General features: G+C 45.4%; 1 protein-coding gene and 2 long non-coding RNA genes across 3 annotated transcripts; 1 reads left to right on the top strand and 2 right to left on the bottom strand.

Annotated features, from left to right (window-relative positions):
* Positions 1-8328: 8328 nt before the first annotated feature.
* Positions 8329-9722, bottom strand: LOC144586689 (uncharacterized). The gene is made up of 2 exons (XR_013541646.1): positions 9603-9722; positions 8329-8570 (listed from the first exon to the last, which is right to left on the bottom strand). It is a non-coding gene; the product is annotated as an uncharacterized LOC144586689 (long non-coding RNA).
* A 5879-nt stretch (positions 9723-15601) lies between these two features.
* Positions 15602-18014, bottom strand: LOC140704360 (uncharacterized). The gene is made up of 3 exons (XR_012083517.2): positions 17882-18014; positions 17509-17569; positions 15602-15825 (listed from the first exon to the last, which is right to left on the bottom strand). It is a non-coding gene; the product is annotated as an uncharacterized LOC140704360 (long non-coding RNA).
* On the top strand, positions 16536-34893 carry GATA2 (GATA binding protein 2). The gene is given in 7 exon segments (XM_078385259.1): positions 16536-16772; positions 17528-17989; positions 19237-19872; positions 23119-23228; positions 23230-23265; positions 29895-30020; positions 30852-34893. Coding segments are annotated over 6 exon segments (1437 nt in total). The 5' UTR covers positions 16536-16772; positions 17528-17760; the 3' UTR covers positions 31152-34893.
* The last annotated feature ends 27560 nt before the right edge of the window (positions 34894-62453 follow it).

The raw sequence follows: 62453 nt of genomic DNA, 5'->3' as shown, positions 1-62453 counted from the left end.
CAGGCAGGAGGCGAAAACCGGGTGGTCGCCCTCCGTGAAGCCAGATGTGCCACCAGCTGCGGTGGCACACGCTCGCGACGACCGCCCGAGCCCCGCGAACATCCCAGGAAGACGGCGGCTGAGGCACCGGCCGCAGAGGCAGCAACTCCAGCCCCCTCCGCTGGCCGCACTTGCAGACACGTGTGGTTGTCGGGTGGGCAGTCGGAGAAGCAGAAAAAGGGGACCTTAAAGGAAGAGGAGAAGAAACAAGGGAATCCGCGGCGACGGAAGGGGAGGACAGAAGTCGTTTCCAAGGAAAAGGTAAGGGTATGACCCTAGAATAACAGGACGTCTAAAGGGAGCAACGGGATTTTTGAATGAGAGAGAGAGAGAGAGAGATTGTTGGCACCTCCCATCTCCGACGGGGTGCTCCGCTTGAAGTTTTGCTTCGGGCCAGACGGACAAACGGGGTGAGCCTGGAGGTGGGCCCCCAAGAAGGGTGCAGATTTGTCCCCCTTTAGCGTAGACACGGGAAAAGCCAAGACATTTCGGGGGGTGTGAGGGCTTCCCACCACTCTCCCCCCCCCTCTCGGGACTTGTCCTTCCCAAAGAGCGGCTCAGGCCCAGCGACGCGGCAGGAGCTCCGGGTGTCCAAAAGACAGAGATCGGGTCGGGCACCTGAAACCACGCAGCCTCGCCTGGCCGGGACGCCTCCCCGGGTCCAGGAGGCAGAGGGGCGCTCACTCCCACCCCTTCTTGGGAAGAGAACCCGAACAGTTCTTGGGTTGTGGTTTTAAAAGCATCAGTTCTTCAAGGTTCAGGACAAGGGAAGCGGCAAGGTTGGAATAGGAGACCGAAGGGCCAATGAAAGGCAGGGCATCTCTCTCTTTCTCTCTGTCTCTCTCTCTCTCTCTCTCTCTCCGCCGCCCCCCTTATTAGAGAAAATGACACATTATCTCATCCCTAAATGTGACTGTCTCTTGCGCGCGTATCTGAAACCAGGGGCAGGTAGCGGATGCCTTTTGTGTGGTGGAAAGTAGGTAAGAGTTCACTAGATAACAGAAGAGGGACTAGACGTGGTTTTGTTGTCTTTGAAGACTTTCTTTAAAAAAAAAATTATTTAGAAATCCTGTCTAAAAATAGCTATTCCCGACATGACAACGAGTTAAGGAAGCTGGACGTAAGCGGAGGGATGGCCACTGTGCAGTTTATGTTGTAAGCGGGTGTGATTAAAGATGAAAGTGGTGTTGGCTTTATAGAGCGGCGTGAAATGAGCTTCTAATTAACAGCATCTTAAAATCAGAGGGACCGGCCACTTCTCTGTCGAAATTGGACCACATTTTTAATACGCTGCAGAAGTGCACCTTAAAGAAGGGGCGCGCGCACAGCCGCCCTTCACAGCAAGCTTTTCTCGGAGATTCTGGGAAATCCCCGCAAAGCCAAGCCTAACAACTCTCACGTTGACCATCGGGGAGAGGCTGGGAGTGCCGAGAATTTTTTGTATTTTATTTGTGACAGGAAAGAACACAAAACGCTCTCTATCTCCAGAAACTGTTTTTATACGGTTTCTAGATAAGCCATCCAATCTTCCCTGGCTTGGCCGGAGAGCGCGTGGCAAAAAGAGAAATGGAAGGAGATGGAATAAGAAAGGTGTGTGTGTGTGGGGGGGGGGAAGACGCTTCTTTGCTGTTTTCCCTTCTCTCCCCTCCCACCTCGCAAACACACCCAGCACTTCCCCATTGTTCTGAGCTTTGTGGATTAAAATAAAAACAAAACAAAACAAAAAAAGATGCGGCGGTTTTTTGCGGGATTTCCTCCTGCCCTGGAAACCCCTGGAGCTCCGAAGAGCCCCCGTTTCTGCAGCTTCTGCACCTGCCTGCCCGGGGAGCCGTCCCGGTCCCGTGCAGAAGGATTTGCACAGCTTTGCATGTTTTAAAAACTCTCCGACTCCCGGCGAGGACCTGCTGCTTTCGTCTCCCTCTCTCCCTCCCCCTTTTCCCCCTTATTTTTTTTTTCCAGGGCCAGCTTTTTTTTAAAAAAAACTTTCTTTTTCTCTCTTTCACTGTCCAACCTCTACTGTTGTTGGTGTTGGGGGGGGGCAGAGATGGGTTGAAAAACTCCCCACCAGTCGCGACAAGAGCTGAGCAATCTGCCGGCGATTTCAATGAGACTAGAGAGGAAAGGCAGAGGTTTAATTCCAAAGAAACTTACAACTGCAGTAATGTCTCTGTCAAACTTAAAGTCGAAGGGTCTTAGACGGGAGAAGGACGAGCGGAGAAGACCTTGTTAGGTCTGGAGTCACTGAAGGCGACCAAACAGCCATGGCGCCCTGTGCCTGTTGTTGTTGTTTGAGATTAAAAATAACTTTTCTCCTAAGTACAATAAATGTATATACTGTATACAGGTTCGTTGTAATCAGATAAATGCAACGTCTAGTTTGAAAAGACAGGAACGGGAGTGTGAGGCAGGGACTCGCCATCGACGTGAGCCAGAAGACTCGAGTGTCTACTCGAAAATGAAATAAAAGTGCCCCAGACGGAGCACAATTGGTCTTGCCTTTCTGTTTCTTTTGTCTCCCTTCTATGAAATTTCTCCGTCTCATTAGTTTGCGTGCATCCCGTAATTAACCTTATTCATCCAGAAAGGGCAATCCTGTGGACTTCCATTGCGTAACCATTCGCGTTTGTGCGCACGTATGAGCCGCCTAACTCCTTCTTCACTTAGGACGGAAACCTTGACCCGACTTTGCTAGAAAGCAAGCCCGGTGGAGCGCAGCCGGGACTCAGGTTCGTGAGTCGAAGCAGCAGATACACACACACAAACACACACACGCACGCACGCGCGCACGCACACACACACACACACGCACACACGCACACACGCACACCCCACAAGGACTTGGGCCCCTCTCTGGCTGACTTTTTATGCAACCTAAGAAGGCTGCCGCTGCTTTCCACGATATATGAGAGGCAATAATAATAACGTGAAATATCTCACCTCTTTCTCTCCCGGCGATCCACGGGACTTATATATTATAGTTATTTGGACTGGTGTGAAATGGTGCGATTCCCCACACACCCCTTTCCTCTCCCCCCCCCCGGTTCCCGCTTGTAGGCTAGAGGAAAAGAGGTGCAAGGATCTTGCAGGGGAAAGGGCGAACTGATCCACAGCCTAATTAAAATATTAATCCAGAACAGCCCCTCTCCCTGACTGCGGGAGTTCCTCTTTGGTGGTCATTTCATGGTTTAAGAAAGCCAGAGGCAGGTGGGTGCTTTTAAGTTGGCTTGGAGGGCAAGAAACGGGGAGAAAACAAGGCTGGCAGAAGGACGGCTAGCCCTTGATTCAGAAAATGGGGCACCCGCATCAGAGGGACTCCGGAACTGCAGCTTCTCCAAACGCGGGTGGAGGAGTCGGTCAGGTGCATCTGGCTGGTTGGGATTTAGGCAAGGAGGAGAGACAGGGAGGGCCAGGTGGGCCTGTCTTCAGCAAAAGGAGACGAGGAGACGCAAGCCGGGGGGAGAGATGAAGCGCAAATGAACAGGGTGGCTCTGATCGCGGGAGCGCCCAGAGGCGCCTTTTGCGGGACTCCTTCCCTCCCCTTTCGCCCCGAGCTGCGGTGGGTGACTTCCATTTGGCCCAGCCGTCTTTCGCCCCTCCGGCGCGCTTGCTTGCTTGCTTGCTTGCTTGCTTGCTTTCATGCCGCTTAAAAGCCGAGCTCATAGTTCAGTGTCAACAGCAGTGTCACTTTATAACCCTATTAGCATCCATTCAAAGGCCTGGGTAATACTGGGCATATGTTAAGAGCAGAGGAAGGGAGGGGCCCCCCTCCCCCTCCTCATCGGTCAGCGCTCACTAAAAAAAGAAAGAGTGGCGGGGCGCGAACTTCTCGGTGTCCGGGCGAAAAGCAGGAAGGCGGCTTTTGCCAAAGGACAGCCTTGGGATGGTGAGGCCAGGGAGGGATTCTGGAAAGGTACACGGAAACCACGTCTAGAAAAGCCAGCGCCCATGGTCCAAAGGGGAGTCAAGAATTCGTGTCCAAAAGATTGCGCCTCATCCCACCCGGCTTACATTTGGGGAAAAGCTCAGGGCTGAGGAGGGACACTCGATCGCCCCGGGTTTGGGAGGGGGCAGGTAGAGTTTGCTTCCAGGACTTCTCGTAATCTTCCCTTCCCCCCCCCGCCCCCACTCCCCGCCGCGCATTCCCGGTTTGCATTGGGTCTCATTTACCCCAACGGGACTCTGCCCTAACTGAGCCGCGCTAAAGGAAAACCCTTTGCGCTGTTTAGGCAACTCGGACAGGCAGCTCAAGGTACAAAACACGGGTTTAAAATGGGCATCTTGCGCGTGCTCCACTAGGGAAGCAAGCCCCACTGACTGCAGGGCGCCTGGCTTTCCTGTCATCATGCACAGGATAGGGCCTCCGGAGGATCCCGTGGAACTCCGCAGGATTTACTTCCGAGGAAAGAAACTGGGGCTCGAGCGGCGTGGAGCTGAAGAGGGGAAAGCCCCTTACCTGGGGGCCGCCCTCTTCTCTCCCCCCCCCCTTCCCCTTGTCATCCGCATCGAAAGAGTCAAGCTTTGGACGGGCGCCACTCCGGGGAGTCTCCCTCCCTCTCTCTCTTCTCTCTCTCTCTGTACTTGCCACAGAAGCAGCTACAGCGAGCGGGTTCTGGGCAGCCTAACCCGGAAGACAAGAGGCGGGGAGAGGGAGGGAGGGAGGGAAGAGAGCGAGTGTGTGTGTGTGTTTCTGACGCCAGCTGTACGTGCTCCTATTTCTGTACCTGCCTTCGCTACCTCGTTGGAACACGGAGCGGGGGTTGCAGGACCCGCCACCAGCGCCTCCCGGCCCGTCGCCCAGCTTGCTGTCCTTCTCCCCCCCCCGCCGCCCCCTCCCCTCCCCTCCTCCAGCCCAGTCCCTTGCTCTCTCGCCTGCCACTCCTCTCGGCTCCCCCCTCCCAGGATCTCTCCCTTCCTCCTATGCTGGCACTTGGAGGAGCTGTCTGGTGCTACTGCCGCCGCCGCCGCCGCCACAGCCACCGGGCTTCCTGGGAGACCACCCTCGGCTAGCGGTGAGTAGTATCTGCCTCCTTCGCTTCGGGGATCCGAGTCCGAGCCAGCCCCTTCTCCGATGCTCCCGTTGACCCGTTGGTGCAAATCCCGACTCTTGATTAGCTGAGCTTCTCATGCAGAGAGAGGGAGAGAACCGCCCTTCTCTCGCTCTATCCATCTTTCCTCTGATTTGGGGTTGCTGCGTGTCAGCGACTCACAGGAACGTGGGAAAGAGCCAGGGCCAAAGAGCGAGGCAGTGCGGGGGAGGAAAAGGAGCGTTGCGTGAAAGCCAGGGAGAACTTATGGCGGGCTTTGAAGTTCGCCACCCCCCCCTCCGGAAGCTAGAAACAAAGCCCGGCGCGGCAGGAGGCCGGCTGCTGCTCCCAGGGGCGCCTCCGGATCGCCCGCGGGATCCTAAAGCTGCAGGCGCCGAAGCCTCCCGGGCGCCCTCCTGCGCGTTGCAGGCCGGGGAGCCGCGTGGCCTTTCCCTTGGCTGCGGGAGAAGTCCGGCGGCGGCGGCGGCGGCTGGGCGATCGGGGGATGGCGGCGGCAGCGGGACCCTTTGTTTTTCTTCGCCAGCGAGATGAATCTCTTCTCGGGGAGGAGATAAGGAGGGCCGTAACGGGCGGTTGGGATGGAATAAATTCCCGAAGCGTGGCTGGCCGGAGGTCTCGCACTCACTCACTCGCGCACTCTTCCTGGCGACAAGGTGTGCGGGCGGTGGGAGTCAAGGGGGAACCCGGTCGAGCCGGGTCGCAAATGTTCGGGGAGTGTGTCGCTTAGGAGCCCCGGGTGGCCAGGTGCGGGGAGAGAGAGACGGTGAGCACCCGAGGAGACCCATCACTCGCGGGGTCACGGGCCCAGGCCGGCGGAAGGCTACTCTTTTCGTATTCACTCATTATTTTCCAGTCTTTTAAACTGAGGTAAATTAGGAGGACAGAGAAAGGGAGAGAAAGAGAGAGACTCGAGATGAAACACTGAGTGACTGCAACGCGTCTTTGTTAAGTCTCTGAAAGATGGATTCTCTTTCCGCCTTTATCGCAGGCGCAGGTACTTGCGGTATTTCAGAAAGCAGAATTAGACAATTGCTAATGTGTGTCCATGTTTTGTCTGTGCAAATATTGGAACGGGGGCGGGGGGGCGTTTCCGTCTCAACAGTGTAGCATCCTATGTCCGTCAAAATAAAAGAATCCAGTCTAAGAGTTCCAATTCAAGGTAGTTGGCTCTTCAGAAGCAAAATCTGGGGCGTGGGATCAAGGAATAAAATGTCCTTTTTATTTTATTTTATTATTTTTTATTTTCCATTTGTTTTTGCCTGATATGCTTGTACAGACTAACACGGCTATCTCTTCTAAAACTTAAAATTTATAAAGCATATGATACACTTAGTGTATTAATGCTGTGGAAGCTGCATTTAGAGCACATTGAAATTTAACGAGTTCTTTTTTCAAAATCTTAGCCTAGAATTTATGAAAAACATTTTTTTGCAATTAAGAAAAGGAAATAAAATTAAAGCCGGTTGTGTTGACAGTGTTCTTCCTCCTCAAACTGAACATATGCAAGAATATCTAAAAATTTACCTGTTCAGGCGTATATGCGAGGAAGCTGACAAACGGTTGTTGGCAGAATATGGAAATGAAAAACAAACAGTCTGCAGAGTGTCTTGCCGGGTTCCCTCCCCGCCCTCTTCCCTTGCATTCTTTGCAGCAAAGACCCACCGAAACGCTTGTTGTGGCAGAAAACCAGGGCCACCAGTATAGCTGGGAGAGGTGGGCTCAGGCTAATTCGTTTGGCCCACCCGATGACTTCAAGGCTTGGAGCCGGCTGGCTGGCTGGCTGGCTGGCTGCTCCTGCAATGCCGCAGCCCACTGCCCGTTCAAGCAGATTCTCTCCAGAGAGGACTTTAATAAAATTGACAGAATAGTTGTTTAACGAGCCGTGTGAAGCGGACTGATGAGGCCCAGGAAAATTAGTTAAGCTCCTGCACCCACGGTCCTTGTGCGGTTTAGTTCACGTTCTGATGAGTGAATTAATTAAATAAGAGGACCCCCAACGCGCTTTCTCGGTCTCTAACACGGAGAAACACACACAGAGACACGCGTGCAAACCTCCAGTCGCGAGTACAGACGAGAAGCTCTGCGCCTTTGGTTACCTGACCAAAAGCCGGCTGCCCGGCAATTCTTTTAAAAGGAAAGCGTCCGCCGCAGAATGTCCAGAACTAACCCGAGGGGGAAGAGGTTGGAAAGGAGCCGGCAGGTCAGTCCAGGATGGCTGGAGGTTGGCGGAAGGAAGGCGTGAAGGGGCAGATCCCACCGCTCGCGTCCTTGCAGGGAAAGGAAGAATCCCATCTATAGCAAATATTACCGGCGGAGCCTACGCGGTGCTGCAACGACGGCGGGCGCCTCTGCCATTTCACTCGGAAGGGATTCGAGGGGATCCTGCACCCCCTTGCTTCCCTTCCCCTCAATTAAATCGCGCGGGGGCTTATGTGAAATGAGGGTGAGACGTCAGGGGAGATTTTATTAGGATCGTCCGTATGCCGGCTTGAAATGAAGGGTTTTAGACATAGGGTCCCGAGGAGGGAAGAAACAAGGTCCAGGAGAAACCAAAGGCGCCCTAATGCCAAACTTCGGACATAACTGCTCTTCACCGTGACGTGTGTGTGTGTGTGTGGGGGGGAACCTTTGGCCACAAAGTACAGTACAGCGAGTGGCTTTGCAGGGGAGGGCAAGGTTTGGCCGCCAGTCGATCGCGCGTGAAAAACAACAGCAGCAGCAACAAAGGATCCTAGGCTGAAAATAATAAGGCGTGTGTGTGTGGGGGGGGGGGAATTAAAGCTACAACGGGGGACTAGTAGACGGAAGAAGGAGGCCTCCGAAAAGGAGGCACCCGGCGAGCGGGGGCTCGTGGCTTTTTGCAGAGGGACGAGTTCAAGGTCCCGCGGAGCGCCTTCGCTTCCGCTTTACGAGGGAGACCGAAAGCTCCGGGAGGCGGGAGGCTCTTTTCTCGCTGGCGGGAAGAGGCAGGAGCTCGGCCGCCCAGTAACCTGACACGCGGGCTTCAGGAGGGTTTCCTGGGCAGCCTTAGGGTCTCTCTCCCTCTCTCTCCATAAATCAAGCAGCTTGATTAATCTTTACAATTTGTCTTTTAAAACAAACAAGGGCGAATTATCAGCTCGTTAACTGCGATTTTATCACCTGTCCAAAACAAACAGCCTGCCCCCACCCCACCCCCATCCCCCCAAATTCAACCTTGCTGACTGCGGAGAAAGCCAATAATTAATACAATGTCAGGCAGGAATAGTAAATAACTACGAATACATTTATTCAGGTATTAACGGAAAGATGATGGCTGTATTCAGCAGATGCAGATATAAATTAGTTGGTTTTCTCTTCATATCTTTATTTGGGTAGTTTCTAGCGAAAAACAACTTGTCATTTATTTATTAAGAAACAAGGCAGTTTAACTTTTTTAAAAAAACAAACCAAAATTAACAGTCCTGTCTTAATCTGCGAAGGCTCGAAAGGGCGAGAGAAAAAGGCCTGCAAAATAAAAATGTTCTGCATTTTATTCAGCAGTAACAAAATTCTTTCCGTGTTTTGCAATTAATGGTGCGGAGCAACACGCTTTCACATGCGCAAAGTAGTTTCAATATTGTGTTGCAAATGCCATTAAGCAAAACAAATCAACATATACAGTATATATATATTGCACTGTAGAGACGCCGACAGATATAAAATTGCATTGACGGAAAATAAACACCTCTTTTCCTCTCCCTTTCCTATAGAAGTGAATGTGGTTTGAAACCCTCACAAAGCGATCCTGGGGACGGGGCGGGGGCGGCGTAGGTTATATTTTCTCTACCTGTCTTGACACTGAACCGCCTTTTGTTTGATTTCGGTCTGCGAGCCCTCTCTCCCCCCCCCTCCTTTCCTCCCCCCCTCCCCCAGCGCTTCCTCCTCCGAGGCGACAGTGCCGGGCTTTCATTGTGGGCAGAGAAGGATCTCCCGCTTCGCTGCTCTTCCCAGCCCTGGAACTGGGGACTTGGCTGGGGAAGAAGGAGCAAAGGCTGAGGTTTGAGAGACCCCATCTTGGCTGGCTGCTCTCACAGCACACCGCGTGCCTTTAAAACAAAGTGGGCGCCGTGTGTGAGCGGACGGGCGAGCGTGGTCTTTAGGTTTGGATGAGAAGCGGCAGCTTTCTGAGCAACAAGGAAGGCCGATCGGAAAAGGCCCCGCAGCCTCGGGGGCCGGCCTGCTTCCCACGTCTCCAGGGCCGATCGGGGCGGGCTGGTTCCCCGGCGGGCCCCCTCTGTCCCCAGGCCTCTCCTGACCCCGAAGCCATGGCCAGAGGCGCCTGCGAGCCCCGAGACCTCCCATGTGCTGGTGAGCCGGCGGAGGGTCCGACCCTCTCCTGGGCTCCCCCAGGGTGAGGTGAGGTGGCGGGGAGAGGGCCGCCCTGGCAGATCCGCTCGGCCCCACCGCCGTCCCGCGTCAGCCCACCCGGCCCGGCCGGCAGCACGGCAAGCGCCCCGGCGTCCCTGGCCCCGCTTGCCGCCCCGGCGGCCCCCTTACCCGCGTTATCCCGACTCCCCACCGTTTCCTTCCAAACCGGCGCGCGCGGGGGGGGGGGATCTCTCCTCGGAGGAGCGCGTTCAGAGGAAACGGAGGACTCTGGAAGGCAGGCGACTGCCCGGCCGGAGAGACGGGAGTGCCGGGTGCGAGGCTTTCCAAGCCCCTGCCCTCGGGGGATCCCCCGCCGGGCCCCGCGAGGCAGCCCCGGGGGCGCCGGGCTGCACCACCAGGGCGCCCTCCTGGCCGCCCTCCCGCTTGGTTTCCGAATCGGGGATTGTTTTGTCTGGCTGGGAAGGTGACAGGCAGGCAAGGGGCGGCGGCGGCGGCGGCAGGGGGGCCCAGGGCGGCGGGGCCCCAGGAAGCCGGCAGCTTCCAGCTCCCCCGGGAACCCCGTGCAGTCCGAGGAGGGGAGAACGCGGCTGAGCAGCGTGGGCACACGGGAGGCGAGGGGGCATTATTAAAAAGTTCATTTCCTGGCGAATTTGGCAGCGGCGGGTGACGTCAGAGCCCCGGCGTCTCGGTGACTGGGGCGCCCGGCTGGGGAGAAGCAGCCTCCCCTTGCCCAATTACGGACTGTCAATCCTGCCCTTCCCCCACCCGGCCGAAAAAGAGGGCGAGTCTCCTCCTGTACGGGGTGGACAAAGCAGACCAGAGGTATAACCCCCCCCCAATCCTGCCGCTCCCCCTGCAAATTCCCACTGGAGATGCTAAAGCGGATCGTCGTACTATTATTTTGCCTCTGACCCCACAGTCGCTCCTTTTCCCTGAACTTGCGGAGAACTGCTGGTCCCTCTGTTGCAGATGTCACGAGTTACACCCGTCCCTTGCCCACAAATCGTGATGATGCAAGTTGGTCGCACACATTCAAAGCTCTTGCTATACACTGCAAGATAGCCTATTTCCAGCACTCGAGGAATAGCAGATCCTACTCTTTAATCTCTCTCTCTCTCTCTCTCTCTCTCTCTCTCTCTCTCTCTCTCTCTCTCTCTCTCTCTCTCTCTCTCTCTCTCTCTCTCTCTCTCTCTCTCACACACACACACACACACACACACACACACACACACACACACACACACAGAGAGAGAGAGAGAGAGTATGCAGTACATAAAATATATTGCATTGCTTGGGCATGCGGTAGTCCCGCCCTATAAATCAGGACGACCACAAAAGTCCTCTCCAAAAATCCCTGTTCAGCGCATTTCCAGGGATGCATCTAAAGACAAGACGGGGCCGCAAACGTTGGACACGGAACTTCTGTTTCACCATGCCTTTAAATCAGTACAACTTCCCAGTTACACAAAACGCTTGCTCTGGAAGAAAGGAGGAATTTTGTGCAGGTGGGAAGCTTGCACTTTCCACTCTTATCTGAAATATTTGGGAACTTGAAGCCCTCCTCCGCCCCTGCTCTAGAGTGCAGAGTCAAACGCAGCGGCCACTTTCTATTCTGTTCTACAGCCCGGGATCCTCAGAAATGTCAAGTAGAAGCCAAAAGAGTGGAGGTCTGAGATACAATAGTGTGAGGGGTCAGCCAGAGGATCTCTAGTGCCTTTCCTTCCTTCTCTCTCTCCCGCCCCCGCGGCCCCATCCTTATTGCTGTCCTGCTAGTCCTCACCCTGAATTTCACTGTTGGAACTAGAGGGAAGGTATTTCTTTTCCCCTCTTAGTATTTAGATGGTTAGGTCTAGTCTCTCATAATAGGGGGAAAATATTTTTTTGAAAGATAATGTGTTTAAGGCAGTGACATGAGCGAATTATTATTTGCTACAGGAGAAATTAGCGTTTGCCTTTACCTTAGCTAATGCAACTAACGTGTACCACACATTTGAATAGGTCTTTTGTTTAGTTCTCGTTCTCTCTTAAGGCATAGACACCTAAAGACCAGACTTTCCTAATGTAATAAGCTAACTCAAGAAACGAAAAACCTGTTGATCCAAAGTGAGCTCACATTTGAACTCACCTGAACAAGAAGGTTTGAAAGCTTTGGCGACTGGAGAGGGTTGTTTAGCTAAACAGATGCTTTCATCAGAAGGCAAAAGGGGGCAATATTAGCACCTTGAGAGGTTACAGCAGCCTGGGGATCTTAGCGAAGAGGTGTCATGGGTTACTTCTTCTCTGGCCTCCCTCCCCGTAGCAGTTTTTACATTCTTGGTAGGAAAACAAAAGCACGTTTTGGAATGAGGCGGAGAAGTTTCTCAAAACTCTGCTTCTGGAGAGTGGTCAGTTCAAAGGGTGGCTAATGCCCAGTGACAACTGAGTAACTCATGGTGTCCAAAAGAAAAGCTCTCTTGGATGTCTGAAAAAAAACAGGCTTATTTTGTTAACTTGCAACTTTGGAGATCAAAAAGGTTCTGTTTACATCCCTTCTGAATTATCAATTAATATATGATTTCTGAAGCATGAAAACAGATTTAACTGGATTTGTGAAAGGCTTCTTAAACTGTCGTTGCAAGACTGGTTTCTGCTGTCTCCTTCTGACACTAAGGCAGCAATCCTGTGCCGGCTCTTACCGGGGAACAAGAACCATTTAAAACATTGGGTTTTGCTGCCCACGTAAACATGCATAAATCTGCCTGACACCACTTCTCATGGATGGCCACGACAAAACATGGTCTCTCCTAAGTGTATCGGATCAAAGGTCGTGTGTCGCTTGAGCAAAGCAATCCATAGTCAACAGACTTAAAGAGAATTGGGGAAGGGGGCGTGCTATGTGGAATAAGCCCCGTTTGAGATTATTTTAAAGACACAAAAAAAAATCGTTCAGGGAACCTGGAAATAAAAGAGGTTGGGCCGTCATTTGTCGTTTATAGCTTACAGTTCCGTGCGTGAATGCGTGTGCATACCTGCGTGTGTGCATGTTATTAAAGGCACAAAAGATGAAAGGACCTTGACTTTGTAAAGCACCGCAAGACGAGTTTCTCATTAACGGTATCTTAAAACTATATGGAAAATGACGCTTCTGTTCCTAAACTGATGCACACTTCACTTTACAGCTGGTGCTGTACCTTCCGTTCAAACAGGAAGGGAAAACACACACACACACCCCTCTCTTTCGATTATAGCTAAATTATGACAACATTTTTGTTTAACAGACTCCGAATAAAGGGAGGGAAGAGTAGGGTGAGAACCAGTAAGGCCTATTAGCGTGCATGTCCTGGGAATGCTTTTAAGAGAAAATGGGAGGAGAGACAAACAATATACAATAGATTAAATGGGGGGGGGGGAAGCGACACACACCAAAGCAAAGGCACATGAAAGGCAATCCTCTGGGTGTCACGGAAGGCCGGCTGCCAGGAGGGTTTGCCCCGGGAACGGTGGCTACCGAAGGGCTTGGGAATAGCTTGCCCCTCTGTCTACACGACACAGTCACAGGCGATACTTGCCCGCGTTTGTTCGCGTGGCTTTGCCCGCTCTGTGGCCGGATTCGCTCTCTCCTTGGGGCAGGCTTACCTACCACCACAACTGAGCAGCCGGGTCGCTCCATCCTCTCCTCTCTAGGAAGCGTCGGAAAGAACTGGGGTGGTGGTAGTAGCGGTGGCGGCGGCGGCAGCAAAAGCGGGTGAGAGAAACCGGTTTTGGTCTCAGATTTTCAGATCTTCTTGTCCTCCCTTTGACTAAAGCCAGCTACTTCCCCACAGGCTCCTTAGCATAACCATGAGATAATATAACCAGACTCTTTCTATAAAATAATACAGTAACAGAAAATCTTAGTACGGAAACCATCGGCCCTTTAAAAAGAGTAGGATTAAGGCGACAAGCCCTAGTGAATAAAATGCCAATTAACCAGAGCGGCGTTTACTTCCGAGAAAACACATCTGCAGTACAAGGATGCCTGAAAAGGAGTTGCATGCATGTATGAAGAAGGGAACAAAAATATAGGGGAATAGAATATGCATCTTGTTGCGCCACCGCGGAAACGCCCTTGCCTTCACCCACCTACCGGCCACGGGCCACTGCCTGCACCCGAGAAGTCTTCCTCGAGGGAGCAGGAATGTGTGGGGGGGTGCGGGCGCGAGGGCGCGATTGTGGGTCTAGCGCCAGCTCAGAGGACTTCTCTTTCTCTGCCTTGGTGGGCCACTAAGAAGACCAACAACAGCCGAACCGGTTATCCCCCTTGGCCTGCTTCTCTTTCTCATTTTAGTTCCCTCCCTTCCTAGCTCCTTGTGCTAGTTTCTTGCTCACCCATTTACAACTGAATCGAGCCTAAAGGGTGGGTCGCCTTACCAACAAGGCATTACCACCTCCGATGGGCCATCAAATCAAAGCAGATTGAAGAGCCAGTTCAAAATCAAGGCGAACCCTTTCAAAAGCATTGCTAAAAATGGGAAGGGGTGGGGTATTATAAGGTAACCATTATAATGTAAGTATTGTAATGCAAACGTTTATCTATTCTGTAGTCTGAGGAGAGATAAATGGGTAACGTCAATTCTGAAAGACAGAGAACTTGATGAGATCAAAACTTTTACAACACAAAAGACGTCTGGATAACCCGTTCTCTGTGTTAAATCCCCAAGAATGCCTTTCCGTCTTGCTGATCAAGGGCATCAACATTTTAGAAACTAAAGGTCAATTGAGGAGGCTTGGGCGCGGGGTCCGTGAGTGGGTGGGAGGCGTTAAGAGGAAGATTTTACAGCTCCCCTCTTTACAAGGAATCACTAAAGCGGAATCTGATCGCGGGTAAATAATACCAGTCGCTTGCGCGGTGCAGCGATGGCAGGCGCCTCTCTGTTCGTTTCACTTTTGGAGTGGATTTCCCCCCCTCCCCCCCCCCACAGAGAGAGAGAGAGAGAGAGAGAGAGAGAGAGAGAGAGAGAGATGCAGAACAAGCAAGATTTAAAATTGTGGTTGGAGGGCAAAAAGTCAGAAAATATTTTATTAGGGTCATCAATATATACCCCATTTGTTAGGAAGGATTTTGAGATCTGATCCCAAGCGGGGAAGGAAAGGGGGGAAAAAGAGCACAAGAGGTGCAAATACTAAAATCTCAATATTAGCCGTACTGCTGTAGGCAGCTTTTTTCAGAGCATAGAAGCTAAGTCTACGTAGTGAGCGATGGTGGAGGGTCATCGATCTTAAGCGAAAAATAAAGGACACAGTGGCGAGGCGGGGGTTAGAACGGTGGATCGAAGGATATAGCTCCCTAAATAGCTTGTATGCTAAGTCATGGGGGTTGGACATAGGGTTTAAAACACGGAGGGATGTTTTCAGTCTCATAAATATTCCGTGGGGTGAACAGAGTTTCTTCCTTTCCTGAGAACTGTTAAATGTTTTAAGGGAGAGAGAACTGCTGAGCCAGCGGCAAATTCTCTTCTGGCGAGTGGCAGAAGATCGTTCAAAGTGGGGGGAAGGCTTGAAAGCTTATGTAATTTGAAAGCAACAGAACTGGTTTTCTAAAAAGGGTGGTTTTTTTAAAAAAACCACCTAAACAGCAAGTTAGTTATGGTTTATATAGTGGGTTGGAAAATAAAATCAGGATTTAGAATATGACTGAGGACTGCTCCCTGTAAGTTCCTTTAACACCAAATAAGGAATGAAAAATAGATGCACTGATATTTGCTAGGAGTGGTGGTGGTGTTCTTTTCTATTTATTTATTTATTTATTTATTTATTTGTTTGTTTATATATTTCCTCGGGCTTGTAAATGTTCTGATGCCTCATCCCATGATCATAGAGGGTACAAGGCAAATTAATCAGTACCTTGGAAATGAGTGATATTTTAACCAGGGCACATTTTAAGGAAGATTCAGTGCAATGAAGACTCTTCAATAACGTTTGTTCTAATTAACCTTGAGAAAATTACGAGTTCTAGGACGATATGCCCTCCTGACAAATCTATATTTCTACTCATAATTGATTCCTAGTGGTCTTACTCCCATTAACTTCCCCCAGAATTATCTTTATAAACTCCTTTTATTGAAGCCTTTTTCTATTTTAAACGAAATGGTCATTTCAGATATCAAACTTTGAATTCGCAGACTTGATTCTTGTTTAAAAATTATGTTGTCCATTATTTTTGTACTTTATTAGTGGCGCCTCTTGGTTCTCATAAAACATACCATATAGGTCACACTTCTGAGCAGTAAAATCGGTTGTGGCTAGTTTACTTGTTTAGTCGTTTAGTCGTGTCCGACTCTTCGTGACCCCATGGACCAGAGCATGCCAGGCCCTCCTGTCTTCCACTGGAGTTGGGTCAGATTCATGTTGGTAGCTTCGATGTGGCTAGTTACTGCGAAGTAAAAGGAGGGAAATGAAGTAATGTTAATATTGATAGAAACAGGAGTAAGTGAAGTACTAAAACGAGCAGGAAAGAAACTGGGCGTTTATAATTTGAAATAAAGCCATTCTTAATTTTCAGTAGGTTTTTGGTTGAAATTCACACACAGATTAGCGCCTACTTCAGTTCTGTATTGAAGGTCTTTCTCTGGATCCCTAAGATCTGACTCACTTTCACACTCCTAGTTATTATTTAGGATTCGGTTGGAACCAGCTAAACAAATGCAAACCATTATTTTGTTTTATTTTAAAAAGCTGCGTCAGCAAGCTTTCTTGTCCTTATCAAGCGGCATGCCTGGCTTCCAAAATCTATTCCTACGTTTGGCTTCCTCTTGCCTTCCTTCCGTCTCTTCCCGGCACCCCGCCAAGTACCCCTCGGTGCCTCCCCCGGTCCTAGGTATGAAAGGGGACACCTTTTGCAGGGAGAGAAGGATACACTTCCCGACAAAAAGCAGGCAGCGTCTCTGATAGATAACGCGATAAATAATGAGAAGACTTGATAGCGGGGAGAGGCGCGCGCGCGCGGAGGGGGGGGGAGAGGGAAAAATTGTGCTCAGAAGTTATGTGTGGGGAATGGAGTGTATAAAATACAAAAGGCGGCGCGGAGGGGAGCGTGTGAGCGCGCGGGAGGGGAGGGGGGGAACGACGACCAGCTCCCTCTTTGGCGGGTTCAGCGCTTTTTAGCTGTTTGGAGTAAATGAAGGGAATGTGGATTTTTCTGGGGCCAATCGCAACGCTGGGCTGGACGCCGAGCTGCTGATTGGCTGGGCGGAGGTTCTTAGCCTGTGCGTAGCCCCTAGATCATGTCTACTGAACTGAGTCCAGCTGGCGCCAGAGCTGACATAGGATGCTTTGGGGATGTTACAAGAAAGGCCAGAATAAGTGGAGTTTGCCATCTGAGTAAGAGCCTCCATCCAATTCTCCTCTCTCGCTTGCTTGCTTGCTTGCTCTCCTTCGCCTCACTCACTTTCTCTCTCTTTTCTGCATTTCCCTCTTCCAAACAATCATCCGTCACCCCACCCCCCACCCCACCCCCTTTACAACCTCATAAAGAAACTTTTCAAACATTTGGAGTTGGATTCAGTCTGCTTGGAAGAGCTCTCTGTAAGTATGTTTGTTAGAGGGACGGCAAGACGGGGAGCGGCGGAGGGGGGGGGAGAGAGAGAAGGAAAGGAAAAGGATGGCTGAGTTTAAGCTGCAGGAGAACAGGCGTTCCGAGTGCTCGGGTGGCGGTGGAGTGTTTTGGCTTTTTTTTAAAAAAAACACGGCTTTCGAGCCTTTAAAATGCATTTTAATTTCGATTTGAACTAATTGAAAACAAAAAATTGATCGAAGTACTGCCTTCAGTTCTCTTTTACCACGAACGGGGGGGGGGAGCCTGTTATTCACAACTAGAGAAAACAGCACTAAACATATTTTTTCGAAAAACACGGGGGGGACTAGTGAAACAGTGTAGAAAAGGGGGATCCTGATGCGAACGACAAAATGGGAGTCCTCCTGGTTCTCTTCCCCCTCCTCCCCCTTTTTTGATCTTTCTAAGGAGTCTTTTCCCCTCCTCCCGCCCCCAACATTGTCTGCCAGCTTTCTAGCGTGTGTTCTTCGGCGTTCCTCTTCAAAGAGTAGAGAATGTACTAACCGTTCCTTCCTCCTTACAGGTGGCGACCCAGGTGTGTGGCAGGAGCCTCTCCACAACTTCCCTGTTTAAAAGAGGGGACACGGCTTACATCTGCTTTTCCTCCGAGGCCAACGCAACTTGCTCCTTGACATTCTCCAACATATAAAGGCAAACTTAACAGTAACCAAACGAGACCTTGGGGGGGGGAAGGGAAAAGGTTTGGAGAAGGAAGGGGTTTGTTTTAGGGGTGGCGTGGGGGAGAAACCCACAGAAATGGAGGTAGGCACGGACCAACCTCGCTGGATGGCCCATCACGCCGTTCTGAACGGGCAGCACCCGGAGACTCACCACCCGGGACTGGCTCATAACTACATGGAACCGGCGCAGCTCCTACCTCCGGACGAAGTGGACGTCTTCTTCAACCATCTGGACTCCCAGGGCAACCCGTACTATGCCAACTCAGCCCATGCCAGAGCCCGAGTTTCCTACAGCCAGGCGCACGGTAAAGATCCCCCCCCCGCCGCGACCCTGCGACGCCCTCCTTCCATGCTTTCCGTTTCTCTGCTTCGGGCTTCCTCGGGAATCTTTAGTGGAGCGGGAACCAGAAGGGGTTTCTCTGGCGACTGAAGCGGCGGGGAGGAGGGCGACCGGGATGGCTTGGATCCCAGAAGAAGTTGTCCTCCACTGCCGTACAGGCTGCGGGCATGAATCCTTGGGAGGGGGGTCGGTTGTAGAAGGAAGGGGATTAGGAAAGGGAAACGGCGTCTTCGTGTGGGGAGGTGGAGGAGGAGGTTATGGCTAGCCTTTGCAAGCCGCGAGGCCAGGGCACTTCCCGGATATGAAATCTAAGCCGACTTGAAACACTTAAAAAAATATTCTGGGTCATTGTGCAGATGACACACTTTTGGGGACTAAAGTTCTTGTTCAAAACAAAACAAATTAAAAAACAACACCCCACACGCCTCCGTTTGCCTAGTAGGGCCTCTTTACTTAGAGATGTGCCAGCTTAGATGCGTGTTACTATTTAGCCTCTTTGGGAAGCCACAGTGGGGAGGGGGAATCCCTCCCAACTCGCGTTTTCCTCTTGATCGTGCGTTGCTTCCTCCATGTTCGGTGCGGTTTTGTTGCCGAGTGTAGGAAGGTGGGTCTGCCGGGAACTGCCTGCCAGGCCGTGCTAAATATGCCTTAGTCAAGGGGGAGATTTTGGGAGTCACTCCCCAAAAGGAGGCTCGACTCTGCTCCAAAATGCGGCGGTTGGAGCGTGCACTTTCCTGCACTTTTCGACTCAATTCCTAATGATTTCGTGAATAAGTATCAGCTTTTTTTTGTTACTGCGGCCCATTGCTGAACTTCCATCTTTGTAACAATCTTTCTTCGTTTGGGTGGGTTTGATGGTGGGGAAACTCAACCTTTGCTCAAAGTCGCTTTCCGAGGCCTGGCTTGTCCCTACCCTCCATTGGGATGTAGGGAAGTGCCTTTTTTTTCCCGGGCCTTGGCACGTGCGTTAATGGCTGTTCGAGGTCCGAATTCTACTTTGAATTAGGCGAGCGGAGGCTGCAAGGCCCACTAACTCCAATGCAGCCCCTGGTGGGGACGGGCAGGTCCACGGGTGGGTCGTCTGGCCCGGCATGCCCGGGACACCGCCAGCGCGAAAAGTGAAGGTCCGGGGTGGAAGCGGGCTGAGCGGCTTTGCCTCCAGGCTTTGGCCTGCAGTTTTTCTGACTGGTGCCCTATCCTTGTCCTCCGCAGCCCGCCTGACCGGGAGCCAAATGTGCCGGCCTCACTTGCTCCACAGCCCCGGCCTGCCCTGGCTGGACAGCGGCAAAGCGGCCCTCTCGGCGGCCCACCATCACAACCCGTGGACGGTGAACCCTTTCACCAAGGGGCCCTTGCACCCTTCGGCGGCCGGCGCGCCGCCCGGCGCCATCTCGGTGTACCCTGGCGGCGGCAGCGCGGCGTCGAGCGCGGCCTCCGCCTCTTCGCTCACCCCGGCCTCCCATTCGGGGTCGCATCTCTTCGGCTTCCCGCCCACGCCGCCCAAGGAGGTCTCGCCGGACCCCAACGCCAGCAGCAGCGCCGCCTCGCCCGCCTCGGCCTCAGCCGGGGGTGGCGGCGGCGGCGGCCGGCAGGACGACAAGGAGCCCCTCAAGTACCAGGTGTCCCTGGCCGACAGCATGAAGATGGAGAGCGCCAGCCCGCTCCGCAGCAGCCTCGCCGCCTCCATGGGTGCGCAGGCTTCCACGCACCACCCCATCCCTACCTACCCTTCGTATGTGCCGGCCGCCCACGACTACGGCGGCAGCCTCTTCCACCCGGGCAGCTTCCTAGGCGGGCCTGCCTCCAGCTTCACGCCCAAGCAGAGGAGCAAAGCCAGGTCTTGCTCAGGTAAGGCCACCATCCTCCACCCTCCCCTTCCCAGAGGCCCTGCTGAATTCGCCCAGACTTTAGAAAAGAGAGTAGAAGTGTGTGTGTGTGTGTGTGTGTCTCTCTCTCTGTGTGTGTATGCATGCATGGGAGGGAGGCTTAGGGGGGCAGCAGCACCAGCAACCACCCCCAGTTGTTCTTTTTGGTGCTGGTCTGTATCCTGTCTCTTATGTACAGCAGGATTTATTCAGGTATTCAAGGTCAACTGGAAAGTACTTTGCACTTGGAAAAATTACTAGTTACCTTATGGAAAAGCTGCATATAAACATAGTAAAGAAATAAAGAAACTAATGTACTAGCAGTAATAATCTTGTTGCTAGTGGACTAGGGAATATCTTTTGGAATATGCTTAATTAATATTCCAAAATGTATGGTTCAAGGTTTATGTTCTTTACTTAACTCACAAACTTAGTGTCAGTGTATTGATAAAACTTACACCATTGCTTAATACATACAGCAGTTCTGTTGGGGATAGAATGGGGATAACTTGACAGGATGCACTCCATTCCAAAGTTCCCACTTCTCCTAGGACTAATTAGGGTATAAATAGGTATTTAGACATTAAATTAATGATGACGTTCCGTTCTCTATTCACAGTCCAATTTATTAAATCAGACTAAATTCACCACCTCTTTGATTTTGTAATTGTAATAATCAAACCAGATTAGAATTGCTCTTGCATGTATAAGCACACACTGAAACCTGGAATTATTTTTTAAAAAGCACTTAAATATCCTGAACTTATGTATCAAATATGGTTTCACATATTAAGGGATAGGTAAATATTAATCTGGGTTAAATGATTTTGAATGTCAGAGGGATGTTTTACAAATGCCCTCCTCAGACCTTGAATACATTCATGCTGCTGAGTTTCAGTGAGAAAGGGTAACCAAACTGAACTTATTCGTGCATTTTATGAGACTGAGGGAACAGCTCGGAACAGCAGGGGCATCTCTAGCTTTCAAAAGTTTAGTTTGTTATTACTAATTGGTTATAGACAAGCTGTCTCTCCCTTCAAGTTCCAGCCACTGGTCTCTGCAGCAGCATTCGGTCACTGCTGGGCCTGAGGGATGCAGTAATCCGTTAAAAAAACCCTGGCAGATCTGAATTATGCAAATAAGGGTTTATATAGGAAAATCTCTTAACAACGCAACCACATAAAGGCCCAGGCCAGCTGTATTCCCTGGAAATGCCTGACAAGATCCTATATTCCTTTGCCTTCTTTGGGGGAGATTTCAGCTGAGTTACTTTTGTTGAATTGCACTGTTAATCTTCATTAAGCAGTGCAATTTGCAAAGCACTCACTCTTCAGAGCTGAAATTTACAAGTGCATTTTCTTAAAACTTCCAGAGGGCCTTTACTTCCTTCACATTGTACAAAGAGCAAAAGTTCAGATATAGTTTACATACCAGAGCTGGCTACTAAGGTACCTTGTAAATACTAATTTAAACGAATCCAATAAAACTGGGGGAGAGAAATAAGTACCACTTATCTTAACTCCTGCTCATCCCTGCTTGTTAAACAAGAAACTTTAAAATTTCCCTGTTTCTTCTTGCGTATAAAATCTACAAGCTACAGGGACTCTTTTAGCCTCAGGATCTTTTAAATATACTCATTTTAATGAACAGTATTCTCGTGAATGCAACATTCTAGATGTTGCTACAACAGTGTGTTTCTGCCACATTAGTATTTCATACTTCTAAGGCACTTCTTTTCCAGAAGGTGATAAATATATGTGGTGGAATTTAATGTGACAGTAAAGAAAAATAAGATATTTATGAGTGCACAGATCTTTTTTTCAACATGGCTAGTAATTCAGAAACATGACTTCTTTTATAGGCTTTGCAAAAACAACAATAATAAAATCACATATTTTACTGTATCAAACTCCCTCAGTTCATATTGTTCTCTTTTCAAAGAGAGATTGAGAGAGAGAGAGAGAGAAAAATCACGCGGCCCAGTACTTGAAGTGCTGCTGTTGTGTCCAGTTCAGAGAAGCAGTATACATTTTTTACAAAAGCAAAACAAAACACAACCCTTATACCGTGGTCACTTTTGTAAACTGTTCCAAGGCGGGTACATTGTCGTTTTGGAAAGCAGGGTCTCCCTCTCCCCAGTTTGACCCCTTGCCCTCCTTTCCCCACAATATTAACGCTTTTTATTAGATGTGAGTTTTGCTATGTTTTGTAGTGGAGGCCCAGTCCTGTAGAATGAAACTGGGCAGAGTTCGTGACCATTTTATGTTTTTGTAGGAAAAGCAAAACTCACGACAAGGCGACTCCTGCAGCTTCCTGCCCAAGGAGAGACAAAAGCTAGGAACTCGGGCTTCACGGAGTTCCCTCATTTTTCACTACAGCCTGTACTGTTTAAAAACCACCCACTCCATAGATTAAAGGAGACGTAGAGGCAGCTGAACTCAGCAGGGCCTGCTCGAGTTACTGGCCAAAGTATATTTCCTCTGCATTAAATACTGTACGATTTGCATAAACTGTGCTAACAGAATTTACTACATTAACTAGACTTGACCTCAAACTAAAGATACTAAAGATCTTCCGGTAAACATCCTTCGCCCCTTCACCTACCTTGTTTAAAAATAAGGATAATCTATAACAGTAAATAATGGCCAGTAAACATGCATAATGTGAACAAGCTAGCAAAAGAGAGAACAGAGTTATTAATTTGAACTTTCTAGAGAATCTGTAAAGTAGAGAAATAAAAGTTAATTGTTCCAAGTGACTTCTAGTACAAAGCTTTGCTTTAGCATATGTAACACATGAAATTCGGGGCATGGGGGGGGTGAGATCGGCAATTTGCCTAGGTAACAATTCCAGTTGGCAATGCAGTCTATTGAATTGTTGTTCATTCCTGGATGCAAGAGCAGGAGAGATCACCTGAAAATACAAAATAGCTATGAAACTTTATTAGATTCTAGGGAAGTCATACTGTGAGGGAATTGCTGAAAGTTCAGTTAGACAGACATTATCTGATCACCTTATGAGAAATTGCTTCTTGAAATGTGTGTTACATTTTTGCTATTTCAGATAATGTAGACCCTTGTTTTGTATTGTTCCTCCCCCCCCCTTTCTTCTTTAAAATTGAATAATATACTGTTTTGATTTTTGGACTCTGCCTAAAAGGACAATGCAAAAAGCTTTTGTGAATTTGTTTTTAAAGAAAGAAATCCGGTTTCTTCGTGTTTCCATTTAGAAGGCAGAGAGTGTGTCAACTGTGGAGCTACTGCCACCCCTCTCTGGAGAAGAGACGGTACCGGGCATTATCTGTGTAACGCCTGTGGGCTCTACCACAAAATGAACGGTCCAAAACCGACCTCTCATTAAACCTAAACGGAGGCTGGTAGGTGTTTCTTCCTCTACTAGGTTTGGGGCTAAATGATTTAATGGGACCACACACATGCATCGGATGGAGAGAGGGCAGCCTGACCTATCTCTGTGCTTTGGAGCCTGCATGGAATCAAGATGTTGTGCTGCACATATGATCCATGTCATTTGGAGGTCACCATGTCGCCTAGGGACAGATTTCATGGGCTCTACCCAGAACAGTTTATGTGCCAAGATATAGAACAATAGCGATTTAATAGGTGGATATGTATGTACAAGCACACAGAGTGTATGAATAGAATTTTGTCAAATCTATTATTTTATTGTAATTTGTACAACAATCCTGTATGGTAGGTCAATGTTATTACTCCCATTGTGTAGATGATGAAAGGGTGGGTGGGTGGGTGGGTGGGAAGCATGGCATAGTGGACTGAGACACTGCCTTGCCTAAGGCTACTTATTGAGTTCATAGTGAAGGTAAGACTCAAACCGGAGAGTCTTCTCATTTGCTCTTAACAATCACTTAGCCAAGTAGGGTGCTCATTCTCTCTCTCTCTCTCTCTCTCTCTCTCTCTCTCTCTCTCTCTTTTTGTGTATTTAATGTCTTCCAGTCTCTGGCTGTTTGGAGGTATGTGCCTAGTTGTGATTGCCTGTTGGTTCCTTTGGCTCTCTTCAGTCCCTTTTATCCAGAAAGGACAGCTTTAATTCATTTGACCTCTTGGGCAATTTAGGAGGGCACTGGAACTGAGATCATTAGTTGTGTAGATCTTCGCCGTTGAAGAAGTATTTTAGATGAGAACGTTTTATAAATGTCAGCTGAGTCAAAGCCATTGCCATAGTTATTTTGATAAAGTAATTTTGCAGTCATATATTCCATGGCAAACCAACATCACTTCTCTGTTCAAGCAATCCTCTAATTGCCCTTCTAAAGAGCTGATTATTTTTCCATGGAGTCACCTACACTTTGTATTTTCATTTGAGTGATTTTTTTTCTTTTAAAATTCTAAGCTCTTGGTAGTAGTTTCCTATCCGGATATCTGTGCTCTGAAGATAAGGAAACTTTGTGTATCTGTTTCCTGACCTAAAAGCTTTAAAGAATTTCTATAGGCAAGCCATGCCAGTCAGGCTGACTGTTTTGAAATTTCAAAGATGCTTCATGCTCTTGTTAAAAAAGAAATGCTAATCACCATCATCATCATCATCTAGCAGTTTAGTGGGGGTGCAGAATGAAATATCTCATTTCTCTGTGTGCATGTGTGCGTGCCATTTTTGCCACAGCTAGAATTGGGAAGCCAAAAGGAGCAGCTTTCATGCTTGTATCCTGTCCCAGAATTAGATTGTTTCGGCTGCAGATCAGAATTTCAGCAGGGCGAGCTTCTTAATTACTTGCTTTTCTTCTGAACTGACTGACATGTCTAGAAAAATGTTAAGACAACAGTGTAACATTATCATCTCTCCCAGGCTGAAATTCATGCCAGACTAAATGGGGACAGGCCATAGAGTTAAGCAGCAAGAGTATAGCATCAATAAACCATCTCAAATATGCAAACATAGGTTTCTGCTTTCAAATGTTTGGAGAGAGACTCCCAGGTTCTTAATTCATGGTGAGAGCTTTTGGGGGGAGTAGGTTTCTAAAGTATCCATGAGTGTGTTTTTAAATTGTTCAGGGAATGTGGGGCAGGACCAGTTTTAGAATCAACCACCAATATAATCCATAAATGTTGAAAAAGCATAACTGTTTTCCAGTAATAATGAGAGAGTTTTTAATATAAAAATATATTTTGTAAACATTTCTTAACCACTTGCATTCTAAAACACCCAAATTTGGAAGTTGTATAAAATTGATCTTTTATTGATTATAGGTAAACTGTTCCAGGCATCCAGAACACAGCCAAATTAGGAAATATGAATACAGTCAGTGTTTTATAGAGAAACTGCTCAAAATGACTTATTGGCTGAGGAGTGTTCTACTTTTTTTTTAAAAAAAAATTTAAAATTTTATGCAGCAGCCTAAATAAAAATGAAATCATAAAAAGAGGGATACAACCACATCAGAAAACCATAAGCTAGTAAGAGATAAGCAGTTGTCCTGATCCAGCGATAAGGATCTGCTTGGGGCTCTCCAGTAATGAAGGCACGGTGGGCAGCTAGCTGCCTAAAGTGTGCGTGTAGCCTAGACTTGCACTTTTCAGCCCAGATGTGCGTCCAGTACAAAGTTGGTCCTCCAGAGAGAGAAGTGCTCTTAGTAATCCCTTGCCTGTAGCAAGTTAGTGCTGTGATAAGTTTGCAGTGAATCTCCTTGGGGGGCATGGATCAGCTGATTCGCACAGGAAGAGAGGGAGCACTCACTCCTGTTTGGAGCAAGTTTGGAAAAGTTCCCCTTTTAGGGCTACGTGCTGACAGGGATTTTGCAAGGTGTAGTCTCAGAAACCTAGCTTTTCCAAGCTCTAGTTTTGGAATCTTCTTTTATTCCCCCAGAAAGTCAGTCAGAAGTTCCTTGGAGGAGGAGTAATCCCCTGAGGGGGCCCAACAAGGACAGGGAGTGCTTTTACGGTGTCCTAAGAAGCCTGGGCGTCTTGCTCTGTGAGAGACTTAATAGTCTTCCATGCCATATGAGAACCAGGGCCGGTAGCTTCAGCTTCCATCACACTCCCTGTTTTTACTGTGACTGGAAGTTGGGAAGGGGCTGCACCTTGGGGGGGGGGTAGAGCACATCCGTTGCTGGTCATAGGTTCAATCCCCAGCACCTCCAGTTAAGACAGAGATTAGGTGGTTCTTGGCATGGAAGACCTTGGCTTGAGACTGTTTCCCCTTCGAAGGAAACTAGGCTGTTTGGGCAAATAGTTTGAGCTGTGAGGATGCAGTTTTTCATTGGAAGCTTCTGAAAATAGGTTTAGTTAATAGAATAGCATTTTAATTGGAAGCTCTTCAATGCAGTGATGATGATGATGATAACCACCACCTTTGAACTGCAGAGCTGGAAGGGACCCCATAGATCATTGAGTGCAGCCTTTCTCAAGGAGGCAAAGTGGGGAATCGAACTCTCAACCTCTGGCTCCCCAGCCAAAGACCTGAGCTATGCCAGATGGCAAACATTTTAAATGACACCTCTCCCTTTCCTCTTGTTAGGCTCTGGTATACAGTTCTTCTTAATTTCATTTGGCCTTGTTCAATAGAGTGCACAGGAGGGTTATCTCATTTGTCATGAATTCTTAAAGTGTGCTTTTCCATCTTTTTTCAAAGTGGTTATCAGGTAGGGACTTATTTCCTTTTTAATCTTATGAATGAAATATATTAGGTGGGGTCCAAGTTAAGTTAGTCCATTAGGATTTATGTATTTATTTATTCAATATACTGCCTTTCTCCCAGAAGTGGGATCCAAGGGGGTGTTTACAATACAGTTGAAAAACAATATGAAATTAAAATGCAGTAAAGTTACAGATATTACAGTCGAATAAAATTCATTATTAGTGTTGTAAGTCACACAAAAGTGGGAAATTAGTAAGTCAGCTCCTCTGTAACTTCCATTGATTTTTGTGACTTAATACGCTAAGCAATAGGATTTCAGCCACAATGTTATGGAAATACATTTAAAACTCTCTAAAATCTATTGATAATAATACTAATACTTACCTAAATGTGAAGGGGAAAAAGAGAAGAAGGGCGGCACATCAGTTATAGTCTGGTGGCTTGAAGTTATTAACTGCCTGGCTCTGTAAAAAGGATCCATTGCCCATTGTCTTGGAGCTGAGATCTTATTGTAAATGATACGGAACTTTGGTATGGCCTGCCATAGTGGTATATAGAGCATAGGAAGCTGCTTTAGAGTCTGTCAGAGTTTTGGTTCAGTCTAGGTGACTTTCTATGCTTCCAGGAAGGATTCTTCCCTTGCCGCAGCTGGAGATCCTCTACTAATCCCTTGTTGGTCTCCCATCCATATACTAGCTAGCTACTTCTCACCCCGATTAGGTGCCCAAATCAGACATCATCAGCTGTATCTAGGGTAGCCTAGAAACCCGTTAGGTCATTGTGTACTGATCTGTTTTTGTCTTGGAAATTGGCTGGGGATTGTACCTGTATAGATTAGATAATTGTCCCAGATTGAGCTATAAGGAGATGTAGCAGGACATATTGCATTTGTATTGTTGGTACGTATCCTAACATTAACGGGACTTTCTGAGGATCAGATTAGCAAAGTTTTATACCAGCCTTCTCCAGTGTGGTGCCTTCTAGATGTGTGGGACTACAGCTCCCCATCATCCCCTTGTTGCAGGGAGGCTGTTTTATGTGTGTTTGGGAGAGGGTGCCCACTATATATCCCTACCATACCCACCAGACTGCACCAAACAGTGTACAGAAAATATTTCCTGAAGTTGGATTTCTTTTGTACCCTTTGTATGAAGGAGGGAGTTCATTCTCCCTCCCCAGCTCTCAAAAATGTCTGAAATGACCCTATTGTTTACAGGGTTATGGGTCATTGAGCCAAGTGCCAATCTTGGGAAGAAATGCCATTTTGTCTGAATACAAACCTTGCTTGCTTTCATGTTGAGAAGTTGAGATGTGGCCCTGCGGCACCCTTAAGGACAAGCAAGGTTAAACACAGTCCTTGTTGGAATCCACAGGAGTTTTGCCAGCCTGGGCTTTAGTCACAGATACTTAAGCTGTACCGAGTTTCAGGCCTTAACCCCATAGATTTGTAGAAGTAGCTGGGCAAATAATTCATTTTTGTTTCTTGGAAATTTCATTTTTCTGCTTTCAAAGTAACAACGGGAGAACTACTTACCAGTTATGTATTAAAAACTGAAGAATGCTGTAGCTGTCTATCACACATCAAAAGTTACCTTTACTGGTATTTAATGGAGGTATATACTGTGTGCTACTCCAGTTCAACATTTTACATTGAGCTGCAGCTGTGCTAGAGGCAGATTCACTGGCCTACTTGTTTAAGAATAGAGTGTCAAGTAAAGTGGAGTGCTTGAATAGACTAGTTTCCTAAACGCACCAGGTCCATTAGTTCTAAATTATAATCGCCTACGTTGTTTCCGTCCAGGGTGTAACTAAATGCTCTCTTGTATTTAACATCTGAGCAAGAAAACAGCACAGACTTATTTATTCAAGTGACTGGATAATAAGAAACAGGGATAATTGGCATTTACACAGGACTGCATTAATACTGTGCTTCCAAGAGAAATGGATGAATACAGAGCACGTTCATTAAAAGAACATTGGAGTTTAAATTGATGGTGCTCTAGAAATAGAAGTAAACAGAAAGGTGAGTCTGAGGCAGTGAGAACTTGAGACCTTTGTTTAGTGCACTACAGACTTCATTATCTGAACATGGAACTGGAGAGCCAAAACAGGCATCACGGGGTTGGATACCCTCATGGTCTACTATAATTGCATGGAAAGGAAATGTTTGTGTGCTGAAAAGGAGCATGAGGCTAAGGAGCAGACCCCTTCCCCCCCCCCCCCCCACTCATTGTGCTTTGCTGTTTGAAGCCTTTGTCTCTCATTCTGGTTCTTATGATGGAAACAGAAATGAGAACAGTCACTTCTTTGGATTATGGTTTCCAGAATCTCACCACCGTTGTGGTCCTCAGCTCTCATGCAAGTTGTGGGATTCTGGAAGTTTTAAGTCGTGCTGGCTGAGAGATTCTAGAAGCTGTAGGTACCTTTTCCCATTTGTAGCCAGAGGTATAGGCGAAAGTTACCTAAAAGGAAGAGCAGTGAGGGACAGAGGACATCAGTTCATGACCTGTTCCTTTTCAGATCTCTCATTTTGTGTGTCAATTTGTCAGTATCCTTTGAGAAGTCCTGGTGTCACACTTTGGTCTTTATTTTTAATTCACTAGTTACATTTATGACCTGTATTGCTTCCAGTGAGCTCAGAGCAACGCATGTGGCTCTTTTCTACCATATTTTCTCCTCACAACAATTCCACGAGGTGGACAGTGCTGAGAAAGAGTGGCTGGCCCCAACGCCACCCAGGGAGTTTTGTGGCCCAGTGGAAACTTGAGCGTGGACCTCCCAGGTCCCAGCGCAGCACACACACAGTAGTAGACCAGGCTAGTCCTCCTGTGCAGCCAGTTCCCAGTAGCAGTTGAGGCCCCCGTGGATTTCTTTGCGGAAAGAGTAGAACTTCATATTCCTATCTTGGCTCCATAGCACAGAAGCCGAGAGGCTGTTCCCTGGGGTGGGCTCGGGGTGACAAATACATGCTATATCTTCCACATCAAGGGGACTTGGATGACTGCGGGCACCTATTCTGTTTTGCTTCTGAGATGAGAGCAAACACTCTCCAAAATCTACACATGGCATACTAACGACCAAAGACGTTCTGAAAGGCAGAGAGGAACAAACTGAAGCCACTGATTAGTTTTTGGGACTGGTTCATAGAGGCGTCCCACCCTTTAGCATTATGCGCCAGATTAATACTTTCTAAAGAGAATGTGTACATCACGGCAGAAAGGGAGGGAATAGGACCATGAGTGGTGATGGTGGGAAATGCAAAGGAATTTGGGGAGGGATCTTGTGAATGTAATGGGAAAAAAATTGCTTTTAAACCTTAATGTCACACTGTAAGCTGACTTCTGAAAGAGCTGCTTCTTCAGCAAATGCATGTGTCTTTTCTTTCTTTCAAACTAGTCAGCTGCTAGGCGAGCAGGAACTTGCTGTGCCAATTGCCAGACCACCACAACCACCTTATGGCGACGTAACGCAAATGGGGACCCCGTCTGCAATGCTTGTGGACTTTACTATAAATTGCACAATGTGAGTATTTGCTTGCCTTGTGCCTTCTTTTGGCTTGCTGAGCTGGGGGATTGATGCTTTAACTGCATGGCGTCTGCTCGCCCCTGTATTCATTACAGAGAGTCTTTTTCTTTTTTAAAAGCTCTTTAAGGCTCCCCTGGGAAGTCCTAGCCATTCTTTGTTGGCATAGTGATGCTGGGTTCAGTGACATTACAATGTATTAGCTTGGCTTCTACAGCGTGGGTAATTTAGGCAAAATAGAGTTACAGTCCTTGGTAATAATGGGAACACATTTGATTTCCTGCCTCTTCCAAAAGTCGGGAGACATTTCAAATGAAATCATACAAAAGTTAATCCAAGTGGGGTGCTTCTCTAAAAATCTGGAGCTTTTAAATTTAAATTTTCTCTCTCTTTTTTAAAAAAACAGCAGCAACTTGTAAACAGTTCCAAATAGGAAGCATTTGATATATTTAAGCATAAATAATGCACAGTGAAAGGATTTTTTCCCCTGTTTAAAATGCAAAAGCTCCAGTTTCTGAAGTGAATTTAGGGTACCATGCATTACATGTTTTTTTTAAAATTAGGAAACGGGTGAAGACCAAGGGAAGGAGAGAGTGGAAGCAGCCAGAATCTGTTCCATTTGCCTTTTACATCTGAGGTTTCCCAGAATGGATCTATTAAACAAATCAAACTTATAAACGAATTCTGCAAAGACAGGGAGATGCAGCCCAGTTCGGCTTGAAAATTATGCCTGCCAAGGAAATATTCAGGGTTAAGACTGTTCGAATAGTTTTCATTCAGCACAAGAAAGTCATTTTTCTTGCAGGAGCCTGATTTTCTTATTTCTTGCAGGTGAACAGGCCTCTGACCATGAAGAAGGAAGGAATTCAGACCAGGAATAGGAAAATGTCGAACAAGTCCAAGAAGAGCAAGAAAGGATCTGAGTGTTTCGAGGAACTATCCAAGTGCATGCAGGAGAAGTCCTCTCCTTTCAGCGCAGCTGCCCTGGCCAGTCATATGACCCCAATGGGCCACTTGCCACCTTTCAGCCACTCGGGACACATCCTGCCGACACCAACCCCCATTCACCCCTCTTCCAGCATCTCGTTCGGACATCCACATCCATCCAGCATGGTCACAGCCATGGGATAGAATCAGGAGATCCTTGAAAGACTTAAGGTGCTGGGTTTTGCCAAACGGTGACAGCAAGATTCTGCCCAGAAGCAAGAAAACAAAGGGAAAGAAGGATAGGACGAAGGAAGGAAAAAGGGGATCTCATTCCAGTGCGGTTCAACTCCTAGTGCTAGACTAAAATTTGTATAAATGATGGGTCTTCTGCGGAAATGCTTAAAGGTGCCTGATATGCACTTTCCCCCCCTCAGGTAAAAGGAAAAAGAAGGAACTCACCAGTTTGATTAAGATACATGCTAGTCCCGGCAGAAAGCGAAGGTGGCTGAAGCAGCAGCAGAATCTAGAGCCAACTTTCCTTTCTTGTTGTTCATTACTGTGAATATTGTAAAGAGATCAGTTGCCTCCTGATGCAGAGGAAGCTCAGTGATAGCCGCCCAAGCTGGATTTCTGTCACACAAGATGTTCTGCGGGAAAGAAAAGAAGTAAAAAAAAAAAAAAAAAAAGGACAACTTTTTAGAAATCTACTTTTTGAGAAAAATCAGATACAGAATAAAAGGAGAGAAAAAGAAGTCACTATTTATTTTGCTCTTGTGTCCCAGAAAGAGGTTCAAAACTCTTGCATGTATTTGTGGATCTTTTGTTTTATTTTGGTTTTTTAAATTTTGTTTAAAGAAACATCCACCCTAGTAGAAGACAGATTTTTAAGAATTATTATTATTATTATTGCTTAATGGCCACACTTTTGATTTTCTTCATTGCTTTTAGAGTTAAGCAGATCTACTAGGAAGGGGGACGTATGTGTGTGAGAGGGAAACATTTAGTTCTAATGTAGGTTATAATAGTGTCAAAGTGGAGATTGTTTTCACATAGTTTCTGCATTCTTTTCTGCAAGGTGAAGATTTTGTTGAAAAGTATGGCATCCACCAAGAAGACAGATACACTGGACAAAGGGTTGAAAGGTTTTCCATACACAACAAACAATCTTGCATTAGCTGGAGGCTAATATCCAGGCAGCCAACATGTCTCTCTTATCAAAATGCTCTGGGCATGTAAATGGTTGTAGTGGATGGTAACATATCCTCTTGTGGCATATTTCCTTTGGTTGCTTTCTCTTCTGGCTACAGTTTTTGCAGTGACTGGTTGAGCAGCCTCCCATAATGCATTGCTTTGGACTAGCTTTCCTTGGTTCGATGCCCCACTGATGCATTAGACTACAAGTCCATTGCTCCAGCTAATGTCTCCTTGTGATGGACTTGGTAGTGCAATGTATCTGCAGGCCACCCGTCTGGAGGAAGGCTACAGTTCCCTGGCACTGCAGGTGCTCCATCCTCAGACCGGATTTACACGGCCTCTCCCACTCTGTACCTAGTGGCCCCTCCCTCTCTGTCATTGCTCCCAGTCTGTTTTCTTTCTCCCTTTGTCAGTCTTGACAAGACACCTGAAAACCAAGCCTTTGTGTAGTTAGGGCACAGCGGTGTTAAACCTCTCTAGTAGCATCAGTGGCCTGCCCAGGGACCACTGTCTCCCCCACATGATCCATCTAGGTTAGTCCTTAAGCTGCTGTTCAGTTCACAGTCCTATTCTGTGCCGAGGTCTGGTTGACAGAACTAAGATGGTTTGTGGATAAGTAGGTCATGTTCCTAGATAACCATGCATAGGATAACAGTCCTGAAAATGTGGTAAGCTGTTTTAACACAGATTCAGATCATTGTTTTATTAGATAGCATCTGTCTTAGTAAAACTACAATTGCAGAGGTGGAAACCCCTCTCAAAGAGTCACAGGGGGAATGGAACTCCCAGCCTCTGGCTCCACAGCCAGACACCTAAGCCAATGAGCAGCTCTTCCATTCCAAGTTACATAGTGGCAGCAGTTTGCTTTCCCAGTTTTGGTTGGTTTATTTGGTTCCCCCCCCCCCCCCGAGATGGTTTAAGAAGAGGTGCCAACTCTACTGAAGGTTTTGTAACTTTTTAGAGCTTGGAAAAACAACAGGCCGTGTTGGCTGGGATTGGGGTGGGAGTCTGGGGTGGGGGTCATAGTCCGAAATAGCAGCTCTTCCAAGCTCTGTCTTCAGCTTGCAAAACAGGCATTTTACTTCTTCCTCCAGCAGTCTTGTGTGTTTGAGTTGGGGCAGCTTTCATGCTAAACAACACTGAGAGGCTCTTATCATGGGGCAGTTTTGTTTTCCCAGTTTCATTAGCGGGTGTTGCGCAGTAGAACCTACTATCCTGTGTCTTAAGCGTAGCTTGGCTCTGCAGCAGCATTAATAGCAAATTTTCTGCTTGGGGAGGAGTGGTGGGCAGGAGGTGTGTAAAATTCTACTAGAAGGAAAAGGAGGGAGATGGGGATCAGATCCTTCCAGGAGTTGGACGTTGCAGTAGCTGTTGAACAAGGGAAAGCCGTCTGCTCATGGGGAGAAGAACAGGAGATATGTCGGCTGTTTCGTATAGCATATGTTTTATATTTTTTAAAGGAAATTACAAGTGTTGAGAAAAAAAGTGGTCTCCCATACTGAAACCATATTGTACATTTTTAAAAAACTGAAAAAAAATAAAGCTCTTGCCAGTGTGAAGTGTATTCTCTTAATTGTTATGATCTGATGACTTTCATGATCACAAGGTCCAGTATAACATGTGATGTACATATTTAGCTATATTTCTGATGGGAAAAAAGCCCCTGTGAGCAGAGGGACTTAATAATGTAAACTGCATAAGCTTAACTCTGTGACAGCTTTTTATTGTTTTTCCTTATTTTTTTTTAATCAAGCCAATTGTATCTTAACTGCAAAAGTCTGCTTAAAACAAAAGACAAAGGTGTATGCCAGTTTTGTTTTTCCTAAATATGTAATTCAGTTACCTGAGAAATAACAAAAGACCAAACATCCAAAACAAAATGGCTTCCCTCCTTATCTGGCCTGTGCAGGCAAGCTTTCCCAAGAGGCCAGGTGGCCACCGATTGGGTTGAATCACAATTCCCAGAATCCTGTCCGTGCTGGTTGGGATTATGGGAACCAGAAGTCCCAGTTTATCTGGATAGTACCAGGTTGGGGAAGGCTGTGTTGGGCATATATAGCTGCACTTTGTGAAAGAGTAGAAACAATCCCATACTACTAAGCAAGCAACCAAACACCACCGAAAACCAACCAATGAAAGATAATATTTTTTTTCCTGGAGAAATATTTTCAATTGGCCAAGACAGAAATTATTGATCTTTTATTTAGGGTATGTGTATGTATGTGGAGGGAAGGAGAACCTTCTAAAAATATGGTACAGTTATACATTGTTTGTAACCAATCCAGATTCCTGTGGGAGTATGAGCATCTGGGAGAGAAAATGGAATTTATGATATTAGGGAGCACACACACACACACACACACACACACCCAGCATGGCTACTGATGAACAGACTCTTATCTTAGCAAGGGAAGCCCAACAAAGCCACCCTACTATGAATAGAGACTACACATCATGAGGTTGCTGGAAAGGGTCCACAAATGACAAAGTGCAATATATTGTCAGTCACTGCAGCGTAGAAGAACAGCAGTCAGGATTTAAATTATTTTGTACTTGTATCAGCATAAAGATTTGGCAGTATTTTCTGTTTTTTTTTTAAATTGCTTAATTTTTGGATTAGTGAACTAAGTTATTGTTAATTATGTACAACATGTTTATATATTGTCTGTAAAAAAGTGTATGCTTCCCTCATATTCCTTCAAGGTGAATACTGCTAAGAATAATAAAAAAAAATACCCCTTTTTTGTGAAAACAGTTTTTGCTCCATTCTGTGTAGTCCAGGTGTCATTGCTTCCTGTGGGCAGTGTGTTCCATTCATGCTTCCTAACATACAGGCTCCTTCTGGAATAGGGTGGCCCCAGAGTCTTGTAGTTCAGAGGAAGTGATTCATAAAGTCTTATGGTCCTAGTGACATTCTTTCTCCTTCCCACACTGTAGTGGTGGAGATGCTTTAGACAACAAAATAGCAAGTGGGCGTTCATCCCTGCATGTATGCATGGGGCAGGACACTGACTTATGGACTGCAAATCCTACTGCGATTTCAAAGTGATGTTTATGTCCCAACTGCATATCTATAACATAGCAAACAGCCATATTGTATTGGGTCTCTCTTGATTAAGACAATTAGCCTCTGAAACACTTTTGCAAGGAGAATGGAAGAACCAGAGGCTGGACTCGCACAGGTTGCTAGAATTATTTCCTTGTCCCCTGTTCGTTTCTTGTCTGAATTGAACATGCTGATGTTTACATTGAAAACCCAAACTAAACCTGAATATTGAAATCCTCAAATACCAAAAGCAGACCCTCCTACTGCCCCAGCCTATCTGTACATTTGGATCATCAGCCAAAGCTGTATTCCAGCTTTCTGCTATATCCTTTGAAGGACAAGCTTATATCTAAAAGAGAGAGACATTTTATAGAGATGTGGGACTTGTGCCACTATTAGGAAATGCTCCACCCAGGAGAGACATGCCTGCCAACAATTTATGCCTGTAGGAGTGTGTCTTAGGTACCAGACAAAAATCTCTCTATGCATCCAGGCCTTTGCATTTAAATATATATATCGTGGCGCAGTGGTTAAAACGCTGTACTGCAGCTAAAACTGTGCTCATGACCTGGGGTTCAAATCCCAGGTAGCCGGCTCAAGGATGACTCAGCCTCCCATCCTTCCGAGGTCGGTAAAATGAGTACCCAGCTCGCTGGGGGGGGGGGCAATGTGTAGCCTGTATAATTAAAATTGTAAACCGCCCGGAGAATGCTTGTAGCACTATGGGGCGGTATAGAAGTCCAATAAATAAATAAATAAATAAACATTTCAAATTCAATGGGTTGGATCCAGCGTTAAAACTAGCCCCTTTGATTCTAATGTACCCCCATGAGCATAACTGAGGGAGTGACTACATAGGTATTTGTCCCAGTGTTTGTGCCGAATGTGTCATTGTTCCTTCCAAAGTTTATTCCATTGACTACATGACATTAGCAATAATCATGAGTTGATCTGATATCTTGCCATGAGTGTATTTTGTTGACAGAGCTTGTGTTTGTAACTCCCTGTTTAGAAATTAATTGTTGGAGAGTATCCATTTATACATCACAAAAGAGAGGACACAGCTCTGCATCAAAGTTTTCATACAGCAATTTATAGCTATAGACCAACATCTAGAAATCCAACACTGTCCTTGTTCCTGCAGAAATAGCTTCTGAAAATGCAGGCAAGAGGGGAACAATCCCCAGTCCCTCCTACAGCACCCCATCCCATCTAAACCCACTTTAAACGGCTAGGATAATCTCTGGAGCTCATGTCTGGTGCTGGACAAGGTCACAGAGAAGCGGGTGGAAAATCTGAATGCTATTCACTGCCATCCCACTGGATGTAGTCCAAACATTTAACTATGTGTACAAGGCATCTCACTTGAGTTGGGGACAACTGTGACCCATGTGCCTTCTCAGTTTGCTATCAAATGGGCTTCTGACTGTGGATGGACAATTTCAAGAGTTGCTGAATAGCTCAGTGGTTAGAGGTTGGGTGTTTGATTCCCCGCTCTGCCTCCTTGACTGGCTTGTCTCAATGATCCATAGGGTCTCTTCCAGCTCTGCAGTTCTAAGATGATGATGGTAATGATTAACAATTGCTTCCCCTTTCTGCATTTATCTTCAGACTCTTCAAATAGGGGATGCTTTCAAATTCTGTCCCCTGACAGCCTTTCAAATAGTTAATTGTATGTATTATGTACCATGTGTAGGCTACCTGTCTCCTAATGAAAGGACCCAAGGCAGTTAGTTCCCAGAGAGGCAACTGGGTTTTTGTATGTAGCAGAGTGGTTCCCCCGCAGCAGGCACCCGTTTTAAAAAACATATCCTAGTAAAAGAGAGGCTTGGACCTCTGTAAAGTCAGACTCGGGGTCACCTTAACCTCGAGGGTATGTAATGTCCCACAATTTTACTAAAAGTCGGGTGCTAACATTACCACTACACAATGTGAAACAATCCTGATTCCACTTGCCTTATCATTTGTGGTAATACCCAGCTATCTTTCTGTAATGTGAATGTGGTGTTTTTCTAAATATAGTTTGAACAACATCTGGAAAATCCACAGCTGAAGGCAAAGAGCAACAGAGGGTTTTTTTGTTTTTGTTTCCAACATTCACCATAAAATAAAGCTCAGAAGCAATATCAAATTGTATGGTTTATTTTATTTTTTTCTAAAGCTTTGGTTATTCATTTGTATACATTTATGTGCTGCTTTTCTATAAACAAAAAGGGCATCCTTTTTGAAAAAAAACATATCTCAACATAATAAAACTGATAAAAAAACCATACACTTCATACAACAGCTGATGGAACTGATAGGAGCCGTACAAAGATAAAGGTGACAAGCACAGAGGTCATAAAAAGCCTGGAGAAAGGGAGAGAGAAGTTTTTTCTTTCATCTCAAACTTGTGGTAGAGCAGTGCTAGTGACTGTTCTTTAGGCAGTAGCCTCCACAATATGTATGCAATGCTAAAAGGGCTGGCCCTACTATTTGGTAGAGTGAAGCAATCACCTCTGGGAGAAGAGTGTAAAAAGCAAGAGGAAACTGCTCGGACTCTTGAGAGAGCAAGCTACTCTGTGTCCCCTAAGCTAGGCTGCTGCCTTTGGGTAATGGCACTATCCTGTCCCATCAGCTGTGCTGAAGAAAGATTCCACTGGCTGCCCAATCTGCTTTTGTATATGGAACAGGACAGGGGACCTCTTCGTCTTCGCCTCAGGCAGCAAAATGACATTGGCCTGCCCTGAACACTAGACCTTCCCTTCCCTTCCCTTCGTAGAGTATGACTTGATTACCAGCAGCGACCGACCCTTAAAGCAAAAGACTCCAATTCCTCTTAACATATGGGAGTAGGAGAAGAAAAGGGAGAAGACCCTCTGTAACAACCCAGCCAGGATCCCAGGCTGTTTAGAGTGTTGCAGGTTTAAATTCTTTTTATCTCCTTTCCTCCCTGATTCCTGTGGTTGGGATTAAGGTTTTGAGCCATGCTTAATTGCCGTTCTCTAAGGCCACATCAAACACCTAGAAGGTTAGGTTACAGCCAGCATTTGATGTCAAAATATAAGAGTAAAATAGATTGAGAGTAAAGAAAAAATGGTCTACCTTTTGGGGGGTTGTTTTAGAGGTGAGGGTAGCTGAAGCTCTTGATTAAAGCTTTAAAAATAATGCATTTTAAAGGGATAACATTCCCCAGAGCTTATGTCTTTGGCTTCCCTTCAAGTGCCACACTTATTTACCTCAGCCTGACAGTTAATAGTATCTACTTTTTGGTGGCAACCATCATGGTCAGTAACCCATTGTGAGTCCCAACAAAAGTAGACCCATGGACTCAGTGGAATTTACATAAGTGTTGACTTATCATCCAGTGTGGTTTCAGTGGGACTACTCTAGCTAGGAGCTGCATCAGGATCTTGGCCAACAGAATACATTCACACTTCTTAAATTATTTGGGTGACCATTTTTAAATTTTTCTTTTTTGCCACTAATGTGCCAGTTACAGCTACAAAACTGGATAAGAGACTGAAAGGAATGGAAACAACAACAAATGCCTCACACAGTGCAGAATAAATAAATCGCACTGTGATTTGTTTATTCTGCACTGTTTATGTGCTGCTTTTCTGACTCTATTTCTTCCTCTTCTTCTCTCTTTTCTTTAATTAAATGAATTTTGCATTGGTGGAAGGTGTCAGATTACTTTTTTTGTTTTTAAAGTGATGTAGGCTGCCTAATATCAGAGCAACTTCCTGTGAACAGTGACCCTGACCTGGGGAGGGAGACAGGAATGTGGATGCTCCATTCTTGGCCTTTCTTCTCCGTAGCATGAAGTGGAGCCATTAGTGCTGATGTCCCAGAGTGGCTTCTTTGAGGAGCTAAGCAAGCCAGCTAAGACCTCTGGAAAAGGAGTGCCTACACAGAAAAGCTAGAATAATGAAGTCATGATGACTGTGGAGGACATGATTGTCTTCACAGACAGGAGAGAGCCAGCTGTCTCCTGTCTATCTGACTTATCTCCTGTCCTTTCAAGGAACTTCTTGAAACAGTATTTCTTTGGATAGTGTTTCAAGAATCTCTCGAAGAATAACTTAAAAAGGAACTTTTCCAAAATCTATACAAAAGCTGCTGAACTGTAGTTCACTATGTGAGGGCCGCACTGGGATTCACATCCAAACTTCCCCTTAAAGAGCCGTTTTCCTTCTTTGTAAGAAAACACTTCTTTTTAGGACATCTGTTTAAAACAGAGGAGAGAAGTCTTTAAAACAGTTTGAGAAATCAACTTCCCTGCTAGAGCTTTTCTTGTGGAGTTTGTTTGTTTGTTTGTTTGTTTTGAGAGGCAAACCTCAGTGGAAAATACCACTGTGCTAAACTCTGCAACAAAGTGAGAAAAAACAAACAAACCATATTGTCAAGAGGGTCCAGAAAGCACAGAACGTCACACCAAAAGTCAGGACGCAATCTTCAAACAGGAGGAATGTCATGTGAATGATAAGAAAAATGGCTCTAGACTCAGTGTAGAACCTGGTGTATTAAGCAGGACAAGCACTCTGTCTGGAAAAGCCCCATGGCCCAGAACATTATTCAGATTGACATCACAAAGAGGAATACATTGATATAGATGTAGTCTAAATGGGCGGAATATAGTAGATGTTGTCTAAATGGGTGGGATATAAGTTTAAAAAATAAATAAATATAGGCTCTCATGGTCACCAAATCTTGGAAAGGTTCTTCTAAGAAGAATGAATATCACGACATAGAAATATTATTCTACCACTGTTCAGCTATGGATTATTTCATCATGGTTATTCTAACCATTCTTTCGAAAAGTAACTTTTGAAGCCATGTTGTTCATCTTCAAGCAGTCTCCAGGCCAGGGGAACACATTGGGAGCTTGTTGTTCAGAAGCATTTGTTAAGAAACTACATATATGGGAACCTGGTTGGTCCAACCAAGTGGAGACGGATTATGCAACTACTGCCAATGTGTACAACTGCAGTGGCTTGAAAAAGGGTGCTGGTATTGCACCAATTGTGGTTGCTGTTTTGGGGGGGGGGTGGCCCTCATCTAGTGGCACATCTTTTCACAAATTACATCTTTTAGAGATTGAAAAAGTTGAATTTTTTTGGACTACAAATCCTAGAATCCTTCAGCCAGCACAGCCAATGGAAGTTTTGGTCATAAGAAAATTGGAAAATACTTCACCCTGTGTCAGACCATTGGCCCCTCTAGATTAGTACTGGCAGCTCCGACTGGCCTTGTCTATCCAGGATTTCAGTCTTATTTTCCCCCTAGCCCACCTGAAGATCCATGGTTGTCTCCCATTCAGGTGACACTGACCCTAGTAGCTTCAGAGATCAGGTGGACTGAGATCCCAAAAGTAACTTGCCAAAACTCTAGAAACCACATGCAAATGCTTCCAAGCTAGGTCCCCATGTACCTCTGTGCTCTTCAGAAGTGCTGTTTGGTCCAAAAGGAATCCTAGGTATGGCCAACATTATCCCAGAGCACTTTAATATACTCCTATATTTCCAGAATAAGTAAGTAAGTAAGTAAGTAAGTAAGTAAGTAAGTAAGTAAGTAAGTAAGTAAGTAAGTAAGTAAGTAAGTAAGTAAGAAAGTAAGAAAGTAAGAAAGTAAGCAAGTAAGCAAGTAAGCAAGTAAGCTAGCTCCTGGCTGAATTCCTAGATTTCTCTAAAGAAAACAAACAAAATATGTGGAATATAGGAAGTACTAGCCTTTGAGTGCAAAAGTGTGGGTAGCTGTATGATTACCTTACAAAGAATTGCCCTCTAGCAAATGTGTAAATGGCAGGGCTGTTGTGTAATTCCTTGAACACTGATTGGATAAGGTAAGGCGGGCCTGAGAGAAATGCATCATGTGAACAGGTTAAGAATTGATAATGAATCATCAAATGACAGTATGTCTTTATTTCCAGCATAGAATGGATTTATGATGTGAAAATGTGAAATGCAATGCTTCATTATCCCAAATGTCCATGACATCTGGATCATGTGAGTAAGAAATACATTTTTAAATGCTATTAAAATACTATCATCCTGTTATATTTGGAATATAAACAAGGTTGGATTGGTTGGATCCCACCTCAGTAACAATTTTGCTGCTCTTAATCTGTTTTAAAAAATGTTAAAAAGAGACAAATTTTCTCTGACCTCAAAGAGGTCATCCTTGAACAAATAAGGTTTTTATGGCAGATTCCAAGGCAAAATAGCTAAACAAAAATTCCCAACTACTCCCTGTGGCCCAAATCACGGCAAAGGAGTTTTATCATGCGATATGCGTTGAATCAGCTCATCAATGCAAGTCACTGTTACCACCCAATTACTATTTCATCAATTGCCACTGCTTAGGTAATTACTATTTTATTTGTTTGTTTGATTGTGAAGTTCTTCACACGCTTCAGATTAGAACCACTCACCCACTTAGCCAACAATGTCTTCAATAACCAGATAACTACAGTAAAATGTATTGCTGGACTATAAAAAGAAAATAGCAATAATTCCCATCAGGGCTATTAGCTATATTGCTGGAGGACAATGAAAGTTCAACAAATCTGGAAGGCACCAGCTTGGTTTTGACATTTTTTTTTCAAAAAATGAATTTGTTACCAATTATTTGTAACTCCTTCAAGCAACAATGTGAATCGAAAGTTGATATTTTAAACATTATAGTAATGGCTAGTATCTTGTTCCACATCTCCACCAGTGGGAGTACAGCAATGTCACTGGCAGCAGCAGATAGCCACTAATTAAAGGGTTCCTGCTCTTATTTTGGATTGCGGTGCAGTGGTTAAACTGCGGTACTGAATCAAGGAGGTTGTTCCACCTGTGTTTAAACCTCTAATTCCATAAGTATCTTAAAACTGACAGGAAAAAAGGTGGTTCATCAAATCGCAGACTGCATTTAGTATTGCCACCTTTTCTCCTTGCAAGGCTCCTGTACCTGTAGATTTCCACCTACAGCACAGATAATACAGATATCAAACACCCCTGCATCTCCATGTGGAAGAAAGTAATATATTTCAGTTCTACTCACATCCTTTTGCAACAAAATTATTACTGCAATCTAAGCCGTTTGTGATGGGACACTTCCTTTTTCTTTAAATTTACAGTGGGCACCTTGTGGCCTTCCAGATATTGTTTAGCTGCACTTCAAATTAGCTTTCTCCAGAAAAGAGAATGGCAAAGGCTGATGAGACTTTCAGTCCGACAACATCTAGAGAGCTCCATGGTCCCTACTCCATCTTAATTGTTGAGCTACCTAAGACAGTTCACAGTAGTCTACAGACAACCACCATGAGGAGCAACAAAACCTTATTACATAATCGTAATAGGCCTCCCATTATTCCTCCTTTTGTTCACACATAAACCAACTGAAAATTGCAGCAAATAAAATCAAAACCTCCCCACAGTCCTGAATTGTGTGTGAAACAGGAAATGAGTAAACGTTGACAGGAAACAGTTCTTCAGATGGAGGCCAAGACCCAAGGTCCAGTGCCTTTAAGAAACGCTTGGAGAGAAGCCAGGCAATGAGAAAGTGCAAGACTGAGATTTAACACAATGGATACTTTGGATTGATCAGGATTAATTAATTGCTTTTCTCTCCTGTGTTCAGACTCCATATTTTAAAAGCAGTGGGATTCCATATTTTTTTAAATAAAAAAGAGAAATCTCTTTTGTTAAGAATTGAGGAGATGACAGAGAAAAAAATTTAAAAAATAGCTTTGATAAGACACAGAGAGTATTGCTTCTTATGGAGGCAATAAAAACTGAAACAGTAGCAATAGTTTCGCTTGGATGCTTCCAGGATGCCAGTGGGGAAGATTTTGTACGGAGTGTAAAAGAAGAAGAAGAAGAAAAGAGAAACAAATGGGGGAGGGGGAAGAGTGACAATGGCCGTGAGTGCTTATATAGATATATAGTAGCTCCCCTTCCTCTCTCTACTTTATAAAAGTTTCTGCACAATAGATTTACATCCTGAAATTGCAGACCAGTCTGGCTTGCACAGGACTTTTTATTTAGGGATATGGAGCCCAATACTAAGAAATGCCACAAAAATGCCATTGTGAGAGTTTCCTGATCTGACTGGGCCTGAATTGTTTTCAGCTGAAGTGAGATTTGTATCTTTGCCCAGGAGAAGCTACCTTTCAGATGACACCTCACAGAATCCTTTGTCCCTCTTATAGTCCAAAAAAACCCTCTTAACTCTGTAAACTTCTGGTTTCTACTCCAGATTTCAGTGTCCTTCAGCTCCAGAAAGTGGTGAAAATGAACACTTGCTCTAATTTCCCCTGTGCTTCCATCTGAAGAGGACTCCACTAATTTCCAACTTCACCCCCTGCTATGGGGGCTACCCACAAATTACAAGAAAACACATTGATGGACAGGCAGGTAGGAAGTGGTCTGTTCAGTGGCTCAGTTACCAAAATCCTCAGAGCGCATGTTGTGTTGTGCTCTTTAATCACTCAGGGAACAGACACTCACCAGCTGCTTAGGTCACAGAAAGGGAAAGCACAAGCTGACCAACCCTCGGGCGTTACCATATAGGTGTTCTGTACTATGTAAGCTAATCAAATAGTTCTGCCTCTTTGCTTACCAGAGGACATGCTCCCCTCCCCAAGATATGCGATTCCCCAAATGAACCAAAAAAGGTATTAAACTCTTCTGAATAAGTGGGAGTAATTTCATTGGGGAAGTCAATGCAACAGAGTCTTGTGGCACCTTGAGGATTAACAGATTTTATTCCGCTCTTGTGGCACCCCATTTCTAATGTGTCAAAGCATGTTGGGGCTTAACATGAGAGAGAAGAGAAAGAGAAATAGAGTGAAAAGGCTGGAAACAAACTCCTTCAACCAAGGATGGCGAACCTCTGACCTGCGGGGCTGGATGTGGCCTCTGAGAGTTCTCCATCTGGTAGCAGGCTGTTAGAACCAACTACCTGTAGTACTAAGAGATAAAAGGTGATTTAAAGTCTGCCCAAGAAGCTGTTGCCTGGATCTTTGCTGCCTAGGAAGTTCTTCCCCTAAGGTTGTTCCTGACTCCATAGACACGGGATTGTGCTTTGCCACACCTGAACGCTGTGACCCTGGGACTTATTTCTGAACAATACATGCATAAATATGAGCTTTGGTTTGTATGCTTGGTGGGAAAATTTAGAAAGAACAGCAGACATCCCAATCCATTTTGCTGTAGCCTTATATTTGTTTCTGCAGCTCTACGCTGTTTGCCCTGCCCACTGCTAAAATGCAGGTCCCATTCCCCAGACTAGAAAAGTCTCTCCCGTCTGCCCTGTGTTAACTCAAAGAAATGCCTCTAACCTCTTAGGCTGAATGAGGAGGTTCCTTCATGCCCCTTTGCCTAGTGCCCTGTTCTTATATCAGTTGGATGGCTGTCAGGAAGACAAAGAAATGTGTGCTGCCTTCCGTGGTATGTGGATATTCCAGAACTCAACAATTGCTTCACAGGCACTTTGGGGCCTGAGCCCCAGTGCATATTAACACGGTGTAATAACCACTGGGTTACCCCCACTCACATCTGTAGGCCTAAATATGGTTGTTATTCCTAACTAGAGTAGGACCAGGATCTTGGGAATCTTGGCAAGTCAATGCTTAACATAGGTTCAGTTGATTCTGTTGATCTACTTTGTGTGTATTTGTTTTTGTTATGTGCTGTCAAGTCACCTCTGACTTATGATGACCCTGACAGGGATTTTAAGGTATGTGGGACATTAAAGGAGTGGTTTTACCATTGCCACCCCACAGCATGTTTCCGTGGCCAAGCAGGGGTTTGAACTCAAGTACGAGCAGTAGTGGTGTCAATGACTTCACTGCACCCACTGGCTCTCACGACTTTGGTTGGGATGAATGAGTGGATGGAGACCTTAGTGTGAACAATAATGTTGTCCCATGAGAGTGCAGTGAAAGAACAAAACATATTAACTTCCTGCTTCTTCTGTAGTTTTCAATACGCCCTGCTACACAATGATTGTATGTGGTTTTAAGTATTGCTGAGTGGCAAAAGTGATCTGCAGGGAAGTGTGGAATTCTCTGGCCAGAATTCCTTTCTTAGAAGTGTGTGCAGGAGGAAAGGTTCACCCTAATATCATTTTAGCTTTTTGGTGCTCTTCGCTCTATGGCTGGATTTAAACCTGTGCTAGTGGTTTATCACCCCAACCTACCCATGAGGATGCTTGGAGTTTCAGGGACAAGGAACATAGGCACACAACCCTCAACCTCCCACTTGGCATGGAGGCAGGCAAGGCAGGAGAAGTCTGGCTGGAGTTAGCCTGGGCTTGAAGTAGGCCATGGCTCCTAATGGACTAGCCTCTAATCCTATGCCAGAACTTGGGAGCGTGTTTGGAGCAGGAGTCCAACACACCTCTCTTTTCCAAGCTCTCTCTCCACCCCCCACTTCCATTTCGATGGGTTTTCCTTGATGGTGGGGCAGGAGGCCTGCGTTGATTCATTGGTGGCTGAATAATTGCAGCCACTATCACCAGCAGATCTGAGGTGTTAAACAAGGAAGAGCCAAGCGCCAGGAAGTGCAGCTGCCCTGATGACGATAGGACTGCCAAGATGGCTGGGCCCCACCTGTTAGCTCTGCTTGATCTATTACTATTTCTTAAATCAGCCTCCAGAAAAAGCAAAGAGCAAGGCTGAAATGGGGAGGGTCTTTTGTTCAGTTTTGTCTTTCAGCTCTTCCCCCCACCACCACCTCACCCCCTTCTCTAACTATTCACGCCCTTCATGGAAGGAGTGCAAAAAGCAAAACTCTGCAGAGGGTTGCTGGAGTCTAGCTCTCAGCTTCCCTCACCACTGGGTGTGCTGGGCAGGTCAGACGGGTACGACACTCCTGCTGTATCTGGAGGGAAGCGTTTTGCCCACTCCAGCCTTGGGAGAACCGTCTAAAGGGCGGGCAGGGCCTTGAGGTCACCTCATTGACAGGAAGCAGCTTCTTGGGCACCAGACTCTGCAGGTAGGCTCACAGGTTCCCTGTCCTCTCTTCTCTGATAAGATGGGCTATAGTTTTATTTACAGTGGTGCCTCGCAAGGCAAATGCCTCGCAGGACAAAAAATTCGCAAGACAAATGGTTTTGGCAATGGGGTTGATGACTCGTAAGACAAATGTTCCTATGGTCGTGCTTCGCAAGACGAATGTTTTCCATTTTTTGTTCCTGCCTCATGGCTGCTGATTTTTAAATGTTTTTCTATGATATAAAAAAAGTTAAAGTTTTTTGATTGAATTTTTAAAAATCGTCTGCACAATATGTATGGCTTTAAAGAGCACTTAATTAAACCCTTTGTAAACTAAATGTGACTTTGTTCTGACTTTTTTTGCCCATAGGAACACATTAATTAGATTTCAATGCATTCCTAAGGGAAAACGCTTTTTGCAAGATGAATTTTTCGCAAGACAACATTAACTGCGGAATGAATTAAATTCGTCTTGCGAGGGACCACTGTATTTAATTGCCATTGTTTCTTATTTAACATGTCTACATGTAAATTAGCTCATGCTAGATTATGCAACTCTGTCTCCTCGTTTGTTCTGTTTTGCACAAACCCCACATCTACCTTATCGCAGTCGCAAACTTGACCTCCAGGTATTGCTTCCAGGTCATATTTCCAAAAGCAGGCAATTCTTATTTTATTATGAACACAAAGTGATGGATTAGCTACAAAAGTGAGATCTATATAGTTGGCCAGCAAGGCCAGAGGGGAATTTGACAACTGCTGCTTCCCAGGAGTCTCGCCATCCTGTCAAATGTTCTTCTTCCCTCCACAGAGTTCAAAAGGCAGTATGTTTGGCTCCTTTGAGAACAGGGAGACAAGAAATCCAGAGGCAATTTTTGGAGCCAACTTTAATTCAGAACCATGGCCAGATATGGAGAAACCGAACAGATTATATTCATTTGGTGACCAGTTCAGAGTGGGACTGAACTAACTTCTGTTTGCTGACACCTAGCAGAGCACAGCAGATGGATAAAACTGAGGCAAATTACAAGGAGTGAGCAACCAGGAGAGCAAAGGGGAGGCCTCTAACAAATTTTCATTTTCTGGATATATATATTAGTGGAGTTCCCCAGAATTCTTTAAGGTTGGAGCTTCATGGCTCAGGTAGAAACCTCGTGGTGCAGTGGTTAAACTGCAGTACTGCAGTCAAGACTCTGCTCAACACCTGAGTTCGATCCCAATGGGCTCAGGTAGCCAACTGGTGCAGGGTTGACTCAGTCTTCCATCCTTCTGGGGTCAGTAAACTCAATACCTAGCTCACTTTGGGTGGGTGGGAATGTGTAGCGTGCATAATTAAATTGTAAACAGCCCAGAGAGTGTTTTAAGTTCAATGGTATATAAGCAGCATGCTTTACTTTGCTTTCGCTTTGCAAACAAGACAAAGTAAAGGGCACTCACAGACGAACAGAAGAAAATAAAAACATAACAGGGATCATGGAGGGAAGAGACACTTCCAGTGTGGTGACCTGCAAAGTGTGTGCAATGTTTGTCTTTGTGCCTGAGAACAACACAGTGTACACATGCAGCAAGCGCAAATTGGTAGCATTGTTGGAAGAGAAAGTGAGAGAACTGGAGCAGTGAATGGACACACTTGAGGCTATAAGAGAAGGCAAAGAGTACACAGAACTCTCAAGCAGCAGCGGTGGTGGCCAAGAGAGGCACGGCAGGGGGAAGAACAGGAAGACAAAACAGAAGAGGAGACTGCTGATAAGGGAAGGGACATAGTGGAGGAAGCACCGTAGAAAGGAGGTGCTTCTCCTTTAGGAGCAAAAGAAGGAGAAGGCACTCTTCACCAGTAGAAGTGCAAAACTGCTTTCAGATTCTTAAAGAGGAAACTGGCAGACAGCATTCAGAGTAGGACACACAGGAGATCCTGTAGGATAACATGAGGGAGGCTGAAGCTCAGCAAAGCAGTCGCTGAACTCACACCCTACAAAAAAAGAACAAGAGATGAGTAATTATAGTAGGACTGAAACCGAAATAAGCCAGGAAGTTCCACAGACCGGCAGGTATGCTGTCGCCTTGGAACTTACACCATGGATGCGATACAAGGATTCCCATTACTCACAAAGTTCCCAAATGCATATCCCTTTCTTCTCATCCATGTGATACCAAATAAAAGAGCCAAGAGAAAGTGTAAAGAAATCACAGCTTTGAAACTCTGGGAAAGAAACTCAAGGACTTTGGGACCCACATAGTCTTCCTGTCCATCGTATCAGAACTCAGAAGAGGAACGGAAAGGGAAAGGGAAATGCCCCAGGTGAATGACTGACTACAAAGGGGATACCACCGACACGAGGGATTTCGATTTTGGGACCATGGGCTATGGCTTCTTGGAAAACAGACGGCGGGCAAGTGATGGGTTGTATCTCACATGGACTGGGAAGAATGTGTTTGGCAGGATGAAAAACATCATTAGGAGGACTTTAAACTGAATTGTAAGGGGGAAGGAGATGCAGGTTCAGAGGTAAAGACAGATAAAGGCGTATGAACAATAAGAGGAAGAGAGCAGGGAGCTTAATGGTGCCCAATAACAGTCTCCACACAAAATGTACAAAGGAAAGCAGGCCACAAATCACAATCTCCAGTGACTATATATGAATGCCAGGAGTGTGAGAAACAAACAAGAAGGACTGGAAATCTTAGTTCAGAAGAGTACATATGCCTTGATAAGAATAAATGAAACTTGGTGGGATGACTCCCATGGCTGGAATACTGCAACTGAAGGATATAAATTGTTCAGAAAGAACAGAAAGAATAGAAAGGGAGGTGGAGTTGCACTATATGTTACCAATACATATTCTTGTACAGAAATAAAGGAGGATGAGCTTGGTTGTCCCATTGAGAACATCTGAATTAATATAATAAGGGTGAAAATTAAAAGGAATGTGGTAACTGAGTCTACTACCAACCACCCAAGTAAGAAGATACAGATGAAACCTTGAAAAACAAATGGCAAGAATTTCAAAGAGAAGTGATGCAGTAGTGATGAGAGATTTCTATTAGCTTTATATTTGTTGGGAAGCAAATTCTGCCCAATATGGCCCTTCCAAGAAATTCCTGGCTCATATTGCTGATAATTTTCCTTTACAAAAAGTGGAAGAAGAAACTAGATTATCACTTGTCTTTGACTCGATTCTAATCAGTAGAGATGACTTGATGGATGAAGTGGCAGCAAGAAGAACTGTGGGGGAAAGTGTCCAAGTTTTACTTGATTTCAAAGGAAACAAAAGCAGAGTGTAGCCACACATATACACTTGATTTAAGGAAAGCTAGTTTTAATAAACTTTCTGTAACTAATACAGAAAGATGAGTTCGGTTGTCCCATTTACAGCATCCGAATTAAACGTGTTTGTCCCGTTGAGAACATCTGAATTAAATTCCCTCTCCAACTGGGAGGAGGTAATTAGTGCAGTACCACAAAACCTAGTCCTGGGCCTGATGCTTTTCAACATATTTTTAATGACCTGGATGAGGAGGTGCAGGGAATACTTACAAAATGTGTGAATGACACAAAATTGTGTGGAATAGCTAATAAGAAGATTATTAGAAGTTACAAGTAAAATCTAAAAAGATGGGTTGAAAACAACTGAATGAAATTAATTTAACAGGGATATGGGGGAAAACCCAAACACACAGTTACAGGATGGGGGATACTTGGCTCAGTAATATTACAAGAGATCAGGATCTTGGAATTGTTGTAGAAGAAAGATCATAAGCTGAATATGAGCCAACAGTGTGATGTGCTTTTAAGCATGCATTAAGTGAAAAACACTCTCCAAATCTTATGAGGTACTAGTTCCCCTCTGTTTGGCATTGCTTAGGTCTCATCTTGAGTTCTGTGTCCATTCTGGACACCTTACTTCAAGAGGGATGCAAACAAACTGGAACAAGTTCACCGGAGTTCAATTCGGATGATTAGTGGACTGGAAACCTAGCCCTTTTAGGAAAGACTGAAAGAACTGGGTATGTTTAGCCTTGAGAAAAAAAAGACTGAGGGGAGATATGCAGCATTCTTCAAATACTTGAAAGGTTGTCATATAGAGAAGGGGCAGGATCTGTTCTCATTCATCCCAGAGTGGGATGCCAGATTTGCTGAATATCAGGAAAAACATCCTAATTGTTAGAGCAGTATGACAACGGAACCAATTTCCTCAGGAGGTGGTGAGTAGTCCAACACTGAAGGCATTCGAGAGAAAAATGGACAGCCATCTGACAGATCTGCTTTAATTTGGATTCCTGCATTGAGCAGGGGGGTCAGACCCAATGGCCTTATAGGGCCCTTCCAACTTATTCTATGACTCTATGGTAAATACAGCTCATCCACCATATATGGTGGCTACTACATGTGTAGGAATTTATCTCTCCTTCCCCCAGTTTTGCACACTCAGAAAAACAAACTTAAATCTGGAGCTTAAATGGCCCTCACTGAGATCCAATGTGGTGTAGTGGACAAAGTGTCAGACTAAGACTCAGGAGACCTGGATTCAGATTCATGCTCAGCATGGAGACTTACTGGGGGTGGCAATGGAGTATTTCAAGGACCGACTCCTTATCTTGCATACTTTGAAATGTCACCATGAGCTAGAAACAACCTGATGGCATGTATAACAAAACACAAATGAGCCACTGGTGCAACGTGAGGCCACTTCTACAGGTTTGGTGAACTAAAGTTCATTAAAGCTAAGGTGTAACAAACTTTAAAAATCACTAGCTATTTGCAATAAATGACTTTTGCAGTAATAAAGGTATAACAGAGTTTCATTAAGATTGCAACTTAATGAGAAATAACATCATTCATTGTGTGGTGTAACTTATTTTACTTACTTGCTTATTTTATGTGATGCCTTTCTCCCATAATTGGAACAGATGTGAATACTAACTAAACCAACCAACCAACCAACCAACCAACCAACTGCCCCCGTCCCCACAAAAACAGGATTCAATATTCCAAGTCACTCCCAAGAAGTACTCCAATATGTACACCAGGCTGGGGAACCCGAATTCCTCCAGATGTTGTTAGACTCAAATTCCCATCCCTTTGGCCACTGGCAGGATGAAGGGAGTAGTAGTTTACCAATTTCTGGAAAGACATTCTTGCTACACACACTTGCCTGAGGATAAACTCCATTCAAAACATCAAGATTTACTTTGAAGTAGCTAGAGATTGCTACACTGTTAAGGTTATCTCTGGAAACCCGTTTGGTTTTCAGAGCTGCTATAGGGCTTGTTTGGTTTAGGGGCTGCTCAAACGTATAGGCAAACCTTCCCCCACTCACTGCCCTCCAGATATGTCAGATTACAACTGTCATCATCCCAGTCACATGGAATAGGATGGTTGTGGATAATGGGGTTTGTAATAAAATACATTAGGCGTATTTGTGTCAGGTTTGGAGAAAACTTGTGTATCCTGATATTATCTGGAGATGTTCAGCATCTTCTGAGAGGCAGGGAATACATTCGGTCATACTCCCTGTCCCTGCCTTCAGATTTATCCAACTCTTCCTCCTCCTCATCTTAGAACTGTGGAGCAGGAAGGAACCCTATGGATCATGTGAGTCCAGCCCCTGTCAAGGAGAGGCAGAGCCGGGAATGGAATTCCCAGCCAGACACCTCAACCACTGAGCTATCTAGCAGTCCTTACTGCATTCACACAATAGAGATACCATACCTGCACTGCTGAGTCTCTTGTTTTTCTCCATTCTTATTTTAAATGGGATGAATTGTGACCAGCTCTGAATGAAATAATTAAGTTAAAAGAAGGCAACAACAGCAAAATTAGCCTTCTTTCTTCTTAGTTCAGATGGGGCTAGTTGCTTTTCATGTGTTGATAGTCCAGCAAGAAGGGCAGGGTGGGGAGAGAATTAATGCCTGGAGCAAGGCTGGACAGATCATGGACAACATGGGCCCCTCTCTTGCTTTCTGGGCAAACAGTGTTATAGCCTGAGAGGCTCTTCTTTTCCCACAGCAGGATCCCAACAGGTGTGCCAGGCTAAAACAAAAAGCATGAAGACAGATAAGAGGACCCCTTCCCCTCCCCCCATGCCTGCTCCCAGTCTTGGACAAAAGTTCTCTTGGCTTTGGGATCTAGGGAGTTGTCGGCCAGGTTCGTTGTGGCATCCTGAGAATTATTGTCGTAAAAAAAAAGGGCTTATCCAAGCTCTACCTTCCTTTTATGTCCAGGTTGTTGAGAAAGGGTAATAGAAATCATACACTTTCCCTTAGCCAAAAGGAAAGAAGTCAAGGCCTTTTGGTCCTTTTATACAAACTGAAAACAAGGGCGGACGATGCTGTTATTGGAATCCCACTAAAATCTCATAGGCAGATGCCAACTTTTGAGTCTTTCAGGACTCTCCCTTAGTCTGGGCATTACTGCACTGGAAGAGGTGCAGAAGAAGCAGAATATCCCCCCCCCCTCCCATCCAAATCCATAGGTACAGGCCAGTCTCTCTAGTTTCAAGCAAGTTCCACAACGGAGGCTGCCCAGCCAAGGAGACTCCATGTGTTTTGATATAAAGCACGGAGGTAGGATGCTGAGTGACTGGCAGTCCACCAGGACTGAGAGGGACAATGACCTCTACCTTACTTGAGGCTGCTCCCGCATCACAACATATGGGACAATTCTGCAGCTTGCTTGCTTGCTTTCTCGCTTACTTGCTTACTTGGAAATTGCTTTAAACAAACAAGCCAGGGACCTATATCTGGCCATTACATATGGCTTCTGTTTTAGTTTTGCACCCTACGTTTTGAGTTGCTCAGCCCCTTGAAGGGTCCTGAAGTGTTCCCAGATTCCATCAGGTATGACACATACTTGTAGGCCTACTGAACCAATTAAAAGATTATTCTCCATTTCTGTTGTTTGTGTGTATATGTTGTCAAGTCAATCTGACTTATGGCCACTCTTTTGAGGGTTTTCCAGGTAAAGAGTACTCAGAAGTGGTTTACTGTTCCCTTCTTCCGGGGGGGGGGGGGGCGCACCTTGATACTGTGCAACTTGCCCAAGGCCACACAGGCTGGCTCTACTCACAGAAGGCACAGTGGGGAAACAAAGATGCCTGTCCTACTGAGCTATCCAGCCAACCCTATTTCTGCTAGCGGCTAGACGTTCGATATTCAGGAGTTCCACTGCTGGGTCATTGCAAGGAGAGTGGAAGGGAACAATGTTAGAATTAGTTTGCACCACTTTCCATGGACCACCTTACCCCTGAAAGTATTGATGGGCACCAGCTGCCATCACCTGCAGAGACACCCAGAGAGCACCTCTAATGGGAGCATTTTACCAAACTATTACATCTTGGTGAGCTGCTTATTAGCAGTTTACCTCAGGTGAGGCCTTTTCGGAAAAAGCCTTTGTTCCCGAAACAAAAGGAACCTGAAGAGGTGCCCAGTTTCTTGTCCTCTCCACCCCTCCAATTACCACCACATGTACCTGCAGGGCTTCGCTTATTGCCTTAGAGTTTCAGGAGGAGTGAAATGAAAGGTTAAGAGGCAGAAGGAGCCCTGACAGTCAATGTGCAAGACCTCTTCATTTCCTTGCAGGTCCTTCTAGCTAAAATAACATTTTTAAGCCTGCCTTTAAAAAAAAAAAAAACCACAAAATCAATAGAAACAGTAATGGCTAATTCTTTCCCTTTTGTGCTTTTATTGAAGACACACTTAGTCAGGCAAAGCATGGCACCAGTTTGTCTTTCTTAAAGGATTTTCAGTGAGGTGTGTGGAGTTACAGCCGTGCACTGAACTCGTCTGTTAGAAAGCTAAACTGCCGCCAGTCACTGTTTGGCAGAACATCCAACTTCTTTCTCAGTCCCTAATGCTTGATCACCAATATTTTAGCCTTGTTTTTTTTCCCCCCAAAGGCTCTCTCCCTGCAGCCTCACTTGCTGAGTCTTAGAACAGCACTCACCGACATGTACAGCTTTTCATTCAGAAAAGAACTTAGAAGTCATTTTTGTTCAACTATAGTTTCCAGAATCCTTTAGCTTGTGGCCATTCTGGCTGGAGGATCTGGGGGTGAGGGCCATCCTATGGTCCAAAAGTAATTTTCACAAGCCTAGTTATGAATATGTCCATGAAGCCACTATTGCTGGAGCTGTTGATAAAAAGGCTATATCCAAACACTGCTGAAGAGCATTTCAGCACTCATTTTACAAACATCCCAGAAGCAGAAGCATTTCTAAGGTTTAAGGTGATATCCACTTAGGAGCTTCCCCTATCACAGAAACGTGCATAGTGGCAGCAGTCAACAGGCCCCAGAGGTTTCCGAGCTCCCGCCCACACCAGTTGACGTGTATACATATAGGTTCCTGAGTAGACAGGAACTTCAGTTTGTAGATGCTATGTCTAGCAAGAGGACAGGACAAACAAATGTAATTCCAAATCTCTAGCACTGTGTACAGTACACAGGTCTATGTGCACTGAAGTCTGGCCAATACTCTGCAGGAACACTAGCAGCATTACTGTGCATTCTGCAGGGCTCTAGTGTAGGGATTCAGCCTTTCCGATTCCATCAGTTATTTATTTATTTATTTATTTATTTATTTATTTATTTATTTATTTAGTGCCCCCGCCTATCTGGTCTTGCGACCACTCTAGGCGGTTTCCAATACAACATAAATCAGCAAATAAAAATACTGTATCACAAAAATTATTACATAAATAAGTTCCATAACAATTTATAAAACGAGAAAAATAAAATAAGAAAATAAACCAATAGGCCCATGAACCGTGAAATTTCCATATAGATGCAACTAAATGTTGAGGTGGTTCCACACCTCTTGGATGTTGATGTGAGTGCCCATATTGTTTGGGGTGTCACGGGGTGCACTTGTTGGGGACATGGAAGAGGAACTTCTCTATTGATGCTCCCAGATTCTGGAACTCCCTCCCATGGAAGGCCAGACTGGCCCCATCTTTGCTGTCTTTCTGCAAGCAGGCAAAGACCTTCTCTTCAGTCAGGCTTCCCTTAGTGACTGGATGTCTAAGAGACAATAAACAGGATGGTTTCTATTTTGCTGCTTCTAAATCTAAACTTACTAATGCTTTTACCTAATATTTTTAATATTAATTTTTCTTTATAGTTGAACCATTTACTGTTTTTAGCTTTTAATATTGTATTTTAACAGTGTAAGCCACCATGGGTCCTTTTTAGGAGAAAGGCAAGGTAAAAATATTTTAAAGAAAACACATCATAAAGTAAGTGTTATTGGGAAGATAAAAGTGATTAACTGCTGCCCTAAAGACCTTGGAGGAAGGATGGGATCCACATGTACAGAGCAAAGTAAGGAAATAAGTAAGGGCATGAAAGAGAAAACCTGGAATCTTTTGTGATGCAATAATCAAGTAAACTATGAGGGCGGGGGTGAGGGGAACGTGAAAAATGCAGAAATAAGAAGGCACAAGAAACAGCTCCAGGATCTTCTGAGAAGATCAAAAAGAAACTTGCCCTGGAAATGAAGAACAGAAGAGGCAACTAAACAAGAATATTTGGTCAGTCAGGGCTTGCAAAGGGGAGATAAGGGCAGTAAAAAATGCAGTACGGGTTAATTATAGCCAAAGGGATTAAATAGAAAAAAAAAGTGGCCTTTTCCATATATATTGGGAAACAGAAGAACTAGGCAGAAGGGTAGGGCTACTAAAAGGAGTGGAAGGAGAGCCAGCATGGTGTAGGGGTGGTTGGAGTGAAGGTCTGAGAGCAGGGAGATGCACCTTTGTTTGTTCATACTCAGCCATGAAATTCACTGAGTGACTTTGGGCCAGTCCTCCACCTCAGCATGGTGTTGTGAAGATAAAATGGGAAGGATGAGAGTGTGGTGGGCCCAGCTGAGCTCAGAGGAGGAAAAGAGGAATATGAGGGTACCTAATAAATAAAATGAACAGAATGAGACAAGACAGATATGGGATTCTCAGTGAAAGATGGTGCTGTATCCCATTTGTATCCCATTCTGATCTCAGGGAGGCCAGTTCTCTTGGTACTTGCCTCTCTGAGATCAGAATGGGATACCAATGAAATCGAAATAAATCTGACTGACTCCCAAAGAATCTCTGTCTGGCAAAAAGGAAAAAGGGGAATATGTTTCATCTTGTATCAAGTCAACAATGGCTGCTTTCAATGCAATAGCTCTGCGGTTAACAAATTTATCCTGCAGTTCTAACTTATAAAAGAAAAACATATTCAGAAGAAATAAAGGGGTGGTGTGTGTCCATCTGTGTAGTGGGTTGTCACTGTGACTCCCTCTTCTTTGCTGACAAACTTTAGCAAAATTTCCTTACAGCCATCCCTCACCACTCATCTTTTCAACTCTTTATTCCTCTGTCTTCTCCCTTTCTTTGTTTCCAAATCATGTACTTCCTATCTCAAAAGCAAGAGTGCATCTCTACAATGAAGATTTCGAATGAAAGTGGCCCCTGCTGTCCAGCTCCCCTCTCCGTTCTCTTCTTAGGACACCGTGCTAAAACAGAAGAGAATAACTATGGCCTTCCAGATGTTTTTGGCCTACAATTTTCATCAGCCTCAGCTGATTAAAAAAAAAGTGGATCATTAATATCTACACCTGCTTAAAAAAGTAAAATAAAATCTTGCGAGTCTGAGTTTTCAGGGTTTTGGACTTTTTTTTCCTTTTGGAAAGGCCATTGAATGCACTATACACAGACACAAAAAGCTTACATGCAAAGTTACGTAGATGTCAATAGATGCACATATATTGCTAAATTGCATGTTTACATGTAGGTCAATAAAAGAAGACTGGTCATCTAATGTAATAGTTAAGATTTTTGTTTGCTTGTTTTTAAGCATTTGAATGATTGATTGATTGATTGATTGATTGATTGATTGATTGATTGATTGATTGATTGATTGATTGATTGATTGATTGATTGATTGATTGATTGATTGGATTTTTGCCCTGCCCCTCTAGACCATGTCTACTCGGGGCGGCTTACAAAATAAACAGAACAGTATAAAAATATATAAAATCATAAACATTTCAGTTACAGTTTCAATTAGAACAATTAATTTAAAGAAAGGATTACTAAAATGGAATAGCATAAGAAAGGAAAAAATAAGAAAGACTTAATTGACTGGAGGGAAGGCCTGCTTGAATAGCCAAGTTTTTAACTGGCTTTTAAAAACACCCAGCGAGGATGCCAGCCAAATTTCTGTTGGGAGGGCATTCCACAGCCGAGGGGCCATCGCCGAGAAGGCCCGGTTTCTTGTTTTTTCCTTCCGGGCCTCTCTCGGCGTCAGACCCCTCAGCCATCCCTGATGGCTGTGTCGGGTGATTTGGGTAGATCTGGGTGGGAGGAGGCGATCTGCCAAATATTGAGGTCCCAAACCGTTTAGGGCTTTATATGTAATCATTAATACTTTGAAGTCAATGCGGAAACGAATAGGTAACCAGTGCAGCACAGCCAGAGTGGGGGAGATGTGCTGATATTTTCTCACCCCACTAAGAAGCCTGGCTGCCGCATTCTGGACCATCTGAAGTTTCCGCGTCAGCCTCAAAGGCAGCCTCAAGTCAGGAGAGGCAATCTCAACACTGGGCAGTGTGAGGCCACTGCGTTAGGTTGCAGGTGCTAGGTGGTGCCATGGTAAGACCTGAGAGGACAAAGCCTTGTTTGCCAGATAGCCTGGCTTCCTATCCTGTTCAGTTCAACCGCCCTGAACTTGCTGGCTGGGGAATTCTGGGAACTCTAGACCAAACAAAAACAAGATTTCCAAGCTCTGCATTAGAGATGACTTGTGTCTGTGAAACGGAGAGAAGGGCAGGGGCATGATCCTGTCCCTTATCTGGCAGGAAAATATGTTGGCCCAGTCATCATGGTCAAGCAAAGCAAAGAAAGTGTGCTGCTTATATACTGCCCCATAGTGCTTAAAGCATTCTCTGGTGGTTTATCAAATTTTTGTTTTAAAAAAATATACAGGATACACATTCACTCTCCCTTATCACTTGGAGACTGAAATTCAGTTTTGCCCTGATACAGTGGTGCCTCGCTGAACGAGTGCACCGTATAGCGATGTTTCCGTATAGCGATCCCTTTTTTGGGATCGCTATACAGAAACATACCCGATCTTCGCAATGGGGAAAACCCGCATTGCGAAGATCGGGTATTGCGGCGGCCATTTTGGAGCCGCCGAACAGCTGATCGGCGGTTCCAAAATGGCCGCCGGAAGCCCGGAAATGGCTGCCGGCAGCCGTTTTCGCGCCCTGCCCTCGCTTAGCGAAGGCGCGAAAATGGCTGCCAGCACCTGGAATCCTCGCTGAACGGGTAAGTAACGAAGGTACTGGAACGCATTAAACAAAGTTTAATGCGTTCCAATACCTTTCCCCTACCCGTTTAGCGATGATTCCGTATAGCGAGGGTTAATCCGGAACGGATTAACCTCGCTATACGGGGCACCACTGTATAGGACATCTTCTGAGTTGCAGCACTGGGCTGCAGAGGCAGGGTCCATGAGTTCGGTCCCCTATTATGCTTCCCTGGAGAAGAGTCAGCCTTTGTTGCCTGGACAGGCTGCACAATCCCAGGGTGGACCCAGAAGAAGGGAGTGGTAAACCACTTCTGAGCATTTTGTACATCTATAAAATCATCAGAAAGGTCGCAATAAGTCAGAATCAGCTTGACAACATGCATGAAATATTGTTATTGTTGTTACATAATAAATGGGGGATTGTGTGTGGGGGGGGTGCAGGTGACTTTAATAGATCTTTTCCGATCCTTCCTGCTTCTCCTCTCCAGCATGTAGGAAATATGTTGCCTAATGCCCCCATTGTTTTTGTCTGTGGCATTCAAAAAATGATAGTAACAAGGACAGTTAAAAACATAATCCTTTTAACATTGTGAAGATAAGTTTTAGATGGTGACTCAGTTAAGATTCTGATACACATTTTACAAGAATAAAGACTTCATTCTCTATAGCTGTCTGAGACCCAAATCACCGCCCCATCCCATCCTATTATTTTCATTCTTCTTTAAAGTAACTTTGCAAACTCTGCAAACAGATGGGATCAAACAACTGTTTTGGCTGGTACATGAATAGAACGCTCTAAAATAAGACTCAGGAACAGCCAGCATAAAGAGAGAACCATTGAATGGCTTTCTTAGGTACATCTACAAATCATTGACCTTAAGCACAATGTAATGCAGGGCATGACTTTTTAAAAAAGAGTGTTTCATTCTGCCAGTGAATCAGCAAATGGAAATGTTGGGACTTTGAGTGGACCTGAGCTGAAGGAGCTGCTCACTGGAAAGACAGATCCTGAAGCTGAGGCTCCAATACTTTGGCTTGGAAAAGACCTTGATGTTAGGAAAGTGTGGAGGCAAGAGGAGAAGGGGAGGACAAGAGGATGAGATGGTTGGACAGTGTCACCAAAGCTAACAGAATGAATTTGACCCAACTCCGGAAAGCAGTGGAAGACAGGAGGGCCTGGCGTGCTCTGGTCCAAGGGGTCACGAAGAGTCGGACATGACTTAACAACTAAACAACAACAAGAGCTGCAGGAGATACCTCTCCTTGGAAAAAAACCCTTAATCATAATAGCACATCTGGAATGCAGCCGGCTGCCCCACCTTTCTGCTATTAAGCTGTTTCTCCAAATGCACATACTTTTCACAGATTCCATTCTCTGATCATCCAGTGTATAAAGTGCAGGGGGAGGCCAACGCCTGCCATTCCAGAGATGTCCCTTTCTGCCCAATCCCGCTGGTCCAAGGACCCTGTCATTTGCTTTGCAAGAAACAGAAACAGAAACGTGAGAACAACCAGCTCAACGGACCTGGGGGGGAAATTCCTGCCAAATTCCAAATATGTGGGTCAATTAGCCCTTCCACATGCAAATGAGGCTTGTCTGCTAAGCCTCCCGGGCCAGCCTAGTTTTAAGCATACTGTATTTAGAACTGCTTGCTCAATAATATCGTTTATGTAGGCCTTCTGTCTTTCACCATAGACTGTCTTACGGATTTGAGGGAGTGTTATGTGAATAATGCCCTCTTCCCTTGGACTCACACCTCAGGCCGCTCCCTGCTGGCATCTCGCCCACAAGCCTTGACAAGGCAAAAGCGGCTATTGTCATGGGAATCGGGTGCCAGGAGGTCTGGTCTGCCGGCCCCCTTTCCAGGAGGGGATAATGTTTCTCCACACAGCGACAGGGGAGGCTCAGGGACATTTCTGGGCAGAGGCTCTTTTGTTCTCTCTTTTCACCTGAAGAGGTGTCTGTTTCTTCAGCCCTGCCACTTTCTTTTTCATGCTTTCCTCCTCAAGTGCTTTATCTTTCTTTCTCTCCCTCCCTCAGTGTTCCAGGCTTTCTGATATAGCAGTACTGTACTCTGCTTTATCTTCTATTACAGAACAGGGTAGGATAGATTCATTCAGAAATATTTCAAAAGACAAAACCCTAAGTGGGTAATAACACCATCTTCCCTCCCTCCCTCCCTCCCTTCATTTGTTATCAGAGAGTTGTACAATTTAAAAATATGGATATATGTAAAATAAAAATAAATTTGAACAAATTAAAATATTAAGATAATTAGACTATTTTTGCCCAGAAGTGGACTGCTTCAATAGCATCTCGGCCATTTACTTGCTCTTCTTTTGTACACGTGGTGGGGCTTAAATTGTGGGCACGTTAAGTGCTGAATTGATTGAATGTCTCCACATTCACAGAAAATTTTTTCTGTATCCAAGTAGCTCCATTTTACTTGATTATTCTTTGATCTTCCTAAGAGACTTCCAAATGATCCAGTCAGAATCTGGTCCTGGTGGGAAACACTCTTCAGCATTTGTATATTTGGCAAGGTGTGTTGTTTTTGCTCTCCATAAGATTATCCTGGCCTCTTTTGGTTTAATATTTAGACCTTGAGAAGTACTGTATGCAGAAATTTGGTGCTGTATTACCTTATATTGATATTTGCTAGCAGCTCTCGACACCTCTCGATGGGGGTAGGTTTCAGGCAGCCTGCATGATTCATTAGAGCTACATCCACTTGTTTGGCATGTGGTGATTTATGCCATACAAGTGAAAGTAGCTCTTAATAACACAATGCATGGCAACCAATGCAAGTCCTCAGAATAGGACAACATTAACAAGAGATGAGCTGATGTCATAGCTGTTTTAAACGATAGCAGCAAAATCACAATAATAATTGTCGTTTGGTAGCTCTTTAATGTTTTCAGTGTTCTTCTAATACCTTCCCCCAGTTATTATCATTGACAGCCTTCTATAGATTATCACTATTATCATTCTTAAATGGAAAGCAAATGCAAAGTGTGCTGCTTATATACTGCCCCATAGAGCTTCAAGCCACTCTCTGGGCAGTTTACAAGTGATTTGTACAGGCTACACATTGCCCGCCCACCCCAAGCAAGCTGGGTACTCATTTTACTCACCTTGGAAGGATGGAAGGCTGAGTCGACCTTGAGCCGGCTACCTGGAATCGAACCCTGAGTTGTGAGCACAGTTTTGGCTGCAGTACAGTGGTCTAACCATTGCTCCACAAGGCTCCTAAAGGAAGGTGAGAGTTGGCAAAATTAAGTGGGGAAAGAGAGCGAGGACAAATTACTACAGTGTGGCCTTTTAAAAGGCTAACAGATTTATATCAGTGTGAGCATTTGTGGATTAAAATCTACTTCTTCAAACATAAAGAACACAAATACTGTGTCTGAAAAAGTGGATATTGATCCACAAAAATTCACGTCAAAATTCACGTCAATTTGGTAGCCTTTAAAGTGCTACAGTATTTTGCCCTTTCCCCCTCCATTTTTCTCCTTAATTTTGCCCTCATGCTGAGACAGACTAACAAGATGGCTTCTTTGGATAAAGCTGATCTGCAGCAGATTGTTTAAGGCTGCCTAGTGTGTCCAGGGTTAGCTGGTACAGCTGAGGGGGTTGGAGTGTCTGTCAGCAGGTAGTTCAAATCTGCATTGTGCCTCCTGGGACATGGGCCAACTGAGATCACCTGAGATCACCTGGAGCAGGCAGCTGAGGGAATTACATGCCCTACCATTGATGCAGCCTTGGGGAAGGTGCATGATCCAAGAGAATCACCGGATGGAGCGACTGGTAAACCATTTCTGTCTAGTTTATACCTAGAAAGCTCTGGGAGGGACGCCATGACCCAGAAATGATTTGACAGCACATCATTATCATCCATTTATGTATTCAGAGCTGAGGAAATTTCCTGGCAGACAGTTCAGCAGTTATGTCTCTGTGCGACTCTTTATCCTCATATTATGTGGGACCAGCAATTGCCAGTGCTGGTGTCCAGG

This window comes from Pogona vitticeps, chromosome 2, assembly GCF_051106095.1.
Source record: "Pogona vitticeps strain Pit_001003342236 chromosome 2, PviZW2.1, whole genome shotgun sequence".
Classification (NCBI taxonomy): Eukaryota; Metazoa; Chordata; class Lepidosauria; order Squamata; family Agamidae; genus Pogona; species Pogona vitticeps.
This window is presented reverse-complemented; position numbering and strand designations above follow the sequence as displayed.